The sequence below is a fragment of the Schistocerca americana genome, chromosome 2 (assembly GCF_021461395.2).
Source record: "Schistocerca americana isolate TAMUIC-IGC-003095 chromosome 2, iqSchAmer2.1, whole genome shotgun sequence".
In the NCBI taxonomy this organism is placed as follows: Eukaryota; Metazoa; Arthropoda; class Insecta; order Orthoptera; family Acrididae; genus Schistocerca; species Schistocerca americana.
Window position 1 is genome coordinate 664,919,682 of NC_060120.1, and position 72,089 is coordinate 664,991,770.

At 41.4% G+C, this 72,089-nt stretch overlaps 1 protein-coding gene across 3 annotated transcripts; it reads left to right on the top strand.

Moving 5' to 3' along the window:
• The first annotated feature begins 23,347 nt into the window (after window positions 1-23,347).
• LOC124592928 lies at window positions 23,348-56,632 on the top strand. Of its 3 annotated transcripts, XM_047131883.1 has the most exons (4): window positions 23,348-23,974; window positions 28,220-28,356; window positions 35,125-35,219; window positions 55,150-55,283. In XM_047131883.1, the coding sequence occupies exons 1-3, from the start codon at window positions 23,567-23,569 to the stop codon at window positions 35,201-35,203; spliced, it is 624 nt and encodes a 207-aa protein (XP_046987839.1). In that variant the 5' UTR covers window positions 23,348-23,566; the 3' UTR covers window positions 35,204-35,219; window positions 55,150-55,283. The 3 variants fall into 3 exon arrangements, with proteins under 3 accessions (XP_046987839.1, XP_046987837.1, XP_046987838.1); XM_047131881.1 differs by lacking the exon at window positions 35,125-35,219 and having other exon boundaries at window positions 55,150-56,632; XM_047131882.1 differs by lacking the exon at window positions 35,125-35,219 and having other exon boundaries at window positions 28,265-28,356; window positions 55,150-56,632.
• The last annotated feature ends 15,457 nt before the right edge of the window (window positions 56,633-72,089 follow it).

Consider the following 72,089-nt stretch of genomic DNA (forward strand, 5'->3'; position numbering starts at 1 on the left):
CAGCACAACTTCTTCCTTTCTGTTCATTAAGTATGAGTCAAACCAGCTGTGTGTATAGCCTTCAATTCCATAAAACCTGAGTTTTTCTAAGAGTGTGACATGATCCACACAATCAAATGCCTTGGAGAGATCACAAAAAATACCAACTGGCGATAATTTGTTATTTAGGGCTTGTACTATTTGATGGGTAAATATGTAGATAGCACTCTCAGTCGAGTAACCCTTCTGGAATGCGATTTGTGACATGCTGAGTAAATTGTTTTCACTTAAATGTGAGACTACTCTTGAATACATAACTTTTTCGAATTTTTTAGAAAATGAAGTCAGCAGTGAGATTGGTCTATAATTATTTAAGTCACTCTTGTCCCCTTTCTTATGAAGAGGTTTGACAATTGCGGATTTCAATCTGTCTGGAAAAATTCCCTGTGCCAGCGAAACATTACATATATCGCTAAGGACTCCACTTATTAAATTATAACGACACTTCAAAATGCTGTTAGAGACTCCATCAACACCACATGAGCTCTTGTTTTTCAGTATATTTATAATTCCCTTAATTTCAGTGGGGGATGTTGGTGCTATTTCTAAAGGGATAAAGTCCTGGGGTGTGACTTTTTAACATATTTTTTTGCTTCTTCGGCTGTACCCTTTAATCCTATTTTTGCTGTTACATTCAAAAATTGATTGTTAAAAATACTTGCAACTTGTGAATTATCACTCACAACATCATCATTTAGCTTTATTGCTATGGTATGCTGTGTACTGTCAGGCTGCCCCGTCTCCTGTTTGACAATATTCCATATAGTTTTAATCTTATTATCTGCATTATTAATTTCTGTCAGAACACATAAGCTTCTCGACTTCTTAATGACTTTCTATACAATATTACAGTATCTTTTGTAGTATGCAAGTAACGTCGGATCCTGACTTACACGATATCTTAATTCCCTTAGTAATCCATGGCTTACTTGACTTTGTAACGGCTTTTTTGGATAACTTTTCAAGAAAGCAACTCTCAAATATTGAGACAAATTTACGGTGTAATAAATTGAATTTGGCATCAGCATTATTTTCTGTGTATACTTCATCCCATTCTACCTCTTCTAGGCTGCACTTAAACCTCTGTATCCTGTTCGCATTAATAAGTCTCCCTACCTTGTATGGACCTGCCTGAATCCTGTAAGGTTCTATATGTGTTATTTCCATTAACTGTGCATCATGATCAGACATGTTGCAACATTACCCACTGGGTGACAACTGGACCTCACAGAACGCTTTAATATAACATTGCTGACATGCTGACGACGTACAGCGATGTCGAACAGAGCGACTGGAATACAATACTCACTGCCGTACTGCTCGTATATAACACAGTGAAATAGGATACTACTGGCTTCACACCAGTTTTTCTGCACCACAGACGTGAGGCCGAAACGACACTGAATACACATCCCGTTTGCAATAGATGATACTCAGTATGATTACATGAAGCAACTCATCACTAGGACTGAAAAAAGTAGACAGCTGGCTTTCATACAGTCCTGGACGCCCAGGAGAAGGACAGAGAGTGTTATAACGACAAGCACCGACCAGTGACATGTAGCCTGGGAGACTTGGTATGTATTTCTGCCCCTGAGAAGAAAGTGGGCTATCGGGAAAGCTATTAATATTTTACTTTGGGCGGTATTGTAGCCTTCGTCGCTTGTCGGACTCACATACGAAGTCGAGGATTGTAGCCCGTCATCAAGGTGACAGAGACATCGTCCATGCCCTCAGTATGAAGCTCTACTATGTCCTGAGGTGCAGATCGACGATGGGGCTTTTCCTTCAAAGAAAGAGAAGGCCCACTCAACGATGGCGAAATTTCGACAGGAGGGGCCACCTTCGATGTTCATCATAGTGAAGAGATTGTGACAACATGAGCCAAATGCGGGGATCCTTCACAACTGCCACACAGGGGATCACTGATAAGATTTATATATAGGTTGCTGTAGTCTGCTACAATGCGAACTTCTGAAACGGCAATTCGTTACTACCTTAAATCTGAGTTTACCATAGAAAAATTGTTGTCTTCACAACTGTGACTTCAGTAAATGTCCTTAAAGATTCTGCAATCATCTGACTCAGTTTCCCTTTCCCTTTTATTGCTGAGATGTAGGTTATGACTCATCGAACTCCATCTGCCAATAACGTCAACAGAAACCGCTATTCGATACTGTTCCTGACAGAAGCTGTCGATCTAACTCCATGTTGACTTGACTCATGGGACTGTCCTGCTGACACTCGTCGTACTGCCTTAAAACACGAACATACTAAAAATTTGTATCATCTATTGGTTAAACTCTCTCTACCACGTCATTTTCGCTTTTGTAGTCCTGTCAACACTGTATGCTGCCACAAGAACTATCACACCAAGACCTTACATCTTGAATTCTTTGAACAAAGAACCTATATCCGCTACCACTTGACTAAGACATGCACTTGGCTTAAGCAAGTTCGTAACCTGATACTTGTTTCCCAATTCTTCCTTCAACAGCTGGCCCACACTTCTACCATGACTGTTACCTAATACTAGGACTTCCCTCCTCTATCCTACTTCATCTCAAACCAGTGTTTTCTTGACTGAGCATGTAGTCTGTCTCGGATGACTACTTTGTCAGCGAGACATTAATAAAGACTATCCTTCGCTAAGATTATTTTAAGAAGTACACTTGCGAACTGTGTCGAATGAACATTTTAGAGATTGTGTACTTTCGATATCTGGCTCATCACTGGCTTCGTTGGCTAGCATTGTCAAAGGTAAATAAAATGTCCCTGGGGACTCATATTTCCTACCATATGAGGTTGTCATTGTTTGTGTGCTAAAAAATTTGAATAACTAAAGATCACACTGGCATAAACAAAATGCTGCTCAGAAGCATGAATAATTACCTGGAAGTCCGGAATAAAATTTCTTGTGTGCAATAATTCATCTTATGATTGCCTGCTTAATAGCATGTTAGTCCACCTTTGGAAAAAAAAAAAAAAAACAGCGCCGATTCTGTGTGGCATGGATTCGACAAGTCGTTGGTAGTTTTCCTGAGGTATGTGGCATCAGACGTCTACACAGTTTATAACCCTACCACTACTATTGTAATTTAGTATACTTTTACCTAAATAACAGAGAAACCTGTCTCTATGTTGTCACGTATAACCCAACCCTCTTACCAAACTTAGTTTAGTTTCCACATAAAGTACACTATGGGAGGATAGTCCTGTTTATAGGAAAAGCTAATCAATAGAGTTACCCTTTTTACAGGATTTAACCGTGTGCTGTGTCTAATGGATAAGTAAATCAGACTATTCAAATCTTTTCCTAAGATCTTACCCAGCAGTTACAAAGAAATGCAGTATGAATAGTATTAAACTGAAGCTAGGACAACTCAGTTCCAAGTTCATTTAGTGGTTTAAAATATGTACTAACGATCGCCAGCCTATCAAGGCAATGAAATGTTGAAGTACTGGAAAAGCAGAAGTATGAATTGTGCCTACCCTTGCTACTGCATAATTTGGTTCTTCCGATAATTATTACTCCACTTAAACAATGTTGGAATACATCATTATACATTACGTTTTTAAAAGAGAAAAAGCCCAGTAGATAACTTCAAGGAAGTTAAAAAATTTAGCCAGGGAAGACCTTTAGAAAAGCACTTTCCATAATCAACAAACTTAAATACTAAAACAATCAGATACTAAAGCACACACTTTTTATACTGAACATTTCACTTCAAGAAAACCTCTTTCATATTGAAATTTACTTTCAAAAGCAATTATTCTTTGAACTAACACTGTACAGTCATTTAACAGATTCTAGTAACTTGGCTTCACTCTGATTGAATTTTACGTAAGCAAACTTTTACTACAATACTTTGCAATAGTTAAGAAAATTTTCTCATTATTTACACAAAAACAATTTAAATGGTGCCTCTTCATGTTAACTTGGCACTTCATAAGTCTGTAAAACAGGATACTCGGATTAATCAAACACCAGGAAGGACCTACATACACTCATGCTCATAAATTAAGGATAATGCTGATACTTGGTGAAACAACGATTTGGTGAACGGTTTGCGGGTTTAAATCACCTCAGGGTATGACCATGCGGTGCATTTGACCTGCGGCCGTCGCACGGTGGCGCTGGCAGCAGTTCACACACGCAGAGGTGTGTTGGTGCATGTCAGAATAAGCCAAAGCGAGTAAGTGTGCAGACGTTTTCAGATGTGCTCATGGTGACTGGGTGTTGAAAATGGCTCAAAGAACACATATTGATGACATTGTGAGGGGTAGCCCCCCATGAACCATGGACCTTGCCGTTGGTGGGGAGGATTGGGTGCCTCAGCGATACAGATAGCCATACCGTAGGTGCAACCACAACGGAGGGGTATCTGTTGAGAGGCCAGACAAACGTGTGGTTCCTGAAGAGGGGTAGAAGCCTTTTCAGTAGTTGCAGGGGCAACAGTCTGGATGATTGACTGATCTGGCCTTGTAACACTAACCAAAACGGCCTTGCTGTGATGGTACTGCGAACGGTTAAAAGCAAGGGGAAACTACAGCCGTAATGTTTCCCGAGGGCATCCAGCTTTACTGCTTGGTTAAATGATGATGGCGTCCTCTTGGGTAAAATATTCCGGAGGTAAAATAGTTCCCCATTCCAATCTCCGGGCGGGGACTACTCAAGAGGACGTCGTTATCAGGAGAAAGAAAACTGGCGTTCTACGGATCGGAGAGTGGAATGTCAATTCCCTTAATCGGGCAGGTAGGTTAGAAAATTTAAAAAGGTAAATGGATAGGTTGAAGTTAGATATAGTGGTAATTAGTGAAGTTCGGTGGCGGGAGGAACAAGACTTTTGGTCAGGTGAATACAGGATTACAAATACAAAATCAAATAGGGCTAATGCAGGAGATGGTTTAATAATGAATATAGAAATAGGAGTGCAGGTAAGCTACTGCAAACAGCATAGTGAACGCCTCATTGTGGCCAAGATAGACACAAAGCCCACGCCTATTACAGTAGTACAAGTTTATATGCCAACTATCTCTGCCGATGACGAAGAAATTGAAGAAATGTATGATGAAATAAAAGAAATTATTCAGATAGTGAAGCGAGACGAAAATTTAATAGCCATGGGTGACTGGAATTCTGTAGTAGGAAAAGGGAGAGAAGGAAACGTAGTAGGTGACTATGGATTGGAGGTAAGAAATGAAAGAGGAAGCTGCCTGGTAGAATTTTAAACAGAGCACAACTTAATCATAGCTAACACTTGGTTCAAGAATCATAAAAGAAGGTTGTATACATGGAAGAAACCTGGAGATACTGACAGGTTTCAGATAGATTATATAATGGTAAGACAGAGATTTAGGAACCAGGTTTTAAATCGTAAGACATTTCCAGGGGCAGATGTGGACTCTGACCACAATCTATTAGTTATGAACTGTAGATTAAAACTGAAGAAACTGCAAAAACGTGGGAATTTAAGGAGATGAGACCTGGATAAACTGACTAAACCAGAAGTTGTACAGAGTTTCAGGGAGAGCATTAGGGAACAAGTGACAGGAATGGGGGAAAGAAATACGGTAGAAGAAGAATAGGTAGCTTTGAGGGATGAAGAAGTGAAGGCAGCAGAGGATCAAGTAGGTAAAGAGGCGAGGGCTAGTAGAAATCCTTGGGTAACGGAAGAAATATTGAATTTAATTGATGAAAGGAGAAAACATAAAAATGCAATAAATGAAGCAGGCAAAAGGAATACAAACGTCTCAAAAATAAAATAGACAGAAAGTGCAAAATGGCTAAGAAGACATGGCTAGAGGACAAATGTAAGGATGTAGAGGCTGATCTTACTGGGGGGTAAGATAGATACTGCCTACAGGAATATTAAAGAGACCTTTGGAGAAAAGAGAACAACTTGTATGAATATCAAGAGCTCAGATGGAAACCCAGTTCTAAGCAAAGAAGGGAAAGCAGAAAGGTGGAAGGAGTATATAGAGGGTCTATACAAGAGTGATGTACTTGAGGACAATATTAGGGAAATGTAAGAGGATGTAGATGAAGATGAAATGGGAGATATGATTCTGCGTGAAGAGTTTGAGAGAGCACTGAAAGACCTGAGTCGAAACAAGGCCCTGGGAGTAGACAACATTCCCTTAGAACTACTGACAGCCTTTGGAGAGCCAGTCCTGACAAAATTCTACCATCTGGTGAGTAAGATGTATGAGGCAGGTGAAATACCCTCTGACTTCAAGAAGAATGTAATAATTCCAATCCCAAAGAAAGCAGGTGTTGACAGATGTGAAAATTACCGAACTATCAGTTTAATAAGTCAAAAAATGGTTCAAATGGCTCTGAGCACTATGGGACTCAACTGCTGCGGTCATAAGTCCCCTAGAACTCAGAACTACTTAAACCTAACTAACCTAAGGACATCACACACATCCATGCCCGAGGCAGGATTCGAACCTGCGACCGTAGCGGTCGTGCGGTTCCAGACTGGAGCGCCTTTAACCGCTCGGCCACTCCGGCCGGCTTTTAATAAGTCACTGCTGCAAAATACTAACGCGAATTCTTTGCAGACGAATGGATAAACTAGCAGAAGCCGACCTCGGTGAAGATCAGTTTGGATTCCGTAGAAAGGTTGGAACACATGAGGCAATACTGACCCCACGACTTATCTTAGAAGCTAGATTAAGGAAAGGCAAACCTACGTTTCTAGCACTTGTAGACTTAGAGAAAGCTTTTGACAATGTTGACTGGAATACTCTCTTTCAAATTCTGAAGGTGGCAGGGGTAAAATACAGGGAGCGAAAGGCTATTTACAATTTGTATAGAAACCAGATGGCAGTTATAAGAGTCGAGGGACATGAAAGGGAAGCAGTGGTTTGGAAGGGAGTGAGCCAGGGTTGTAGCCTCTCCCCGATGTTATTCAACCCGTATATTGAGCAAGCAGTGAAGGAAACAAAAGAAAAATTCGGAGTAGTAATTAAAAGGCATGGAGAAGAAATAAGAACTTTGAGGTTCGCCGATGTCATTGTAATTCTGTCAGAGACAGCAAAGGACCTGTAAGAGCAGCTGAACGCAATGGACAGTGTCTTGGAGGGGGGATATAAGATGAACATCAACAAAAGCAAAACGAGGATAATGGAATGTAGTCGAATTAAATCGGGTGATGCTGAGGGAATTAAATTAGGAAATGAAACACTTAAAGTAGTAAAGGAGTTTTGCTATTTGGGGAGCAATATAACTGATGATGGTCGAACTAGAGAGGATATAAAATACAGACTGGCAATGGCAGGGAAAGCCTTTCTGAAGAAGAGAAATTTTTTAACATCGAGTATAGATTTAAGTGTCAGGAAGTCGTTTCTGAAAGTATTTGTACGGAGTGTAGCCATGTATGGAAGTGAAACATGGAAGATAAATAGTTTAGACAAGAAGAGAATAGAAGCTTTCGAAATGTGGTGCTACAGAAGAATGCTGAAGATTAAATGGGTAGATCACATAACTAACGAAGATGTATTGAATAGTATTGGGGAGAAGTTTGTGGCACAACTTGACTAGAAGAAGGGATCGGTTGGTAGGACATGTTCTGAGGCATCAAGGGATCACCAATTTAGTATTGGACGGCAGTGTGGAGGGTAAAAATCGTAGAGGGAGACCAAGAGATGAATACACCAAGCAGATTCAGAAGGATGTAGGTTGCAGTAGGTACTGGGAGATGAAGAAGCTTGCACAGGATAGAGTAGCATGGAGAGCTTCATCAAACCAGTCTCAGGACTGAAGACCACAACAACAACATGAGGGGTAGAATACTAGGGCGACTGGAGGCTGGTCAAACACAGCAGGTCGTAGCAAGGGCCGTCCGTGTGCCACAAAGCGTGATCTCAAGATTATGACAACGATTCTAGCAGACAGGAAACGTGTCCAGGCGCTACAGTACGGGACTTCCACAGTGGACAACACCACAAGCAGACCGATATCTGACCATCAGTGCCCGCAGACGGCCACGGAGTACTGCAGGTAGCCTTGCTCGGGACCTTACCTCAGCCACTGGAACAGTTTTCTCCAGACACACAGTCCACAGACGACTGAACAGACACGGTTTATTCGCCCGGAGACCTCCAAGGTGCATTCCACTGAACGCTTGTCACAGGTGAGCCCATAAAGCCTGGTGTCAAAAACACAGAACATGATCATTGGAACAGTGGTCCCAGGTTATGTTCACGGACGAGTACAGGTATAGTCTGAACAGTGACTGTCACCGGGTTTTCATTTGACATGAGCCAGGAACCAGATACCACCCCCTTAATGTCCTTGTAAGGGACCTGTATGGAGATCGTGGTTTGATGATGTGGGGTGGGACTATGATTGGTGCATGTACATCCCTGCATGTCTTTGACAGAGGAACTGTAACAGGTCAGGTGTATCGGGCCGTCATTTTGCATCAGTGTGTCCACCTTTTCAGGGATGCATTAGGTCCCACCTCCCTCCTGATGGATGATAACGCATGGCCCCACCGAGCTGCCATCGTGGAGGAATACCTTGAAATAGAAGATATCAGGCGAATGGAGTGCTCTGCCTGTTCTCTAGACCTAAACCCCATCGAGCACGTCTGGGATGCTCTCGGTCGACGTATCGCTGGACGTCTTCACACCCCTAAGACACTTCAGGAGCTCCGACAGGCAATTGTGCAAGAATGGGAGGCTGTACCCCAGCAGCTGCTAGACCACCTGATCCAGAGTATGCCAACCCGTTGTGCGGCCTGTGTACGAGTGCATAGTGATCCCATATTGATGTCGTGGTGCATGCGCAGAAAACAGTGGTGTTTTGTAGCACATGTGTTTCGGGACGGTTTTCTCGACTTATCACCAACACAGTGGACTTATAGATCTGTGTTGTGTGTGTTCCCTATGTGCCTATATTATTAGCGTCAGTTTTGTGTAGTGCCACGTTGTGTGCCACCACATTCTACAATTATCCTTAATTTGTGAGCATCAGTGTAGGTGTATGATTATGATCAAATAACAGGATGGACCGGTTTCTTTAAAGTTCAAGAATGATTATTAAATCAAAGATTAAATTAATGGTTCTCTCTGTAGAAAAGTAAAATACAAATAAATCTTATCTGGTGCTGGAGGCTTGGGTGTGGCGAACAATTATAACGGCTACACTCCCCTAGTATGGCCTGCAAATATCTTGCTGTTTGGGCTCAATTTCTCTTCTTGGCGTCTTTGAGTTTTACATACAGGAAGTTCCTTTGGTATTGGTACGTTAATCTTATTCTCACATATATCTCTGATACCTGACAAAAGTGTCTATACATTTATCTTCATGGCTATGTACAGGAATATGGTAATCTTATCAGGTGCAGACTGAAACATGACTATAGACTGCTACAGACAAATATAGAACCCGTACAGACTGGTACAAACTAATGCAGACTGGTACAGATTGATGCCGACTAACTAATCGGAGGTCTGTACGCTCGTTATAATACCTCACACATTCATGTATCACTGCGAGAGTGTGATCCGCGAGGAGAAAAGGTTCTACGTAAGCAGCAATCTCATTGGCTGCGTTACATATTAATACACGGATTGGTGGAAGCAGAATTTGTTCCCTCTCTGTAGCAGCGCCATCTCGTAGTGCAAAGATGAACGAGCGCTGCGCCTGCGCTGTTGTGCTTAGCGGGGCGCGCTCTAGTGGGAAAGTTGTGTACGTGCTGACTACGCGGAACTATGTACACAACAGGCCTTAATTTGAGGAAGAAATTTCCGAGAAGGTAGGTTTGAAGCACGGCATTATATGGTAGTGAAACATGGAGTTTGGGACAATAGGAACAGAAGAGAATTGAAGTACTTGAGATATGCTACAGACAAATGTTGAAAATTAGGTGGACTGATAAGGTAAGGAATGAAGAGGTTCTCCACAGAATAGGAGAGGAAAGAAATCTATGGAAAATGCTGACAGGGAGAAGGAACAGGAAGATAGAATATTCGTTAAGACACCAGGGAATCACTTCCACGGCACTAGAGGGGGCTGTAGAGAGTAAAAACTGTAGAGGCAGACAGGGATAGGAATACATCCAGTAAATAATTGAGGATGGAGGTTGCAAGTGCTACTCTGAGATGAAGAGGTTAGCACAGGAGAGGAATTTGTAGCGGACCACATCAAACCAGTCAGAAGACTGATGACTCAACAAAAAGAAAAGCGTCACGTGAATGCAAGCCCCACCCCCCACTTCCGGTGTCTTTTCCTTTAGGCACCCTCCCTCCCTTCTCTTCCCTTCCCTTCTCTTTCCTTTTCCCCCGTCCCCTCCCTCCACCCCTCTTCCCCCAGGCTTCCCCTCCCCCTTCCTCCCTCCCCCTATCTCCCCTGCCCGTGGCATGGAGATCATCGCCATCTGTGTCTCTTGTGTGTGACGTCGTTTTGTGTTTTTTAGTGTCCGCCGTCAAGCTTCTACGTTCACTTGGGCCGTCGTGTTCTGTGCGCTGTGTCAACGTGTTTTCAGTGTCGTTATCATCGAGTGTGAACGGCTCCGTGTTTTTTGTGTATCTGTGACCACTCTTTTTTGCACGTCACTTTGTTCATACTGATTCCCCATTCTGTGTTCTGTTATTGTCAACACTATGGCTGAAGAGCGGCGTAGCATGCCGCTGACAGCCTACCTGTTGTTTAGGTATTAAAATAACAATAAAGGGAAAAAAAGTGAATGCAACGCCACAAGGCAGCATTCTGTCTCGACGTGGGTAATGGTTATCCTATTTTGTATATTGCGTAATCGCCTTCGTGTCATCGTAAATTTCTTCTGTTTTCGCCGTAGCTACAAGAGTCTGTTAGAGAATTTAACCTCGACAAGACAAAAGTTTGAGACTAAAAGTTCTAAGTATTTTAGGTAATCAGTCAATTTCATTCCAATTTTTGCTCTTGCTTTAATTCAAAATCATATTCGCGGCAACAAATCGCTTAGGTCTTAAAGGGAACTTGTAACCCTTGTAGCATAACAGGTACAGAAATTAATAGAGACTCAGAAGAATCAGAAAACTTAGGTTAACACTAGAAGTGCCGTACCCTTAAAGCACCCCATGGGTCATTTTTGATCCACAGTAGAAAATAACCTTCTATTGGTATTTGGGTGGTGTTTTGGGTGTCACCATGTTAACAGTACGTTCAGGAAGACTCTGAAGTGTAATCAAATGATAATGTGGTCTCTAAAATGAATATTACGCTGTCAAAAACAAATTTTGGAAAATAAGCATTTTTTATTTTAAGTAAAACATTGTTGCACAGATTTTCTTTATAAGAAGATGGAAACAGAGTCGAAACATGCTTTTTATATGAGTATTAAAACTATTTTTACTTTTACACACAAATAAGGTAAGTAGTCTAGTACAGACTACTTGTTAAAGATTGTAAAATGCACCATGGGACTAAAATGCTCAGTGCGTTTTCTTGCTTACTGAAGCCAAGGAACGAAACATAGAACAAACAATTTCAAACTAGAATAATAAATATTTGGAAATATTTAGGGACAAAGGAGTGGACAAAATTGTCTAAGCTGTGATGAGCCCACAGTCCAGACATTCCTCAAGAGTTTTGGCTTGGCAAGTTTTACACACATACTTGTTACACTCGAAACATACGCATGATGTTTATTTCCCTTTTGTTCTTTGCAAGAAACCTGAATTTGACAATGCTTTCTATTTCCAGTTTGGCCAGTGCCGAAAACGAGCACCTGCAAGAGGAGATCGCCTCCTCTCTGCAGTTTGTAGGGGCCAGGAAGCTCATCTGCTACTCTGAGGATAAAATCTCGCCGTAAAATCTTCTTCATCATGGCAAGGTCAAGAATGTCGTAAAAGAGATGCACAGGACATCGGTGGGTGCCAGGTCGGACACTGTAGAGTCTAGTAATTTGGCCAACTATATCGACTCCACCCTTAGTTTCATTATAAAACTTCACTGTTTCTGGAAGCTTATTCTCAGTATTTTCATTGACCTGACATCCAACATGCATGTTACTCGGAACAAGGACTTCTTTTTCTTTTTCCTGTGGTATACTATGAGAAGGCTGTCGCCCGAATTGTACAAGTTTGTTGCATACAACTCGTCGTCTCCACTTCGCTCCGCAGGAGGAACCTCTTTGAGTGATCTTCGAAGAATACCAAATAAACTTGTTCCTTTTTCTTTCAGCTCATCCGCCAATTTCACTGCGTGAGGAAGTTGCCAGTCATGATTTTACGTCCACAGTTGAGGTATGGCTGTGCCAACTTCATAGCGACATGGTGAACAAGACCCTTTCTTGGATCACGAGTTTCGTATTTGGCATGGTAAGGGAATCCGTTCAGAAAGTAGTGTTTGTCAGCATCACGCAAAAGCCAGCATTGTATCCCATGTCTACCAGGTTTACTCGGCATGTACTGGATAAATGAGCACCAGTACTTGCAAGGATACAACTGCTCGTCGACAGCCACGTTCTCGCCTGACGCTTCAATTGACAGTAAATATACTACTGGCCATTAAAATTGCTAAACCAAGAAGAAATGCAGATGATAAACGGGTATTCATTGGACAAATATATTATACAAGAATTGACATGTGATTACATTTTCGCGCAATTTGGGTGCATAGATTCTGAGAAATCAGTACCCAGAACAACCACCTCTGGCCGTAATAACGGCATTGATACGCCTGGGCATTGAGTCAAACAGAGCTTGGATGGCGTGTACAGGTACAGCTGCCCATGCAGCTTCGACACGATACCACAATACATCAAGAGTAGTGACTGGCGTATTGTGATGAGCCAGTTGCTCGGTCACCATTGACCAGACGTTTTCAATTGGTGACAGACCTGGAGAATGTGCTGGCCAGGGCAGCAGTCGAACATTTTCTGTATCCAGAAAGGCCTGTACTGGACCTGCAACATGCGGTCGTGCATTATCCTACTGAAATGTAGGGTTTCGCAGGGATCGAATGAAGGGTAGACCCACGGGTCGTAACACATCTGAAATGCAACGTCCACTGTTCAAAGTGCTGTCAATGCGAACAAGAGGTGACCGAGATGTGTAACAAATGGCACCCCATACCATCACACCGGGTGATACGCCAGTATGGCGATGAAGAATACACGCTTCCAATGTGCGTTCACCGCGATGTCGCCAAACACGGATGCGACCATCATGATGCTGTAAAATGAACATGGATGCATCCGAAAAATAATGCCATTAGTGCACCTAGGTTCGTCGTTGAGTACGCCACCGCAGGCGCTCCTGTCTGTGATGCAGCGTCAAGGGTAACAGCAGCCACGGTCTCCGCGCTGACAATCCATGCTGCTGTAAACGTCGTCGAACTGTTCGTGCAGATGGTTGTTGTCTTGCAAACGTCCCCATCTGTTGACTCAGGGATCGAGACGTGGCTGCACGATCCGTTATAGCCATGCGGATAAGATAGATGCCTGTCATCTCGTCTGCTAGTGATACGAGGGCGTTGGGATCCAGCACGGCATTCCGTATTACCCTCCTGAACCCACAGATTCCATATTCTGCTAACAGTCATTGGATCTCGAGCAACGCGAGCAGCAGTGTCGCGATACGATAAACTGCAATCGCAGTAGGCTACAATCCGACCTTTATCAAAGTCGGAAACTTGATGGTACGAATTTCTCCTCTTTACAAGAGGCATCACAACAACGTTTCACCAGGCAACGCCGGTAAACTGCTGTTTGTGTATGAGAAATCGGTTGGAAATTTTCCTCATGTCAGCACGTTGTAGGTGTCGCCACCGGCGCCAACCTTGTGTGTACGCTCTGAAAAGCTAATCATTTGCATATCACAGCATCTGCTTCCTGTCGGTTAAATTTCGCGTCTGTAGCCCGTCATTTAGTGGTGTAGCAATTTTAATGGCCAGTAGTGTAGTTTCCATATTTCTAAAGCAAAGAAAAATTCAGCAGTTTCCTCGCATTATCTCCTTAATAATGTAGAATCAAATCTAAGGTGACTGCATATTTCTGTGTCAGTTCGTCACCAATCCGTAGGTAACCCAAAGCTGCGGTGATGTAAAGTATCGTCCGACCTCCGAATTCTTCGTATTTCAGGTTATTTTTCTCCTAAACTGTCGTAATATACCCAAACATCTCGTGGATAGCGTCAAGGCACAACTATAAACTATTTACAGTGTGAAAACCGGTTCAGGTGTGACAGGCAAACTTTTCATAATTCTAGGTGAACTAAATGGGGAAGAAATTTTGGTGAGTTGCATAACCCCATAAGTGATTACAAGTCACGGGAGCATTTGGTCCTGCGATGACTATGGAGTGGGGGTAGAGCCCTCTAAAAACCCTCGTGGGTCAAATATGACCCACATGATACGCTTATTGTTTAAAGTTATATGTTGATTGATGAGAAGACCATTACGCTAACCACAATGGAGCCTGCCTATGAATGCTGTTCTCGGGCACGGGTTGAGTTAGTTGCTGTTCATAAGCAGTTAGAAATCACCCAGAATGTTGCCAAGCAATTGGAAGCTGCTGCAAAGGAAGAAGTTGTGCGGATTACCGAGAAGTATGCACCAAAGATACCAAAAGTACCTCAAGTATTATCCGCTTTCACTGTCCAGCACATCTTCAAAAGCCTGAATAACCATCTTTTGCAGCGGTTCTGGAAGGTATCAACAGGGATATGAAGCCAAGCCGACTTCAGAGCCGTAGCCAGCAGCGCTAGGTTACTCGGTTGAGGTTCCATAGCGCGAACAGCCTGGTCGAGGTGGTCCTACAGATTCTGGATTATGTTTATATCCAGGGAGTCTCATGGTCAGGAGGATCATGGTAAACTCATCCTCGTGCTCTTCAAACCGTGCGCGTACACTCCGAGCTGTGCGACACATTGTATTGTTCTGCTGGTAGGTGTCATCATGCCGAGGAAAAACAAACTACATGCGGGCATGGACATGGCCCTCAGTGACGGATGCATACTTGTGTTCTCCAGTGTGTTTTCCGCAATGACAAGATAGCCCAGGGAATGTTACGAAAACATTCTCCAGACCATAAAGGTCCCTCCTAGTTGCAAGATGATTGCTTTCAGATTTTTCACGCCATACACGCCAATGCCGATGGAGCATAAAACGCGATTCATCTGAAAAGGCCATCCGTCGCCCATCAGCAGACATCCAGTTGCGGTACTGGCGTCCAAATTCCAACCTCCGTCGTCGAAGAACAGCAGTCAGCTTGGATGCTTGAACCAGGCACCTGATGCAGAGGCCACTAAGCAGCAACGTTCGCTGTACGGTCGTTAAGGGGGCACTGTTGGCAGACCCTTGGTTCATCTGAGCGACCAGTTGCGCGTCTATTCGTCCGTATCCATATCCACAACTGTCGTTCCCCGTTTCTTTGATTTGAGCATCACTGCTTTCTGTTAGCGCTTGGAGCTCTGGTACTTTCGCAGCACAGCTACGACAATTTACAACTGTTATAAAATAAATAAATATATATGCAGGGTGTTACAAAAAGGTACGGCCAAACTTTCAGGAAACATTCCTCACACACAAAGAAAGGAAATATGTTATGTGGACATGTGTCCGGAAACGCTTACTTTCCATGTTAGAGCTCATTTCATTACTTCTCTTCAAATCACATTAATCATGGAGTGGAAACACATAGCAACAGTACGTACCAGTGTGACTTCAAACACTTTGTTACAGGAAATGTTCAAAATGTCCTCCGTTAGCGAGGATGCATGCATCCCCCCTCCGCCGCATGGAATCCCTGATGCGCTTATGCAGCCCTGGAGAATGGAGTATTGCATCACAGCCGTCCACAATACGGGCACGAAGAGTCTCTACATTTGGTACCGGGGTTGCGTAGACAAGAGCTTTCAAATGCCCCCATAAATGAAAGTCAAGAGGGTTGAGGTCAGGAGAGCGTGGAGGCCATGGAATTGGTCCGCCTCTACCAATCCATCGGTCACCGAATCTGTTGTTGAGAAGCGTACGAACACTTCGACTGAAATGCGCAGGAGCTCCATCGTGCATGAACCACATGTTGTGTCGTACTTGTAAAGGCGCATGTTCTAGCAGCACAGGTAGAGTATCCCGTATGAAATCATGATAACGTGCTCCATTGAGCGTAGGTGGAAGAACATGGGGCCCAATCAAGACATCATCAACAATGCCTGCCCAAACGTTCACAGAAAACCTGTATCGATGACGTGATTGCACAATTGCGTGCGGATTTTCGTCAGCCCACACATGTTGATTGTGAAAATTTACAATTTGATCACGTTGGAATGAAGCCTCATCCGTAAAGAGAACATTTGCACTGAAATGAGGATTGACACACTGTTGGATGAACCATTCGCAGAAGTGTACCCGTGGAGGCCAATCAGCTGCTGATAGTGCCTGCACACGCTGTACATGGTACGGAAACAACTGGTTCTCCTGTAGCACTCTCCACACAGTGACGTGGTCAACGTTACCTTGTACAGCAGCAACTTCTCTGACGCTGACGTTAGGGTTATCGTCAACTGCACGAAGAATTGCCTCGTCCATTTGCAGGTGTCCTCATCGTTCTAGGTCTTCCCCAGTCGCGAGTCATAGGCTGGAATGTTCCGCGCTCCCTAAGACGCCGATCAATTGCTTCGAACGTCTTCCTGTCGGGACACCTTCGTCCTGGAAATCTGTCTCGATACAAACGTACCGCGCCACGGCTATTGCCCCGTGCTAATCCATACATCAAATGGGCATCTGCCAACTCCGCATTTGTAAACATTGCACTGACTGCAAAACAACGTTCGTAATGAACGCTAACCTGTTGATGCTACGTACTGATGTGCTTGATGCTAGTACTGTGGAGCAATGAGTCGCATGTCAACACAAGCACCGAAGTCAACATTACCTTCCTTCAATTGGGTCAACTGGCGGTGAATCGAGGAAGTACAGTACATACTGACGAAATTAAAATGAGCTCTAACATGGAAATTAAGCGTTTCCGGACACATGTCCACATAACATCTTTTCTTTATTTGTGTGTGAGGAATGTTTCCTGAAAGTTTGGCTGTACCATTTTGTAACACCCTATACAAATTAGGATGTTATGAGGCCCCAGCAGAAAAACTGTAGTAAATGCGCGATAAGTTGGCTGCCGGCTTCGAAGTACTGATCGTTAAAAGTTGGCACCATTCGGAACACTTCGTGTGACTGTTCTCTGTTTCGAATTGCTGCTACCCTTAGCGAGCCCAAGGTTGTGGCACTGTAACTGAATGATGAAGTCTTGTTGTGTTGTCTGTATGAGTAGAGTATTAACTGATTAATAAGTAGCTGCACTTATATTAAAATGCAATATGCAATATGAGACACAATCACAAATGTTTGCTAAATGTTTTGCCTCGGCGCCGGTTTTGGATAGCGTAAGGCAAGAAAAAAGGAAAAAAAGTGAGATAGTGTTAATACTTTCATCTTTCTTTACCTCCTCTGAATTACTGCAGATGACGTGTCACTGAGCACATTTGTACTGTGCATGCAGTACACGTGAGGTGCCTAGTTGTTTCCACTGCCTTGTGTGGATTACATAAGTTCTTGTACACTTCACTAACCTGCTGTCTTCATGATGATGATGTCCCCAGCGCAGAAAACAGCACGCAGGTCGTGGATTCCTTTTCTTGAGGCTGAAATTAACTTCGCAAGGAACTGCTGCTACGAAAAAACTATAACTCATTTGGGATGCCACTCGCGTTTTTATTGATATAGACACTAGAAACTGTTCTTGATCACAACGTATTGAACATATCTTTCTACAGTCATTATATCTGGCTAAAATAACATGAAATACATCCTGCGACAGACAACATGTCTGTCTGCTGGAACCGTCACAACTGGAGAATAAAATTTCATGAATCAAATACTACTATTACAGACAACGTGTCTGTACCTAGCGACGGCCGGAACTGTAGTAAATAAAACTGCATGAAACAAATACTGCTATAACAGACAACATGTCTGTATACTGGAAAGGTCAGAACTGGAGAGCCGGACTGCCCGGGACACTTCGCGCGCCAAGCCAGCAAGGCGAGACCTGAATGGCACCGAAGGGCATCGGCAGTAATATCGTCAGTCTTTTGTTTTAGTAATACTTTGATTTTAATCATTTTGAAATGACTGATTGATAGCTGGCTGTTGTGAGATGTTTATTTAAAAAAATGAAGTAATTTGGATGACAGATTTAATTAATAATAGCAGCTAAAGTTTAACGTTTTGGCTCCCTACCGCCGAACACAGCAGCCAATCACAGAGCAGCAGCATCATGCAGGCGGTCTTTCTCACGGGAATGGTACCGAATCTAACATCTGTCACCGGTACTTCATCCCAAATTGCGTCATATCTATGCTTCTTGCATCTCCACTGCCCTGGGAATAGCTTCCTGGAGCCTAATATGATGGCTGAATAAGCCAGAAATATTAAAAGCGCCATTTTGCCTTTCACGGTATACTTTAACCAAGGCGGCACAAGAACAGTTTACTGTGCCCTGTAACACACTTCACCTTGTGTGGCTCGTGTGAAAGAAAAACGAGCGCAGTAGGACGAGGGTCTGTCACTCATCGGCAGTTTGAACGCATGACGATAATGCTATCCCTTGGAAAACAGCAATAAAGATAATAAGGATCACCTTGTACCTTCAGTGTGTATGCCAGGGGGTCTCATTCATAATGCTTAAAAGCCTGTTGCGGCAGCTCGTGCTGCAACAAGCTACAACCAGCTGTAGATTGTGGCAAACGTTGGAACTAACGATGCCTGTTGTCTTAGTCTCAAGGTCATACTGTGATCTTTCCAGCTACTGGTACAAAAGCTTGAGAAGACCAGTGTTGCTCACAGTCAGCAGCATTGTGCCCAAAACTGATCGTAGACGTCTGTTTCCGAGCAGAGTGGGAGGCCTGAACCAGAAAGTTCTTCCATAAGTTGCACTGTGACTTCATGGACTGCACAACTGCGTAGAGAATAGTAAAGTCCCACTATATAGGTCAAGAGTGCACTACACATCAGAGATTGCTACATAGAAAAATGATTGTTTGGGGTGCTCACAAGAATGTTCATTACAAGAGACAACGAAATTTTGTGTAAGACCTTAAGAAGTGCTCTGCCCCCCCCCCCTCCCCCCCCCCCCCCCCCAACACACACACACACACACCGCCAAGCATTCGCAGCAAAGTGCCACAGTTTGGACCACACTTAAAAAGCAGTGTAGCTCACTTAACTCTAAAAAAAATGACAGCAGTGGAATTTTTTGGGTAAATCTAGGTGTATATCGAAAGGACAGGTTAACTGGAGCTGGAGGTGATTTAGTCACCATAACGGACAATAAACTAGGATACAACAAGACAGAAACTGTAGCTGCATACGAGATTGTTAAGGCATGACTCATTATCAAGGATGGGCATAAACTTATACAATTAGGTCTTTTTACCGACCACTAGACTCATCTTAAAAGCACTCAAAAACCTTACAGAAAACCTCGCTATTACTTATGTTCTCCAGTCATACTGTGATCACTGAAAGAGACCTCTATCATTCAATAATCAATTGAGATAATTACGGTCTCTAAGTGTGACGTCCTTCGAAACGACGCTAAATGCTTTGTTTGAAAAATGCTCTGACGATATAAATGATAGAAACACGGTATATTAGATCTACTGGCAACAAACAGACTTGACCTCTTTGAAGTATTTCACGTAGAAATTGACGTCAATGAGACAAATGTAGCAACAATGATTACCAAAACACAAAATATAACTAAAACAGGTGGAGGATTTATTTGTTCAGTAAACTTAGTAATGTCAGTAGCTCTGACAGTAGCGCGTAGAGGAACTGTAGTTCAAGCTTTTTTTAAAAAAAAAAAAAAAAAAAAAGTTGGCAAAAGCTGGCTAGACATGTACCTAGTAGTACCCTCCATGTTAAACAGTCTTTGCAAAATAAACTTCTAAAGGAACAATGTCTACTATGTAATATAATCAAACAAAAGCATACGCTGTCAGTCCAAAGAATGTTTCGAGACTGGATTGACAAAAAATAAAGAAAAGTTAAGAAAGCGGTTTTAAAGATTCAGGCTTCCTACATAGTGTCCGCTTAAATACAACGCACAGAACCTTCATACAATAGCGAAACTGTCAGAAGCGTCCTACTTTGGAATGGTTTTCAGCTCGAGCGTCACCATGGCTTTATGTCGGTGATGTGAAAGCGTCGACTCTTCAAGTGAATTTCTGCATTTTGTAGTTCTGACGTAGGTTTGTATTGATGACATCACGTCTCGTCACCCGTGATGATTTTTTTTGTTCGGGAGTCAAGGCGTGCCGGACAAAATTTTACATAGTTTTCTCTTCTTCTTTAAGCGGTCTGGAGAATGCTTTGAACACTTTATTTAGTGATGTTCCGCTCGTTGCTCCATTTCGATTAGTGATACAACAACGCTGGCACACTATGACTGCATGTCCAGCACTGAACACTGCCTGCTCACATGGTCGAATGCACATCTGTTGTATACAGTTATTAGTTTAAGCTGGCATCGTAGTTACAGCACTGATGTCACGTATACACCTGGAATAAAATCAGTCTCGGAACTTCTTGGACAGTTGGCGTAAGGCTATAGACAGAGAGATGTTAAATCAAACACCTTTGGCTGTCAGTAGAACGATGCTTGAAGCCTTCAGCATCTATCATAGTAAAATATTATCGAGAAACCTCTCACAAAAGCAAAATAAATACTGGCCGTGTGTAATGGCCGATAGTTGGACCAAAGTTAATGTATTGACACTCATGGGTGATGCAGGAAATGTTGGACGTAGCGAAGCAAACATGAAATTCTAAACTCCGTTTCCAGATGTTCCTTTACAAACAAAAGCACAGTAACATTAGTGACAATGGCGTTGAGTAAGAGGTGAAATCGCTAAAATTGAGCAAGGCCCCAGGACTAAATGAAGTCCTTCTCAGTTTCCACATAGAATTCGCGGCTGATTTAGCCCTTTCTTTAACCATAATACATAACTCAGACAAAAACTGTGCATAATGATTGGAAGAAAACCCAGATTACTGAGACCTGCAAGACAGATAGCAGAAGCGATCTACAAAACCATCGTCCGTTATCATTGACATCCAGCTATTGTAGTCTCTCATAAGTAGACAAATTCTAAACTGAAATGTAATGAGGTATCACGAACAGAATGCCCTAATGCCCACCAACATGGATTCCGAAAGCATTGGTCATGATAAGCAAACTCGTGCTTTCTCACATTACATCCTGAAAGCCGTGAATGAAGGTAGTCACGTAGACGTAATATTTTTGTATTTGCGAGAAGTATTTTTACTCGATACCTTGTCGACAGTTACTTATAGCGTCTATCAATTGGGATATCAAACAAATTTGCGATTAGATTAAGGTTTTGTAGTAGGGAGGACGCAGAGTGTTATCTTGAGTGGACAGACAGATGTAGTTGTGTTTTAGCTGCAGGCATCTCCCAAGACTTCAAGGAGTTAACATTAATAATGAGTACATAAAGGAGTCAGCGACATGGCTACACGTGTATTCAACAACCTGCAAGAGCACATTAAATGTCATATAGTGATGAAGTGGAAGTTAAGACTAAATTAACCAACTTTCTGGACAACTTCTTCTACTCCACCGAAGAATATCTTCACATAATCTCTTGAATTCAATGTTTTATATTATTTTATGTTTAGAATTAAAGCTATATTTCAACTGCCTTTAATAGTGTTCAGTCATTTCACTTACCGTTAGTAAATTACGAAAAAAGATCTTTGATTTTTGGCACATCCAGAGGTCGTTCCCCGTGGGATCCATGGAATACTTTAATCACAAGGAAATATTTTGATCACAAGGGTTCAGTGATCGGTAAATAAGGTGGTAGACCCGTTAACTGATTAGAATATGGAATAGGTCTACAAAGGCAATTGCTACAAAATACTCGTGCGAATCATCGTAGAATGTTGCACAAGAGAGTAGCAACCATACCAGATAGTATATACCGGACACATACAAAGACAGGCAACGAATGGTCATAGCTTTGCTTGATCCACAGGAGAGTGCCACGAAATTACTATAAAACGTTTACTGGCAGACACTTGAAGATAGGCGATCTCCCGTGAAAGCCTGTTTTCAACATTTATGGAACCAATGTTGATCCAGGAATATACCTCAGGCTCAACGCATCGCTCCTGTAAGGACCGCGAAGACACGATAGGTCAATTACAGCGCGCACAGTCATTTATCATTCTTAACGCACTCCATATCCGACGCTGATAACCTTGTCTTTGAGCGCCTGTAAGCACCAAACATCCATATCCGAATGGAACTGGTAGAAATCTCAACACTGCGTGGAAGAGCGTGCACTATCTCCCATGTACTTCGCAGTAGTTTGCGGAGTATGTGTGTAGATGTGTCTAAGAAAGCCTCCTAAGGTATAATTATTTTTTAACTATTATGTTGGATGATTTTTCTAAGGTTTAATTGCGAAAGTTGTTCTTCTAGATTCTATATCCGTGTTTAACATAAGGTCTTTTTCTCTGCGTGATCAGTACTGGATAGACATCCTTGATTTTTTTTTTTCTTTCTGTGAAACACGCAGGTCACGTGCATGATAGAATAGAAACAGAAACGGGCAGCGGAAAAGCAATCACACCATAACTAATGCACATTTCTGCTGCTTGTTATTTGTTAGTGTTTGTTTTGATGCGTTTAATAAAAGCGCTATCACGAAGTAATCAGTTTTTTAAATAATAAAAACCCCAGTTATCGTTGACAAATAACAAGCAGCAAAAATGTGGTCTCTTGCTGCGAGATTTTTTATCTTATTGCCACGTGTACTTCGCTTTTGTAACAATACGGCCACCATTTTATTCATATACGCACTTAAAACCAAGCAATTAGAGTTACTGTTGAGTGGGCTTTTACACAGTATGACCCAAAGATGTCATTTATGCCATAAAGTGAAGCAATTTCATTTTGTGGGAAAAATATTGCTCAGCTGGTATAATTTTTATCAGCATCAGCTTCTTCGAACAATTCAGAAAACGCTAAACACGTAAACAATTTGGTGTCCACCTGTCATTGCTGTCAAAAAAGGCTGTACTGTCGTTATGAAAATATATGCCATAAAATGTATAATTGTAACTTCTAGACTTACAAAAAATGAAAATAATTTACTTTATTTATTTTGCATCATATCTACTTATTCTTAGTGTGTTTTCTCTTTGAAATTCGAGGGATAATCGTCAACTTGACTACCAAGTCGTTTGCCCCCACCACGTGACTCATGTGGACATGGCCTTGAAAGCAACACGGAAGCTATAATGGTGTCCTGGCAGTAGTGTTTGCGTTCGTGGTGAGAACAGAAGACCGTTGTGTAGTTCTGTTACATACCGTGTTTCATTAAATGGAACTAGAGTTTTAATGTGTTTTCTGGAATCTGAATTCTGCCCTCTCGTACCGTATTAGTTTCTTAACCGTTTTTCGTAGTTTGTAAACAAGTGCGACTGCAAATTTTCACCATGCCTGCCAGCGGGCCCGTCTACCAGCCTACTACTGAAACATACGAGCAACAGAGGGACTGGACGCGCGTCAGTTACTTGTCTCAGACTGTTAGTAATGGCATTAACAGAACGAAATGCCTGCAGTGGGTAACCCTTGTCCTCGGATTGTTTGCTTTAGCAGCAGGGCTTATTATGCTCATTGAAGGAGCTGTCGATTATTCAGACACCCGCCAACACGAAGCGGATGAAAGTGGTTCTACAAGTGATTTAGTGATTGCAGTTGCTGGTGCAATTCTCATTGTTATTGGTTTTGTACTTATAGCCTTTTACGTACGCACAATCAGGAGGAGGAAGAGTTGCTTCTGCTTCGACTCGAAGGAACAGAGACTGGCCAGACAGCTGGACAACCAGGCAAGCAACGGCCAGGTGAGGACACGTACTTCTTGGAAAAATATTGACTACCACATTGTTCTGTGCTGAGTATTCAATACTAATTTGAAACACTCTCTAGTGTAAAATTTTACTGTTAGGAATACTGCATCGAGAGATGGCTTCACAGCCAAACTAAAGTTGTTGTTAAATAGTAAAACTGTTTGATAGTATGCTGTGGGTCGCTACCAACATATTCACATAGGCCTACATGTAATTTATTTGCTGTACATTATCCCAGCAATTGCTGCTGTGTCACCTCTGTTGGCTCTTGTGTGGGAATTACATTCCCGTTACTAATTGTATTTTAAAACCTACATTATTCAAACTCAGATGTTATCTAGCCCACAGAGAAATATAAAATCATATTTTAAGTTACATTTTGTTCTTGGCTAGCCTCTAAGTGAAGCCATGTCTTAAATGTTAAGACTATTAAGTTTATGAAGTTAATACAGTGTTTTGGTTTAAGTCCATATTAGTTACAGCTGTAATAGCTAACGGAATGGTTCTGTGCGATTTTCTTGAACCCATTTGTAGGTACTTATCTTAAGACAGGCTAAGAAGGTTTGTTTCTTGTTGTAATGTAAAGATTTCCTCTGTTTCGTTTGTAAGAGAACACATTTACACTTCTGTTGAATGGAAATTTTGTACCTTAATCTTTTATGTTTTCCAAATCGGAAATTGAGAGTATACTGTATATTATAAGCTGTGTTTGTGCATTTTATGCTAACTCGTGGAGTATTTTATGGTAGGTACCGGTTTTTGATAAATTACAGACTTCTCTTTTTACTATAGCTAGGTCTCTCTAGGCTTTTTCTGCGTAGGCTTGCCATATTAGAAATGTAAATTTTGCCCTTAAGCAAACTATTGCATGGACTGCGAAAGTTACGTAGGAGTGAAATGGCATCATTGCTAATAGTGTAGCCATTACTCTTTGATACATGAACAGTACTAGTTAATTTTATGATTTAAGTAGCATGTAGTCGTGAGATTTTCAAATCTTTGTGATAACTGCAGTGGTATAGGCCTAACCCTGAAAATTTCTATGCTAGTGCATTTCTATAATAGTGCTCTTATATTTTTGTAGATCTCAAGGAATTTATAATACAAACTATGTGATAGGCTGTGGGGAATTTTATAAAAAGAAAGTTTCAACCTTGGTAATTACTGCAACAAAAACAATTTGCAAACTATCACAATAAATTGTGGTAATTTAAAAATGTGAAACTGATACTGCTATATGGTATGGTGTCTTGGTAACTAGATTGTGGGAATTCGAGACAGAAGTTAAGTATAGAATAAATTATTTTGTTAGCAGTTGCAAAATACCTAGCCCCTCCACTCTCATGTTACAAATCCCATTGATGCATGAAAGAGTGAGCATATAAGCAGTGTACATTTTCCTTCTGGAAGTATCATTCATTTAGTATATATTTTGAAGGGTTTGGAAGTTTGTTGTCAAGATAAGACATACCCTTTAAGTAAATTCCATGAAACTGAAATTTGAGATAAACTAACTGTGGCAGCAGGTTAATTTAGATAAAACAAACTAGGTGACTTACTACGTGTTAAAACTGCAACCTTGATAAAACTGATGGAATGACAGTTCCTGCACTCAAAATAATGTAAAAAGCAGAGGGGAGTGTTATCGCAGAGACAGCCAGTGTTAAAAAGTAGTGCAACTATTTTTTGCTTCTATAATCAGTACTACTTTTCATGGTACTTGCCTAGAAAGAGCCCACATGCTGAATTCACTGAACTGTTATATTTGAATGTTGAAATGTTGCTGTTCTTAGATGTGCTGTTCATCCAGGTTTTACATTGATAAAAATAGTAAAGATAATACAGACATTTAAAATGAGTTAGACTGAAAGTGCAAAACAGTTACTGTGCAAATGTATGGATTTAAAAGAACTAGGAGAAAGATACATACCATCTACAAAAAAGAGGCATTTGGAGAAAAGAGAAGCAGCTGTATGAATATCAAGAGCTCAGATGGAAAACCAATCCTAAGGAAAAGGTGAAAAGAGTATATAGAGGTCTATACAAGGGAGATGAACTTGAATGTATTATTATAGACATAGAAGAGGATATATATGATTAAGAGATGAGAGATATGATACTGTGCATGAAGAAATTGATAAAGCACTGAAATACCTGAGCTGAAAAAAGGTCCCGAGGGTAGGTGACATTCTCTCAGAAATACTAATAGCCTTGGCAAACCCAGCCATGACAAAGAATAGAATGTTTTGGAATGCTACAAATATTTGCGAGGAGATCTGGTAATTAATGATGCCCATTTTTTTCTCATTTTGATACATAATGTTCACTTATTTGGTAATATGAACGTGAGAATCAACAGAAATAAGTTGCGTTGAAATATTATGTCTGTTGACTATCAGAAAGTGTAATTAAGGATCTACAGGATGTAATTTGGTGCTAATGGTTGGCTGTAGATGTAGTTCCTGTGCTTCTGAGCAGTTATTAGGGTGGGACATTAACAGATCTGGTAGGTTATCGTAGCTTGTGAATTCCTGAAAATGAGGTACGCTCATCTCCCTAGTCCAAATGATCATCTATTCAGTTTCTCAAAGTTATCATTTAGGGCCCATTATAAATGAGAGAAAATGTAGACATTCTTCAATTTTGTAATTATTTTAAAAAATACATTATCTGCATGTTTGGTTTTTAAATATCATTAGAATGATTGACCGAAATAGAATAGCATGAAATCTGATTTTGAAACAGATTTTGATTAAATTTCTTTGCTTTATTTGTACGGAAATGTACTGTGTGCCCATATTGTTCCTGCTGTACAGACTTGTGAAATATTTTGCTGTTTGTGGAGTATTACACACATTAAGATGCCAAATGTACTTTGTATGTAAACAATTTTTTTTGAAAGAATTTTTTAAAATGAAATCACTTTTGCAAGCCAGAGTTTTCATAACAACATATAGTATAGTAATGAAGACTTTGCTTGAAAAGAAAAATTCATTTCATAAAACTTACTCACTGAGATAAAAGTTGGCTAGTGCTTAACAACAGGAGAAGCAATTCCCATTACTGCTAAAAGAAATTCACAAAAATGGGAGACAGCACTCAGCTTTTGGAACCTATTTGCTGCTTAGGAACTGAGTGGCTTTGCCTCCCATGTCCAACCAGTTCCCTCTTCCCTCATTGGAAAAATGGGTCCATTGATCTGAAAGCTAGCCAACCTGTCCATCTCTTTGTGACTTTTAAGTAATATTTTTTCTCTTTATCAGATTTTTTACAGTGTGTCAGCATATCACTTTTCTTAACGAGACATCAATTAGCAATTCATTCTTAATATATTTTGGAACATAAATTAAAAATAGTGGCAAAAACTATTTCTTGTTGAGATACGCTGTTACTGTATACTTAAGTTACTCCTAGGTGCGAATGTAAGAAGTTGCTTCTTGCTTGTAGGCACCCATTCTGTTAACAACTTTCCACAGATGATATCTCCTTTCTTGCCCAAACAGTAGCACAACTCTGACAAAACAGTAAAGATGTAAGCTCCATTTACCTTAAGGTTGGGTTATCGGATGTTCTACTGCCCGCTTACCAAATAATGCAATATGGATGTTGATTGAACATAATAGTTAGTTTATAAGTGAAAGTGATGTTTCTAAAATGTGGCATAGTAAATTATTATTTAAGACTATCCCCAAAATAAAGATTAGTTTTTAGGGATTTACCTTCTACAAAACAAAATTGTTTTTTCCCTGCCACCAAGCCATGTTTCGGCACATGCTGCCTACTCTCTTAGTTAAGTATTTCTAAAACATAATATCTAGTTCGAAATGGTATTTTATATTACTTTTTCGATGAAGTGCGTGCGTGTGCTAGCACGTTTTTCTACCTTTCTTAGATCTAACCATGTGGTAAGACCAATGCTCTGCACAAAGTGAACATAATACCAAAAGAAATCAGATGTTTCACATTATTTGTAATATATATTAGCTGTCACTGTGTCATGTCAGTTGTTTCTTTGCTTCATGATTTCAGTGTAATAGAAATGAAAACTTAAAGTGCCTCCTTTTTCTCAATTACCCACTGAGCACTGCAAGAAACAGAAATGACAGTGTATTACCTAATTCTCACACAGTGTTTATCCCAATTGGTGTGTCTTGCATTTTTTACATTTTGCATTGCATGCCTTCCTATTAATTCCTGTGCAATCGACAATTCCACGTACTAACTTTGTGACTACTGTAGGTGCTGACATTGAATCCATCAACTGATCTTCTTGTGACTGCACAGTATGCTCCTGTGTCAGAGATTTCGTATCAGCCACCAGCAGTGTCTGAGGAGGAGGAGACACGCAAACTCATGGGTAGTGACAACAAGGAGTGGTAAGTAGAAGTATGATATTTCATGTTATTTTCTTCTACGTTTTGTGGCTATATTGTACAATACAGGTCCAAGTTTTCATTTGCATGAGCTAGAGCACATTCAAATGAGCTACCGTGAGAAAATAATGCATGGTCAACATCTAAAAAATGTAGAAAAGTAGAAGTAATGTTACTGCACAATTTTTGCCAATGTACCAGAAATTTCATCAGTACCACAAATTGCTGCAACATTCACACACAGCCCTTTCGAAAATATTGAAATATAGGAAAATGTTAGGTTGTGTCTTTCCAGTCCAAATTCGTGGCTCAAAATTGCAGTAGAAAGACTTACGCATACAGGTGACTTAATTGTATTGATTATTTGGGTTTTAAAATCAAATACAGCATTATGATTCTATTGAAATATACGGCCCGAAACTACTAAGTAGGCGTGGACTTTTCTCAAGATTTCAGAGTAGTATTGTACCTTGATGCCCACCTATAGTTTCTTGTCACTTTCATTAGGGCAGTTCTGGTGTAAAGCAGATGCCAGACTGAGATTCGTTGGAAGAATCCTAAGGAAATGCAGTCCGAAAACAAAGGAAGTAGGTTACAGTACACTTTGTTCGCACACTGCTTGAATATTGCTCACCAGTCTGGGATTCGTACCAGATAGGGTTGATAGAAAAAATAGAGAAGATCCAACGGAGAGCAGCACACTTCATTACATGATTATTTAGTAATCGCGAAAGTGTTACGGAGATGATAGATAAACTCTAGTGGAAGACTCTGCAGGAGAGACGCTCAGTAGCTCGGTATGGGCTTTTGTTGAAGTTTCAAGAACGTACCTTCATCAAGGAGTCAAGCAGTATATTGCTCCCTCCTACGTATATCTCTCTTAGAGACCATGAGGATAAAATCGGAGAGATTAGAGCCCACACAGAGGCATATCGACACTCTTTCTTTCCACAAACAATAGGAGACTGGAATAGAAGGGAGAACCAATAGAGGTACTGAAAGTACTCTCCACCACACACCGTCAGGTGGCTTGCGAAGTATGGATGTAGATATGATATAGAAAGACCTGATTAACTAGTTGCAGTTAGTTAACATACTGCATCAATGATGTCTGTAATGATGCAAATGGTACTACCAGCATACTGCCCCACAGAAGGTTCTATATACATTAGGAATTATTACATTGAATGAAAAGTGACACATCTCACAAAAACTAAATAAATAAAAAAATTTATAAGAAATGTTTCCATTTGCATTTATTGACGAGGTCCAGGACTGTCATGCATTACACATACGTTAATTGCACGTGATGTGAAGTAAGTAATTCATGTTCTGAACACAAAACAATCTTTCTACTACAGGCAAAAAGTTATTAAAGTATACTATGGAAGCCTTTGTACATTACGTGGTTCAGGATATTGTTGGTGCAAAGAACGTTGACACTCGGCACTGTGGATGGTGGGAGCGGCTGTAAATGGGAAATGCCTTTACGGTCGCTCCCATCAGCCATCGCGCCTAGTGTCAACTTTTTTGCATGTATAGTACTAGTATCAGTGATTTTGTGACTACATTGGCATGTTGAGTGAGGAGTTACTGTGTGTGGGCTCGGAAACATTTCATGTCGGTCTTCCCTCCACCCCCTTCCTACTGTTACTATCCCTGTCCATGATATTTATTATAGGTTGCAGAGTGTTGCCTGATCTTCTCTAAATTTACACAAAAGAGTTTCCCTAGAATGCTGCGTAACTTCTAGAGTTCACGTTTTAAGTTCTAACCATCTCTACAAAGCATCAGTATTGGTTATACTAACCTGTAATGGTCCTTACAGTATGTCACTGAATTCATTCAATTTTTGCTGTCGACACTACTGTTGAGTACTCCATTAGTCTTGGGTTCCTTCATGGATGAGACATTTAATTAGAACTCCTCCAATAAAAGTCTTCTTCTGGATTCCCACAGTTGCCTTATGTGTTAGTCCCATTAACTATCATTTTGAGTAATAAATTTAAGATTCCATTCTGTACCACTCGTGCATTGCTGATTTTATCAAGTCAAGCAAAGATGATTCCTGCACCACCTTCATTTTTTTTATTCTGTCCATCCTTGTTGCTCAGACTGTTTCTGTGTAATTTTGTGTTACATCCATGTATTCATTGTCCAGTTTTCAGCAGAATAGGTCAGGAGAAGCACATAGAGGAATTCATAAATTCCTTGGTCTTCAGTGGGACATCCGTATTCCATTCCGTACACTTCTTGGAAATGATACGGCTTACTGCACTCCCTGACTTCTTAATTTCTTTTATTTTTTTTCCTGTTACTCTTAAAATATATTTAAAGCTGTCAGCATTTTTTTAGCTGTTACAATCCTGACAGCACAAGTCCAAGGATATTTCTCTCCCTTTTCCAGGTCACAGATAAGAATTAATTCGTCACAAGTTTCGTATAGTCCAACTGCCACTGCCCATGCATCTGATTGCTGCTGAATGCCATCTTCCTTATTCCGCGAGATCATTTAGTTAACTATTACTGTTTTACTCAATGACTTTCCATCAATTACTACAACATGTGATCTTTCTGACGGGATATCACGCATACAGTTGCACAACCAAGACTATACTCAGTTACACAATTGGATTAGGAGTTGCTTGTGAGGAATGGTGTCAAAAGCCTTCTTGATATCTAACATTATGGAATCAGTTTGTCATCTGTAGATAGCACTCATTACTTCATGAGAAGGAAGAGCTGGTTGTTTTTTACAAAAACATTTTCTGAATCCTGGTAGCTGTTTGTCAGTAAATAGCTTTCTTTGAGGTAATTCTTAGTGTTTGAGTACACTATATGTTCAAGACTTCCAATGCAAATACCAATCATCAATATTGGTCTGTAATTTAGTGGATTAATCCTATTTCCTTTCTTGGTTGTTGGTGTGACCAGTGCAACTTTCCAGTCTTCAGGTGTGGCTCTTTCAGCAAGTTATCGGTTGTATGAGACAGTACATACTGAAAGGAGCCTGACTGGTACAAAATCTGGACCAGGGTCCTTGCCATTAAGTGATGTAAACTGTTTCACTAATTGATATCTACTTCCCAGTTGTTCTTGATGTGAATTAGTCTTTTTTGCTGAAGGAATTTTGGAAAACTGAGTAGAAATTCTGCCGAAGTGGTATTGTTATCGGTCACATCACCATTATGAGGTCATGATTGCGTCTTGCTGCTTGTATACTTTACATGTGACCAGAATCTCTTTTGGTTTTCCGGCAGATTTTGTGATGAGATTAGTTGTGGTAACTATTAAAAGCGTCTCATATTGAATTTTGCACTAAATTCCAAGCTTTTGTAAACTTTGCCCATCTTCGGGGAGTTTTGCATTCTTTTAAATACGGCCTGCATTTTTCATTGCTTCTGCAACAGTGCCCTGGCCTGTTTTGTATGCCAGAGGGATCAGTAACATCTGTTAATTTATTTGGTATGTATCTCTCAATTTCTTTCATAGTATTTCTCTGAATTTAAACGACATCTTACCTACACTTATAGTCAGACTGGAAGGAGTCATACCATAGTACATTCCATCCACTACTGAGCAACTGAATGTCATGCACAGCATTAAAGTTGACTCCTCTATGTATTTATTACAGTCGGTTCTAGCCAGACCTGAATCCTTTGGTCAGGTCAACACAGATGAATCCAAAGATGAGGAAAAAATTGGATTTGCGTATGTATGTAATAATTATTTTGAACTCCCAATCTGTACTGTGCAAAAGTTGCATTTATGCCGTAGAATAAATAACTCTACTTACAGCTTACCTATATCAAAAACCTGCTCTATCCAAGAAGCCTTTGGTTGCATTTACTCATTCAGCAGTCTCCAGGCAATAAGTTTTCCGGAACATTACCTAGTAAGATATCAAAGTTCCTCTACAACCTTCACAGAACTGGACCCACAATTGTCTTCCTCTGTGTACAGAGTCGTGTCTCCATTCTAGGAAATAACATGAATGAGAAAGGCCCTCAGAAGGAAGTATCTAAGACACCACGTTTTTTGTAAATTGGAGGAGGAGTGATGCACTGATGCTAACAAACTCAGAAAAATAAAAAATGCCAGTAAATATAGGAAATCATACTGTAATTTTCCTGGAGAGTCATTTGTTCCATGTCACATTCTTATGTATTGCACATTCAAAGCTCGTACACGAAGACCAGCACAGGCGTCAGTGTGGAGCACTTACAATGGTTAATAACCTTGTTGAACAGACTTTTTAGACTATATCATATTAGGAATATGTGGTTCAATCCCTGCCACATATCCCTAACAGGTGACACGAGTATTGCAATTAAAGTGTAAGAAAACAGTAACTACGAGAAGGTTTCAGTCTCGTGTACAAAAATTGCATGTAGTGATTGATACAATTGGGGAAACCTATTTGTTTGAGATGTCCACCCTATTACATTTTGTGTGATCATTAATAAATCCTTGGGCGTTGTTTTATATTTATTGTTCATTTTATATCTTCATTATAATTTTCTGTTGGTTATTCAGTGTGTAGAAAGAGGACCAAGGCTTAATGTTCGCAGAAGTCCTTCTCAAAAAGACCCGTTTTATCTTTGAACTAGTTTTCTGCCTCCCCCACACTAGTTTTACCCTTAAGATGTTTCACATCTTTCCTGTCAATGTGGAAAGGGTGTGGAGGATGTCTTTTCAACTAGTTGATCTGGAGTGGGGAGGGGAGAATGGTTGGGCTACTGGTGCACTCTTCTCCCTCTGACATGACAGCCCTTACATAATTCTGCAAATTGAGGGACTGACAAATGTATTGTTGACTCCCATTAACCCTTATTTATTTATTTATTCATTCATTGATAACAGGAGCAGAACTGTCCCATTATTTATTAACTGAGAATGCTATGGTTTTTTACTGGTCGCTAAAATTTCTGCATTTCAATACCATGGAACCAATGTGGTCTCTAATAACAAAAAATGTGGTTCATTGTGTCTCAGGTTTCTGGGTGTGATTGATTAATGAGGTGCTTTTGGGTTTCCAGCTGAGTTTATTCAGTTTTATGAGTACAATGGAATCAGCTTAGCTGATGACCTGGAAGTCGCAATTACATGTCTGAATTAATTGGAACTGTTTGTGAGGAATAATGTAACAACCTATTGAAACAATTAAGGATTATATGCGCCCATGTCCAAGGTGCAGAGTGATGCAGTTGGCAACTAGTTGTTTGAGGGAGGGGTTCATGACTCCTAGGCAGATTTCTCCGTCACTTCCTAATCCTTAGACAAGTTCTGGGATGGTTTCTTTCAAATGGTCATTACTGATTGTAGCTTGTTCTTAGTTTTTTTTTAAAGGGTTGAGAATGGATTTACCTTTCTTTGTCTTAAATGCAAAAGGTGATAAAGCCGATTTAGGTTGGTATCTAATAATACCAGAGAAGGTATCTAATAATACCAGAGAAGGAAATTTGCTACTCCCATATAGCGGAGGTGCTGAGTCACGATAGGCACAACAAAAATATTCACACAATTAAAGCTTTTGGCCATTAAGGCCTTTGTCAGCAGTGTGCGCGCTCACACACACACACACACACACACACACACACACACACAGTTTGCAGTCTCAAGAGAGCTGAAACTACACAGTGTAGTTTCAGCTTTCTCAGACTGCAGACACGTACGGTACGTGATTTGTGTGCGTGTGCGTGCGCAACAGGCCTTAAGATTATCAACACTGGGGGGCTTATAAAACATAACTCCAGTAGGATCAGAGATTTTTTTTTTTTTTTTTTTTAGCCTCTGGCCTGTAGGCTGCCCTTCATCACAGGTGTGTTGTGTGATAACATTACTGGCCTACCTACCAAATCGACCTACCTTGCGGAGAAGCCTAGATGCCAGGACCATAAAACAGCTTTCATGGCCCCGACATGTAGGCTACCCTGTATGAGGGGCAATATTGCCTTAGAGTATTATTGGCCTGCTTTATTGCCCTTTACTGTAAGGGCTACACATGCCGATTAGCATGGCTGGGGACAGGTTAAGATGGATAGGAGGAGGACAAAGTGAGGGAGAGAAGGAAGTGGACAGAGGGAGGGATGTGGAGGAAATGCATGGGGGGGGGGGGGGGGGGGGCATGGGAGGAATTGTGACAGCTATGTGGGCAGTGTCTCACTTATCAAAAACATGCCTCTGCAAATCCTTAATAAAACCCCTCATTTATCTGAATAACAGTGCAAGAACTTTTTGTCCATTTGTTACATTTTGTGGTCTACGTTGTTTCTACTTCTGTAGGGCATGCGTATTAAGACACTTTAGTAACTTTTTGTATTGATATATTCTAATACTTTGGTTTCCAAAGATAAATTGCTTTATTTCTTACGCACAAGCGTTATATAGCTTAGGTATTACCTCCTGTGTTGCGAGAGTGAAATATTTGCATTTTGGAATGGAATGATTAGTACTAAAGTCTGTAACTGGAGAATTTTATACTTGCTGAATTTTTAATTAGAATCCACCACGAAATACCTGCCCTTTCTTTTCTTTTGTAAGCATGGTATGTATAACAAATAATATTTTTCTCTGCAAGTAGTTTGCTGTACTATTTTCATTAACTACGAGTTTGACACTTCCAGGATGAGCTTAGACATTAAATGATACATATTATAGCATTTGTTGATCATCACTGATATATTTAACAGAGCTGTGCTAACAGTTTTTTAATGTGTGTGCTATTAACAATGCTGCTAACAAGCTTGCTGCACGCTTCATTTGTTTCAGCGTTGAGGAAAGTGAACGTATGCTGGAACCTGATCCACGAATTGTGCTGAGGCCACGTAGTCATGTTGAAGAAGCCTAATGTATTAAAATGAGAGGTATGTTCTAGAATGTATATGGATATTTTGTTATGTATAAGATCAGTATGTTAAAATTCGTGTCTCAGAACAATATATCACTTCTAAGTCAATAAACAAATGAAACAAAGAAGGTATTAAGACACCAGTAAGTTTATTGCCACTAGGGCATAAAACGTTAAACATGCATGTAAAGAAAGAGGATTGTCCTAATTTCTAACAAGGGAACCTCCCCATCACACCCCCTCAGATTTAGTTGTAAGTTGGCACAGTGGATAAGCCTTGAAAATCTGAACACAGATCAATCGAGAATACAGGAAGAAGTTGTGTGGAACTATGAAAAAAAAATAAGCAACATATACAAACTGAGTAGTCTATGCGCAACATAGGCAACATCACAGCAAACTATGAGCTCAGAAGTGCCATGGTCCCATGGATAGCGTGAGCAACTGCAGTGCGAGAGGTCCTCGATTTAAGTCTTCCCTCGAGTGAAAAATTTTTCTTTCTTTATTTTCGCAAAGTTATGATTTGTCCGTTCGTTCATTGACGTCTCTGTTCACTGTAGTAAGTTTAGTGCCTGCGTTTTGCGACCGCACCGCAAAACCGTGCGATTAGTAGACGAAAGAACGTGCCTCTGCAATGGGAAGTGAAAACATTTGATCGAAAGGTCATAGGTCAACGGATTCCTCCACAGGAAAACATGTCTGATATATTCTATAGGACACTGGTGACAGCTTGTGCGTCACATGACAGGAATATGTTGTCGACCTACCTAACTTGTACACTTGGCGAATGGGTAAAAAGATTCTTCTACCCTGCCCTATTTAGGTTTTCTTGTGGATGTGATAATCACTCCCAAAAAAGTGATGAAAACATAAGTTTGTCACATAAACTGCAACAAATGAATGCAACAGTTTCACAGTCGCACAGTTTTCCCTGTGTTCTGTCAAAACATATGTTTTTAACGTTTCCAAATTTTTCCGTGCGTAGACTGTCAAATCCTGCATATGTTCAAGCAAATCTAAACATGTCCTGGAATTTTGGAGAGCGAAATTATGTGTGAGTGCCTGAACTTTGATAATTGTCTGAAATTAAAAAATTAAACTTTTCACTCGAGGGAAGACAAACCATGGACGTTTCGTACCACACTTGCTCACGCTAACCACGGGACCACGGCGCTCCTGAAATCACAATCTCCTGTTAGGTTGCGTATCTTGCGCATAAACTACTCAGTTTGTATGTTTTGCTTATTTTTTTCATAGTTCCACACAACTTCTTCCTGCTTTCTCGATGGATGTGTGTTCAGTTTTTCAAGGCCTATCCACTGTGCCAACTTATAACTAAATCTGAGGGGGGTGCGATGGGGAGGTTCCTTTGTAAGAGTCAGAGGACATGTAAGTCTCTAATGGGTGCCAGGAGAAGTAAATATTGAGCAGATAGGCTAAATCGCACAACACACTTAAAATCTGGTTGAAATAAATAACTCGTCACCGAAATTGTATTAAAACACTGTTCATTACACTGCAACTTGCTCTTTTTTCACAATTTAATTGCATACGCTACAGCACTCCAGCTGTTAACAAATGTCAAAACTGTTTGACACATTAGTGCTACTTGACTTGACTGCTTGAAGAGTCCACGAGAATAAAGATACCATACTAAGGCTACAACTTTTTTATGTTCATACAGCCTTCCTGACTTGAAATCTGTATTCACGAAGATTTCTCGACTTCTACCTGAAAGTGCTTCAGTTCTGTCTTATTCTTTAAGTCTCCTCCAGTTGGAAGGAGTAAACCATCAGAGACACTGGCAGTCATGGGTAATTTACTCGCAATGAGTCAAACATCATATCTTCTCAGTCGGTATGTACTAAATGTAAACGGATGAGGCTAATGATTCAAAGGCACTCCCAGCTGCATATCATGTCCTCATGGTTTTGCATATTGAAAGAGGCCAGTCCTTTGCTACAGTTAATCCAATTATTATTCAGAAACGTGCTGATGCAGTTGCCAGCCCGGTGAAGTCGTGTTCTCGTCCACGCAATGGCTCTTCTCTTTTGGAGACTACTTACACTGAAGTGCCAAAGAAACTGGTACACCTGCCTAGTATTGTGTAGGTTCACCATGAGCATGCAAAAATGCCACAACACGATGTGGCATGTCGTCTGAAGTAGTGCTGGAGGGAATTCACAGCATGCGATCGGCAGGACTATCCGTAAATTCATAAGAGTATGAGGGGGAGGAGACCTCTTCGAAATGGCACATTGCAAGGCATCCTAGGTATGCTCACTAATGTTCCTGTGTGGGGAGTTCGGTGGCAAGCGAAAGTGTTTAAACTGAGAAGAGTGTTCCTGGAACCACTCGGTAGCAATACTGGGTTTGTGGGTTGTCGCATTGTCCTGCTGGAATTGCCAAAGTCCATTGGAATGCACAATGGTCATGAATGTGGATGCAGGTAATCAGACAGGATGCTTAAGTACTTGTCACCTGTCAGTTGTATCTACATGTATCAGGGTCACTTGTCGCTCCAACTGCACATGCTCCACACCATTAAAGTCTCCACCAGCTTGAACAGTCTCCTCACATGTGGGGACCCTGGATTCATGAGGTGGCTTCTTGATAAAATTTGAAACGACTCGTCAGACAAGGCATCATGTTTCCAGTCATAAACAGTCCAATGTCAATGTTGACAGGCCCAGATGAGGTGTAAAGCTTTGTCATGCAATTATCAAGGATACATGAGTGGACCTTCGGCTCCAAAAGCCCATATTAATGTTTCGTCGAATGGTTCGCAAACTGACACTTGTCGATAGCCCAGCATTGAAATCTGCAGCAATTTGTAGAAGGATTGCACTTATGTCATATTGAAAGATTATTTACAGTTGTTGTTGGTCTCGCCATGCAGGATCTTTTTTCGGCCACAGTGCTGTTGGAGATTTGATGTTTTACCGGATTCCTGAAATTTTAAGTACATTTGTTGAATGGTCGTACAGGAAAATCCCCACTTCATCGCTGCCTTGGATATGCTGTGTCCCATAGCTTGTGTGCAGACTAAACCACCACATTCAAACTCGGTTAAATTTTGATAATCCACCATTGTAGCAGCAGTAACTGATCTAACAACTGTGCCAGCTTCAGTGTACGATTCTCAAGCACAACAACTGCTTGTAGCTTCAGTCCTCCATGGCTATCCTGTTTGTGACGAGGACCATCAGATGAAAATGCTTTGTGTGGTGTTATTTATACTAGGCTGCTCAATGGTCTGACCAAGGCAGAAATCCAAACTTACCTCTCTGATAAGGGCATCATTGCAGTCTATTGGAATGCATCCTTAGTGCCTACATGCACTCTTCTTCTCTCGTTCAAGAGAGTAGTACTTCCTTCAAAGATGAGAGCAGGCTGTGAAAGTTCAGTCCAATCGCACATTACGAACACAATGCGCTGCTACCAGTATCATCGTTACAACCGCAGTCAGATAGCCATTTGACATACAGCCAAATGTGTAACCTGTGGTAGGGATTCTCACAAGGGCAATTGTGCTCGTCCCCCCAAAATGCCAGGGACATTGCTCCCCTCCCCCCAGCCAGAGGAGCAATGGCCTTCTCTGGATACTCTCAAGCGGAAGGGGTCCCTTGGGACTCCACCTTCCATAGTTGTCCCCCACCCCCCTAGTAGTCCAGCGGACACCCGCCAGTGGCTGAAAGAGCCGCTGGTTGCTGGTTGATGGACTTCAAGGTCTTCTTCTGTCCCTGAGGCTACTTCTGAGAAGCCCTCCCAGCAAGCCTCTAAGAAGCAGCTAGAGGGCAAAACTTCAAAATAGTAGTCTGCTAAGAAACAAGAGCCTCCAGTGCCATCCGTACCAGCACTCCCCCATGGCCCTATGTCCAAGGATGAGGTGGAGATTCTGGCGTCCCCTGAGGACCTAGATCTCATCAACGCCGTGGATGCAATGGTACTGGATGCCAACACTCAACCAGTGGCGACAGGGGGTGATGAGGCCCAATTTGCCTTCTTGCTCTCTCCATGCCAACCGAGACGACAGAAAGCATCATCCTCCTGTGGAACCATGGCATCTTCATCCTTACCTCTGTCTGTAGTGAACTTGTGTCCTTCAAACACCTTTAGAAGCTGTGGCTGTCACGGTGAGGGACAACACAGGAAATCACCATCTGTAACATTTACCTCCCTTCAGATGGTGAAGCACTACCCCTGTTTTGGCTGCACGCATTTCGCAACTTCCCCCACCTTTTCTCCTTAATGCCCATAACCTTTTGAGGGATGGAGCCAAGGTTACTGGCCATGGCAAAGATGTTAAGGACCTACTAACACAACTCGACATTTGCCTCCTAAATACAGGTGCCCCCACACATTTCAGTGTGGCACATGGCACATTTTCAGCCATTGATCTCTCGGTTTGCAGCCCTGGTCTTCTCCCAACTGTCCACTGGAGAGAACGTGATGACTTTTGTGGTCCTGCCCCCCTACCCCAGTGTCCCTCCTCTCGACACTTGCCCAGGTGGGTTCTTCCCAAGGCTGACTGGGATGCCTTCACATCTGCCACCAACATTAAGTATCCGTTGCATGCCACCATCAATAAAGTGATCCATGTCTTCACTAATACTATTGTTGCCACAACTGAATGGGCAATCCCTTGTTCCTCTGGTTGCCCCCGGTGGAAGTCGGTGCCTTGGGGGTCGCCAGAAATCGCTGCGGCCATTAGAGACCGTAGGTGGGCCGTCCAACATCATACGCACCACCTCTCCCTGGAGAACCTTATTGCCTTCAAACGGCTCCACATCCAGGTTCGTCGCCTCATCAAACGAAGGAAGCAGGAGTGTTGGGAACACTGTCACCACCGTTGGAAGATGAACCTCTCCCTCACAAGTTTGGACCAAGCTCCACAACTTGACAACTATCAGAACCCTGCAGGTGTACTTGGAATTTCCACAAATGGAGCTGTATCGGCCGATCAAGACATAATTGCAGAGCCTGTAACTGAGCAATATGCTTGCAACTCTTAGGTCTCAGAATTACCACCCCACCTTTCTTCTCCTCAGAGGGTGGAATGACAACACTTATCTTTCGCTCCATGCCAACCCGAGCCTTATAATGCTCCCTTCAGTCAGTGAGAATTTCTTAGTGCCCTGGCCCAGACCGCATACATTGCAAATGCTAAAACATCTGTCAGCAGATTCCCACTGCCACCTCCTTACCATCTTCACCCGCATCTGGACCGCTGGCGAATTACCATCACAATGGCAGCAAAGTACCATCATTCCAGTGCTAAAGCCCGGGAAGTACCCGCTAGATGTTGATAGCTATCATCCCTCAGCCTCACAAACGTTCTGTGCAAGCTGCTGGAACGTATGGTGAGCCGACGGTTGTGTTGGCTCCTTGAGTCTCGGGGCCTTCTGGCTCTGTCCCAGGGTGGTTTTCGCCAAGGATGCTCCACCATCGACAACTTAGTGTACCTGGAGTCTGCCACTCAGTTGACCTTTCCCCGGCGACAACACCTTATTGCCATCTTTTTCAACCTCACAAATGCCTATGATACCACTTGGCGACACCACATCCTCTGCGTGAGTGGGGTCTCCAGGGCCTGCTCCCAATTTTATACAGAACTTTTTGTTGCACCGTACTTTCAGAGTTCGCATCGGTGCTTCCCACAGTGCATCCCATATACAAGAGAATGGGTCCTGCAGGGCTCTGTCGTGTCACACTCTTCTTAATTGCCGTCAGTAGTCTTATGTCAGCAGTAGGATCGTCAAAATCTCCCCTCCTACAGGCTGACTATTTTTGTATTTCCTTCTGCTCCTCTTGTACTGTTGCAGCTGAACGCCGACTGCAGGGGGCTATATGGAAGGTGTAGTCATGGGCCCTTGGTCATGGCTTTCAGTTTTCGGCTGTCAATACTTGTCATGCACTTCTGTCATCATCGTACCGTCCATCCCCATCCAGAACTTCACCTAGATGACCAACTACTAGATGTAGTGAAGACGCCCCTCTTTCTGGGACTGGTCTTCAACACCCGATTAAGTTGGCTTCCCCATCTTTGTCAGCTTAAGGACAAGTGTTGGTGGCCCCTTAATCTTATTCAATGCCTGAGCCACATCAACTGGGGTGCTGATTGTCTTACACTTCTGCAGTCGTACCAAGCCCTCGTACATTCCCATGTTGATTATGGGAGCATGGTATATGGTTCAGCAGCACTCTCTGAACTGAGTCTACTAGACCCTATCCACCATTGTGTTCACCTTGCAACAGGAGCCTTCCGATCGAGCCTCGTAAACAGCCTCCTTGTGGAAGCTGGTGTTCTTCCATTGCGGCTCCGGCGGCAACTATTGCTCGCAAATTATACTGCCCACATACATAGTTCACCTTGCCCTCCAAATTATCTCCTTTTCCCCAACACTGCAATCCATCTCCCACAAAGGTGGCCCAGAACTGGGAATCCCTTTCCCATCCTTGACCGGTTACTTCTTCATGAACTCGACGCTTTCCCCTTACCACTTATCATGCAGGCCCACTTCCATACACCCCCATGGTCCATACCTTGGCCACTGCTTCGGCTAGACCTATTGCAAGACCTCAAAGGCTCAGTCCCACCTGAGGCTCTCCACCAGCATTTTCTCTCGCTCCTCGGCAAGTTTCAGGGCTTAGAAATAATCTACACAGATGGATCACTGGTCGACGGTCTTCTTGACTTCACTTAAAAACTCATGTTGGCCATACTGAACAATGCTCCTTGCTCGACGGATGCAGCAGTTTTCACTGCAGAGTTGGTTGCCATCTATTACACTCTTGATCATATCCGCTCCTGCTCTGGTGAGTCCTTCATCATTTGTAGTGACCCCTTAAGCAACCTACAAGCTCTCAATCAGTGCTTCCCTAGAGACATCCTTTGGTACTGTTAATCTAGGATTCTATTTATGCCCTCTGCAACTGTGGATGCTCAGTGACCTTCATTTGGACCCCAGAACATGTCAGGATACCGGGTTCTTTAACTTACTTACCGCCTGGCCAAACTGGCCAGCAGTAAGCCATCTCTGGAGATTGGCCTGCCAGAAGACCGATTTGCGAACTGGAGAATGGCGCACCCTGAGTACACCAAATAAACTTTGTGCTATCAAGGAGATGACGAATGTGTGCTGTCATCCATGCAAGCCAGTCGCAGGAAATCTGTTGTCCTTTGCTGGCTCCGCATTGGCTATATGTAGCTAACACATGGTTACCTCATCCATTGTGAGGACCCACCTCGGTGTTGCTGTGGCTCCCTTATGACTGTCGTCCACATCTTGCTGGACTGCTCAATTTTAGCCACTCTGCGGTGGGCTTTTAACCTTCCCAGCACCCTACTTTCGGTGTCGGGTGACTATGCTTCAACAGCAGATTTAGTTTTGTTTTATTCGGGGGGGGGGGGGGGGGGGGGGTGTATTGTACCATCTAAGGGTGGGCATTTGGCCTTCTGTCTGAGGCCTCCACCCCCCATTTTAACTCTGTCACTCTTTCTTTCCATTTGTTTGTCTTTCTCCTATGTGTGTTCATCTTCCCTTGCCGTTTTGGGGTGGTCATTTTAGTGTGTTGCACAGTGGCTGGCTCATCCTCTTTTTATTCTTTTGATCAGCCAGACCAGACCATCTGCTCTACGTGTTTAATACCTCCTCCTACTTTTCCTTGTGGTGTATGTTTCCCGAGGTCTCCCCCCCCCCCCCCCCCCCCTCCCCCCACCCAGTCCGCTTTCTTTTTAGGTGTGGTTCCCCATTCATTTTCCTGTTTTACTTTCCCAGACATACTTAGGGTGTTGTTTTACCTTGAGCTTTGTTTGCTTCAGGAAAAAGGGACTGATTACCTTGTAGTTTAGTCTCTTTATACCCCAAACAAACAAACCAACCAACCAAACATCCTCCCAACTGTATCAATTGCAATGGCGACCATGCAGCCTCCTTCAGAGATTGTCTTGTATATCTTAATAAGCTGGCCATTCAGGAGATCTGGGTGAAGGAAAAAGTGTCATACCTGTCACTCACAAGTTGTTGGCTAGTTGGAAGCCCTGCGTTTTACCACCGGCACTTACAGTACAGTTCTTGCTACATCTCACTCCACAATGGACATGGCCAAGCAGACATGAGACCTCAAATTCAGCACTGCAGTTGTAAAATATTCCGCAGTGAAATCACCTGCTACACAGCTGAGAAGCTGAAAAGGACCAAAAGAACATTCCTGCAAAGACTTTTTATGCCCCTCCAGCCAATAGACATCTGAATTGTCTTTGCCAACTGCAGAGGCTCCAAGAAATCAAACAAGGGCAGACGGTCTTCTCCTTAACTGACTCTGAGATCCTCTGTAAAGTTGTTGCTGCAAGATACCCTCACCTGGCTGATCTCAATGTGACTGGTGCTCACCACCAACCATTTTTCTGCCATGGGCTCTGCTGATGGAACAAGGGAGAATGCCACTGCCTTTGTAGATCACATGGACCAGGATCCTCCAACCTCTGTGCCCTGTAGCAGTGTGTCTTCGGAGGGTGGCGCTTGGCAGCAGCCAAGATGACACCGCTTCACTTTTTCCCTCCTCTCCCTTCTCCATCATGACTTTACTCCAATGGAATGTTTGCAACCTTAGATCCAACAAGGAGGAATTACAGCTGCTCTTGGAATTGCAGCATCCACTTATCCCCTGCCTCCAGAAAACAAAATTGCATCCTCATGATCGCTTCAACCACTCGCATTTCTTCCTGGTCCACTTTGACCTACCCCCTGAGGACGGCATTCCATCTCATGGGGGAGTCGTGCTGCTCATCTGTTCTCTTTTGCTGCTTTGTGACTTAAATGCACACCGTCCTCTTTGAGGCTCACACAGAACTTGTCAAAGGTGTGCCCTCTTGACTTATTTTCCCAATCAACTCCACCTCGTCTGCCTTAACACTAGTATATCCATATTCCATTCAGACTCCACGCACAACTATTCCCATTTGGACCTCTCATTCTGCATTGTCCAACTTGCTCGGTGTCTCGAATGATCCTTTCTGACATTCAAGTAACCATTTCCCGTGTGCTATCTGTTTGCTGTCTCCTACCCCACCTACGTGCAAATCCAAGTAGCAGCTTTCTGAGGTTCGACTGGAGCTTTACTTCTACCTGGTGACATTTGATGAATAATTTTTCCCCTGTTGTGATGACCAGGTCGATATTTTACCAATGTTATCCTTACTGCTGCATAATGTTCTATTTCTTGCACTTCATATTTACCTCAGTGTCTCAGTCTCTTGATGGACTGAGGGATGCCACAACACAATTCGCACGCTGTGACATGCTCTCCATGATTTTAAGTCTTCCTGTGATGGCAAACTGTATTAGATATAAACAGTTGTGTCCACAATGTTAGTTCTCTTAACAGTTCCACTCACTCTACCATCAGACATGGACTAATCTCAGACAGCTCCAGCTCTCTGGGACCGAGGTCCATTCCCTAATTTCGGCCCGTTGGTAGCAGATGAAGTCATCATGGACCCTATTGCTACCTCCAACACTTGGGCCGTTATTTTGTGGAGATTTCGAGCTGCACCCACTATCCCCCTACCTTCTTCCATTGGAAATGAGTGCAGGAAGCCCAGGCGATACTCTTCTCTTCTCAGTCATGAGTGCTAAAATGCCTCTTCTACTATGAGGGAGCTAGATCACGCTCTCACTTCATCCTGATCCTCCATCCCAGAGCCGGACGTTGTTCCCATTCAGATGTTGCAGCCCTTTTTTCTTGCGGGCAAACACTTTCTCCTTCATTCGTGCAATTACATCTGGGCAGAGGGCATGTTTCCTCAAAGTTGACGTCAAGCCACAGTCATACCCATACCTAAGCCTGGTAAGGACTAACGCCCTTTTTCTAGCTACTGTCCCATTTCTCTCACCAGCTGTGTTTGCAAAGTGATGGAATGTGCAATTCATGCCCAGCTGGTATGGTGGCTAGCTAGAGTCTCACAATTTACTAACCACTGCACAATGTGGATTTCAGGTACGCCATGCTGCAGTTGAGTCTTGTCACTTTGCAACCCATGTCATGAATGTTCCATTAAGTTTCGGGTGTGCAGATGCAAGAATTCTCCTTCTTCTAATATTTTGGCTGTTAAAGTTCAGCCATCTTCATCTGAGTGAGCCGCAAGACTGCCACTCCAGTGCTCGCTTCGTCCCTTTATACTCGTGTACTGTGCATCTGCGCATGCACCCACAGATGCAAATGCGCAAGAGACGTTGTTTGGCCGCAGATACGTGCACAATGCGCGAGTTACATCTGATTCCACAGTTGATCTGTGTTGGCATGTCGATATATCATTGTGAGTTGCACTGTGATGATGTCTTTGTGAGTTTATTACAGCAAGTCCTGAATTCCATGATTTGTCAAGGTTGAAACCACTCTATTAATTAAATTTGATGTCAAGCGAATCTCAACTGCCTCCTTCACTATCGAGCCACCATATCTGCCCAGATGATGAGTGTTCTCTGAACTTTGACCCATAGAGCGCATATTATTTCTGACGAAAGCAGTCTGCAAGATGAACTTTCCCACTTACAAAGAGTGTTTGAAGACAATGGGTACTCTCCACAGCAAATACAGAAGGCACAGAAAATGAAACCGAAAGAGGCCACAGAGAAAGCAGAAGACGAAGAAACCTTTAAATCGATAGCCTTCCTGCCGTATGTAGGTAACCTCTCATCAAAAATAGGACAGATTCTCAGCAGACACAAAGTAAAAGTGATTTTTCATCCTTCACCCAAGACTGCTGCACTTGTGGGCTCTGTCAAATATGATTTGCTGCTCCGAAAATCTGGAGTTTACGAAATTCCATGTGAATGTGGCCTTTCTTACATTGGACAAACAACTCGTACTGTCCAAGAAAAATGTATAGAACACCGGAGGTATACACGACTTTTACAACCTAACAAGTTGGCAGAGGCAGAGCATTGTATTGGCACTGGTCACAGTATGTTGTATGACAACATCGAAATTCTGGCAACTACATAATCTTTTTGGGACTCAACAGTGAAGGAGGCAATTGAGATTCGCTTGATGTTGAATTTAATTAATAGAGATAGTGGTTTCAACCTTGATAAATCATGGAATGTGGCACTTGATGTAATAAACTCGCAAAGATGTCGTCACTGTGCAGCTCACAATGATATATCGACATGCCAACACCGATCGACTGTGGAGTCATAGATGTAACTCGCGCATTGTGCACGTCTCTGGCGCATTTGCATCTGTGGCCGCATGCGAAGTTGCACAGTACACGAGTATAAAGGGACGAAGCGAGCACTGGAGCGGCAGTCTTGCGGCTCACTCAGATGAAGATGGCTGAACTTTAACAGCCAAAATATTAGAAGAAGGAGAATTCTTGCATCTGCACATCCGAAACTTAATGGAACAGTCTTTGCGCCGCCAAAACATGAAGATTCGCATCATGTCATGAATGGTTTTGTGTGTAAATGCCAGACTTTGGCTGTGTTTTTTGATTTGAAGAAACCATAAGACACCTGCTGGAGGACTGGTATCCTCCATACATTCTACACCTGGGGTCTTCAGAGGCCACCTGTCCTGTTTCTTAAGGAATTTTTAAGACAAGAGTTTTCAAGTTGTGTGGGTTCTGAGTTGTTGGACACCTTTATCCAGGAAAAAGGTGTACCTCAGTGTAACATCCTGAGTGTCGTCCTCTTCGAAATCACCATTAACCCTATTATAGTCTGTCTCCCACCAGTCATCTCTGGCTCCCATTTCCACAGACTTCTCTACTTGAGGGGCATCTTCAGCATGGTCTCAATTATCTCTACTCATGAAGAATCACAATGGCTTTCACATTTACTTTGACAAAACCATTTGTGTGAATTTCTGTTACCACAATGGGTTGCTTCCACCATACTCAAATCTTGGGCCCATTGCTCTTCCATTTGGTGAAACTGTGAAATTCCTAGGGCTCATTCTTGATAGCAAACTTTGTCTTCCCATTTGTCTTACCTGTCCATCTACTATACCTGGTCCCTCAATGCCCTATGTGTCCTCAGTGGTACTTCCTGTGGAGCGATCGGACCACCCTTCTCCTTTTGTATCAATCCCTTGTCCTTTTGAAACTACACTGTGTGTGTTTCGTTTATGCATCTGCACGTCCATCCATCATACGCCGTCTCAATATAATCCACCATCATGGCATCAGTTTGGTCACTGGCACCTTTTACACTAGCCTGGTTAAGAGTCCATTTGCAGAAGCTGCTGAAATCCCACTGCCATACTGATGCGACTTTCTCCTCAGCAGATAGGCATGCCATTTGACTGCTGTGCCTGGCCACCCATTCTGTGTGTCCTCCTTTGCCAGTATGGGGTGTGTCCCTCTTCTGTTACCTCCTGGAGTTTCCTCTCAGTTCTTGCTCCAGCAGCTTCCCAACTTCACACTATCTGCCACTTTACCAATGGGTGTAAACCATCTTGGCTTCATGCAGCGGCCTATGTTCACCTTGGCCTTCATTCACTTTCTCGAAGGGTGTTAACCACCTTGGCTTTGTGTGGTGGCCTGTGTTCACCTTGGCTTGTTTCTAAGGACACTACTCCAGCCTCGCTCTATCACTGTACACTGTAAGTTTCATGACCTTCGCAGTAGTACCTTTGTGTACAATGATGACTCTTAAGACTGATTGTGGTGTTGGGTGTGCTTTTGTCATTGACACCTACAATTTTTGGTATAGCTTCTGGAACACTGCTCAGTATTTACAGAAGATCTCTTTCCCCTGTATCAAGCCATGCAGTACATCTGAAGACGCGGGCTTTTCAATTTTTATCTGCTCACCCTCTGTGCCCTTCAGAGATGCCCTTGTTTGCTGTACAATGTCCATACCTTAGTGCAACGGGTCTGGGAATGCTGTCACTTGCTTACTCTTTATGCAGTCACAGTATGTTTGAGAGTCCCTGGTAAAGGAGGCCGCTGAAGCTAATGCCAAAGCTGCAGTCCTCAAACCTCGGCCCGCTGATTCTTCCGTTCCCTCCAATAATCTGTGTTGCTATCTATCAACAGGTGATGTCACTTTGACATCACCACTGGTCTTCCCTTCATGGAAACAAGCTCTGGGAATTAAAGAAATCAAACATCTCCCTGCGGCTTGGCTGACCACCTCTCTCTGTGAGGCGTATGTTTGCCATGAGTTTTCGGCCATTTTAGCGAACTACACGTGAGGTGTTGACTGTGTTTTACTTTTTATCCAGCATAACAGTATGGTGAAGGATATTTAACCTGTAGTTCAGGACCTCTGTTACATCTGTGGCATATTTTGTGGCCCTTTCTCCAAGAGTCTGTTTTCTAGTTGTCTTTCCTTCCATCGATTGGGCTCAGCAAGTAGTTGCTTTTAACTCCTTTTCATCTTCATGTTCTACAGTTCTGACATGGCCGTATATGACCTTAGTTGTTGTTGCACCCTAAAACAAAACAGAACAAATGTTTGCCATTGTTATTCGAAATTGAATTTATTGCCTTCTCCCTCATTTCAGCAATAATGAGTAGTTTCGTAATAGTTCAATCTCAATAGTTTGAATAAAAACACAAAGTACAGTCCTGATACAGTTCACTTTGAATTGTGATCCATTATTCATGCTGAAAAATGTGACTGCTCCAACCATCTGTTCTCTTAGCACTTCTTGGCAAAAACTAAAATTTCATTTCTTATAAACTTGCATTCCTTCGAATATTCAAATCATATGAAAGTCTTAATTTATTCAGCCTACTATTCTAAAATTCTACTACGTACCAGCTGCGTGGTCTGCAACACTGCTTCCTCCACTTAGCTATGGGTATCCTACCACCTGTTGTTGGCACATGCCTTTGATTTTCACAAACATGATTTTAACTTTAATAGTTCTCTCAGTTTATCCTCCTCACATGCTTTTTCACCGGAGATTGTCCAGTTGTGGTAGCCACATGCAAAGCTCTAGTCAGTGCGAGGCAGAGTAAATAACAGATGGATAGGTACTGAGTCACACAACACACAAATAATCGAAATGAAGAAAAGAATTCTCATTAAGCATCAGTTGTATCAAAACACTATTACACTGCAAAGTGCTCTTTCCCATAATATAAATACAAGCACTTCAACACTCCAAGGGTCAAATGAGTAATCTATGGTACTGTGGGTATATTTTCTGCTGGTAGAAATGTACTAACAACATAGGAAATGCCTGTATCCCTACAAAGTTCAGTGCATGCACATTCATGCCTTGGCCCCTGGACAACATGTACACTCATTGTATATGGTTAAGTCATGCAAGGGCGAAAAAGAAAGTTCACAACACTTTAAAATGGGGAAATATTATGAAGAAATAGCCAGCTTGACCTGTCTGTAACAGACAGATGCCTAAAGAACTTGAGACTGGGATCATGGAATGTTCTACCCACCTATCAAGCTGGAGCTTTACAGAAATTACTTGATCAGCTGGATGAAAACTGACAGGATATTACAGCTCTTAGTGTTGAAATGGTTAAGTGAAGGAGTGATAGAGAAAGATCATATGATGTTCTTTATAGCTGCGAAGAGAAATATCACATGTTTGGTGCTGATTTTATTGTAAGTAAGAGGAAAACCATCTTATTACAGACGTCCAGGCTAAATCGCACATATTGTTCCGACTTGGAATCTGAGGAAAATTTTTCAGCTAGAGTCTTGTTCTCCAACTGAAGAGGAGAGTTAGGAAAAAGATGCTTTTTATGACAAGTTAAATAAGCATACACTGAATGTTCAAGGGGAGACTGAAAGACAATTTTTGCAGATATTAATGCTATAATAAGTAAAGATTAATATCACTCTTGTGTTAGAAAATACAGCCTGCATGATAACTCTAATGAAGTGGGATCGGACTCTTACACCTACTTCAAGAAATAGGGTAGTGGGCAGCGCAGCTTTTAAACATAAAGATATACATAAAATGATTGAAAATCTCAAGACAGATTTACTTCTAACCATTTTGACCATATCCTTATAGGTAAGATATCTGTCCAGTCTAATGGATGTTAGAAGTTGTAAGAGTGCTAATGTTAACTCTGACCATTACCTTGTAATAGCAACAGTCAGAAGTCAAACATCTAAACAAAGGAAGGTAAATTGGTCTTGTGCAAGAAAATTCCATATTGGTAAGCTCAAGGAGCCAGATCTGCTCAAAGATTATCTGATATACTCATTGAAGACCTGACACTCTTAAATAACAGTATCGAGGAAATATGGAAAACCTAAGAGGTTACAAATGCTGCTAATGAAGGTCTGGGAATAGTAGATTAAGCCATACACAATGGCTAGTTTGATGAAGAGTATACACTAGTAACAGGAATTAAAAGTGAAGCCTATGGGAGAATGCATCAAGTAAACGAAGAGCAAGAGGAGAAGAAAAGTGGCTGCATAAAGAGCAAGCATGAAACAACAAACTTGAAGAAATGGAGCAGCTGAAAGAGATGGATAAAGTAGTAGCTTTTTATCTGAAGCTAAATAAGAGCCAGAAGGATTTCCAGCCAATGATGAATTGGGGTAGAAAAACAGATGGTTCAGTTTTGAATAGCGATGAAGCAAGATGGAGAAAATGGGCTCAACATCTTGAGTAACTGCTGAATGATGGTACAGCTTGAGAACCAAGGAATCTTACCCTCTGTAAATACACAGAACTCAGATACAGAGGAACCAGTACCAACTGCTGAGGAAGTGAGGCAGCCATCAAGAAGCTGAAGAATATTAAGGCCTCAGGAATGGATCTAAAAAAGCAGAACTCATAAAATGGAGGAAAGAAATTTGTCAAACATTTCTGTGTGCTTAGAATTAAGATTTGGATAGAGAAAAGTATCCCTGATGATTGGAACATTGGTATCATACATCCAGTACAAAAGAAAGGTGATGCTATGTAGTGTTCTGACTATATGGAAATTTGCCCATTACCTACAGCATGTAAAATAGTCTCAAACATCCTTTCTCACAGGTTTATGATCTATGTTGAAAATGCTTTTGATGACTCAGCGTGGGTTTCATCAGAGAAGATCTACTGTTGATCAGATCTTCACAATATGGCAATTACTAGAAAAATGCAAAGAATTTGGAACTGAAACACATTGCATCCATATAGACTTCAGATCAGTCTAAGACTGTATTGACAGAAGGGAGCCGTATATAGCAATGGAAGGGTTTTCAATTCTTAATAAATTGATTGCCATAGTAAAAGCTGCTACAGAAAACACCTGAAGTCAAATTAAAATACGGAATATGTGATCACATAAAAAAGTGGAGGAAAACAGGGAGATGGAGTATCCTGCCTTCTGTTTAATGTGACCTTGGTGAAGGTTACAAGAGGTGGCAGCATCAAACAAGGACTGTCCTGCATAAAACAGTACAGGTGCTGGCATATGCAGATTATATAACTGCAAGAAAGCAAAGAGCAATGAAAGCTTTAAAGTCTTGGAAGAGCTGCTAGTAAGATGAATTTACAGATAAACAGAGGGAAAACTATGTATATGCCTGTAACTAAGAAAGGTTATCTAAATAAACCCCATCCATAGAACTTCATTCATATAAGTTTGATATTGTGCATAGTTTCACTTACCTTGGATGAGAAGTAAACATAAAGAGCAAAATCAGTTCTGAAATACAGAAACAAATATTGTCACCTAACAAGTGCTATCATGGCCACAGAAAATATCTGAAACCTAAATTGCTGATCAGAAAACAAAAGTTATGATTTACCAAATTTTAGTAAGGCCAGTGCTGGAACGTGGACTCGAACAAAATTTGATGAAAGGGGACTGGGCGTGTTTTAAAGATCTGAGACAAATTCTTGCACGAGTGGAAGAAAATGGTGTCTGAAGGAGGAGATTAAACTATGAATTATGTAATCTTTATATTGAAACACACATTGTCAGGTACATTAAGATTAAAAGGCTGGAATGGGCAGAACGTGTATTGAGGAGGAGGAGGAGGCGGAGGCGGTGGCTATCTTACCATGGTATGACTTTGTGCAGATGTTGTACTTTGCTCCACATAAAGTCAAAAACATGAAATGGTCAACAGACCTTGATACATACTGAAAACTCCAGGTTGGAATATAAACAATATTTGGAAAATGGTAGATTCCTACTCAATGTTAAGATGGAGACAGGCACAATGAAAAGCCTGTTATGCATTTAGCTTCCAGCCAAAGCCTTCTTAAGAAGTGTGCGCGCGCGCGCACACACGACTGCCATTTCTGGCAACTCAGACCAGTCTGAGCTGCCAGAGAAGGTGGTCATGTCTGTGTAAAGTGTTGTGTGTGTGTGTGTGTGTGTGTGTGTGTGTGTGTGTGTGTGTGTGTGTGTGTGTGTGTGTCTTATTCCACTTTCAGGTCACTCTCGAACAATAATTGTAGGTGTTCTACTGTTATTATTGCTGCCAATTGTCCATTCACTCCACTCTGAGTCATTGTACCTATTTGTGCACATTACTTTTGTTCTCCTTTCACAACTGCATCATTTGCGAACTTTCCCATAGTTAATTCTTGATGTAAAATATGCCACACACATTCTCCCACCCTCTAAACACAACTATGGGAATATTTTTAATCACCATTGTCAAACACAGTAATAGGTCATTTCTGTTGCTGTTTTAAGACATCCTTCACCTGGTTAATCTTACAGAAGTGGGGTCACATCAAGAGTTAAAGACTTCCATTTATCAGCTTCCGAAGTTCAATGAACTGGCTCAAAAACTATCAACTACTTCAGTAGACTTTCCATTACTGAGATTTTTGACAAGTTCCCACTCTCTGTTTTGTCCTGTATGTCGAAGATTTTGTTGATTGCAGATTTAATTCAGGTGATTGAAATTTATTTGGACGATACACGTCACAGTGGTAAATGTGAGAAGCTCAGAAGCTGTAACCATGCGCCAAGTACCCCTGCTACGTCTCCATTTACATTTTTGGAAATGGCTGTCTTCTTATTTATAATGAACAAAAGTACTTGAATAAATGGGGCTTTTTACTTGATAGGTGCCTGAACTCTGACTTAAATGACTTGCACACTAAAAAATAAAAAAATAAAAATTAAAAAAAAAACCTGAGTTTCAACAGTCCATAACCAAAAAATATATTTCTAGCTACCAAAGAACTTTGTATCAGAAGGCAAGGACCATTTAGATAACACAGTATTCCAGTTAATCCATTTGATTGTAACATAAACGCCGGCCGCGGTGGTCTAGTGGTTCTAGGCGCGCAGTCCGGAACCGCGGGGCTGCTACGGTCGCAGGTTCGAATCCTGCCTCGGGCATGGATGTGTGTGATGTCCTTAGGTTAGTTAGGTTTAAGTAGTTCTAAGTTCTAGGGGACTGGTGACCACAGAAGTTAAGTCCCATAGTGCTCAGAGCCATTTGAACCATTTTTTTGAGACATAAACAAGAATACTTTAAAAGCTTGTGTCAACAAAACTATACATAAAAAGCACAATTTTAAAGGTGTGCTTCCGGAAGTTCAACCAAGTTGTTTACATTTATGCAGAAAATGGAGAAAACTTGTTTCACTTGAAAGTATAACGAATAATCACTCACACTGACAAGGGAACCTCCCCATCGCCGCCGCCGCCCCCCCCCCCCCCCCCCCCCCAGATTTAGTTATAAGTTGGCACAGTGGATAAGCCTTGAAAAACTGAACACAGATCAATCGAGAAAACAGGAAAAAGTTGTGTGGAACTACAAAAAAATAAGCAAAATATACAAGCCGAGTAGTCCATGCGCAAGATATGCAACATCAAGGATAGTGTGAGCTCAGGAGCGTCGTGGTCCCGTGGTTAGCGTGAGCAGCTGCGGAACGAAAACTCTGTGGTTCAAGTCTTCCCTCGAGTGAAAAATTTATTTTCTCTATTTTCGCAAACTTATGATCTGTCCGTTCGTTCATTGACGTCTCTGTTCAATGTGATAAGTTCAGTGTCTGTGTTTTGCGACCGCACCGCAAAACCGTGCGATTAGTAGACGAAAGGATGTGCCTCTCCAATGGGAACGGAAAACATTTGATCACAGATTCCTCCACAGGAAAACACGTCTGATATGTTCTATAAGACACTGGTGACGGCATGTGTGTCACATGACAAGAATATGTTGTCGACCCACCTAACTTGTACACTTGGCGAATGGGTAGAAAGATTCTTCTACCTTGCCTGATTTAGGTGTTTTGATGTTTGTTTAGGTTTAGCGTCCCCATACTACGGCGCAGTTACCTCGCATCGGACGGACGGACAGATAATAATTGTCTGAAAATAAAAAAATTAAACTTCTCACTCGAGGGAAGACCTGAACCAAGGACCTCTCGTTCTGCAGCTGCTCATGCTAACCACAGGACTATGGTGCTCCTGAGCTTACACAGTCCTTGATGTTGCCTATCTTGCCCATGGACTACTCAGTTTGTATATTTTGCTTATTTTTTCATAGTTCCACACAACTTCTTCCTGTTTTCTCCATTGATCTGTGTTCAGTTTTTCAAGGCCTATCCACTGTGCCAGCTTATAACTAAATCTGAGGGGGGTGCGATGGGGAGGTTCCCTTGTGAGAACCTGAGACAAAACATTTTGTATCAGTACCACATCTGTACCAACCTGGAAACTTAGCCTAGAAGGGGAATAATTCTTTATATAATGAAGCAATGTACCCATACAAATATCTTTTTACTTATTGCATCATTATATGAAGAGCTTTTTCCCCTGCAGATACTGTAGTTATTCTTTATAGTGCTTGTGGATAAGTGTAGTGTTGCAGCTTCATGAAGTTTCAATTTATTACACAGGATTGTTCCTACATAGTATTAAATGTTTGTAGTAATAGCTATTTAATTTCTAGAAGGGAAAAAAATGTTTTATGTAACTTTGATAAAGATTAATTATATTAATCTTCAGAGTTCACAAAAAGAGTGCAAACTTTTTTTACTGCCATCAGTGATAGTGTTGCTGCTGGAGGAAACATTCAGTCAATGATCACCACCAAGATGAGGAAGATTTCTTCCACATCCAGCTGCTTTGGTGGTCGTCGGCTGGCACCTCTTGCTTCAGGTGAAGATGTAACGCCATCACTGCGATCTTCGTTTGCAAGTGTTTATTACAACATGACACCGTACCCATCAGACCTCTCTCTTGGTTCATCTACAGCAACTGAGTGACTGCTTGGCATTTTAGTTATGTGGATGAAATTTGTGGTTTTAATTGATGTGTCTTAGAATTTCGCTGCCTTTGTGTGAAATATTGTTTTTAGAAAAAGAATGTTGGACTGAGCTTAATTGACTGCTTGCTTTTTCAAGTATTAGTTTATTTTATAAAGCACATAGGAAAAGAAAGCAGTTTGATCTGTAAATTCTATCTTGTATGAAGTCTTTAGTTAATAAATGAACTTCTGTTTCTAGCTTCCATTTCTGATAGTCATTGTCTTTCAGAGTGGTTTGTTAAGCTTTGTATTGTCTGTTATATCACAATGTGACAGTATAGCTACACACACAATTCTTTGCTTTCTGTGTTACCTTACCTTGCCATGTACGCATTTAGATTTTATATGCGGTAACAACAATCAGATTTGTAAAGTATATAGATTCGTCAGTTGTATATTTTTGTTAGAGACAGGATGTGGATTCAGTTATTGCTGTTCTTTTTTTTCCTAGATCGCCATTTTTAATTCTGAACGTGATTCGAGTAATGAATTAAGATAGCGTCTGCTATTGTTACAAAAAATTGAATATTTTATCACAGTAAATGTATATAGGAACTAGTCAGAGCACACTGATTAATTGTAGGTGCTAAATTAAAATGTCAGTAATGTTGTAATCATGTACAGAAAAATTTGATTTGGCTACTTAAGAAAATACACTGTCGCAGTGCAGTTGATTCCATATTCTTCATTGCAGGCGATGCACATATTCTTGATTGTTGTAAGGTAATAGAAAATAGTTACAGTTCATGGAGTTTTGTCCTTAGATACCAAAGAATCTCATTAAGCTCGAAATTTCAACAATACCTAGATTTTTCAGGTTGACAAAATAGTAGTGACTGCATGCCTCTGAAATTTGGCACAGAAGTCTCAATTCTCCCTGTTCAATTAATTTTCATGTATTTAAACAAGTTATAACTTAATTCAAAATACTTTCAGGTTTTACTGTTCAGCACAGTTTGATTGACTGGTTCAATTAAACAGTTGTGTATTGGTGTTGACAGGGGAAGTGTTCGCAGACATCAACTGAAAGTTAGTGAGCCTCAGTGGTTATGCCTTGATATGATGTCACAATTCATACTGTAATTTGGGGGTAATAATTTGCTACTGATGCTATTTTATCATTAAAGAACATTTTCCCAGTGATTCAGGATTAATTCTTTGCCTTGGCTCACCTGCAATTAAAAATGTGGCCTATATCTCAAACTGTGATTTGTATTTCAAAAGATAAATGAAATAAACCAGCTTGTATATTTTTCATTCTTGTTTGACAATAGAATTGTACATTGCATTCTTATTTACTGGCTTGTTTCTCTCATTGTTTTATGAATATGACTACATTACTAAGACTGATTATTAGTGCAGAGCATTTCATTTTAGTGTGTTCATGATTTATCTCGCTACATTTCACCGTCCAGTTTTTAGTTTCATGTTGATTTGTACTTACTTTTAGTTTATTTATGACTTGACTATATCTTCATGGGAATGATACTTCTTCACATAAATAGTTTGACGATGTCTCATTCTGTGTACACGTCTTATTTTGCCATGCCAAGGAGGATGCTCTTGACATATGAAGACATGAAGTGCAATAACAAATGATTTATGGTATAATTTTATACTGTTTTCACACAAGCTATTTATGGATTCATTTGTGGAAAATCATTGTTATTTTTATTAATTGTTATCAGAATATCAAAACCAAATTAATGTATTTTTATTGATTTGAATCATTTGTTTGCTACAAAAGTATTCAAATAAGGGAACTTACGTCATTGTGGGAGAGTATTAGATTCATTTTCAGACTAATTTTGTTTCTTTCTGAACATCATTCTTAATTTTACAAAAAATGAAAATAATTTTCCAGTTCTATACTTCACAGTAATTTCGCAATGAAGTTGTTTTAAACAGGTTGTGTATAAGAAACAGCATCTAGCATGGTTGTCTGTTTTAAAGTGTACTTAACATTTATTGAATATTACTGCTGAGAAAAATCAGTTTATACTACTTTTAATTTGCTTTGTTACAGTAGCAGTATTTATACATTGTATGAAAAGTTTTATTTAAAGTTATTATAGTTTTGTAATCGTGTAACAAAATAAACTTTTCCGAAAAAAAACTTTTGCTGTGGATGTTGTATTCTTTCACTGCTAAAACTTCTTGTTACATTGAGTGTTTCTTGAAGAATCAGGTTCATAGTTACCAAATACTACAGTGAGCCATAATTCTTGTACTTCATAGATTCACATGAATACCTTCCAGAAGTTGACAAAGTCTCTTCAAACTCCATTTAAAAAAATCCATTCAGATTCAAAACTGACACAAAAGAAGCCACAAAGGATAGTTGGAATACGTTCTGCAAAATTTCTCGAATAACAGAATCTCGTGCAGTACTGTCAATGTGAGACTTTTACACTTACAGATGCTGTATTTGGGGCTAAATAGATCAGCTGCACACAACACAGGTTCCAGTTACTGGATCTGCTACTTTTCATCTCTTACAATTTTGGTGATGGTAGGGACTGTCACATTTTGCTAACACGGAATAAAAATATTTTTCACTGGATCATTTTTCCAACAATTTGTGCTTTCTTTGGCCTGCACGTTCAGCTGAGGAGGAACCTGTTCACCACCTCAAAGTGGCACAGTAAGTAGTGAGTTTTGCAATGTTCAGATGCTGTAGTGAATCATACAGATTACCAGAATCAGGAAACATTCATGAAGTGAAATTGGTTAGCATAAGAGGTGGTTGCAGACACTTACATTGACCTCAAACCAGTTTTGTCAGCTGTTCATGTGACATATTTTCCTGCCCCAACTAGATCAGGACTATGTACACAGTATGTTAATCATCCTCAATTAAGCTTGTTCCTTTGAAGTTTATTATTATTAATAATAATAATATTATTATTTCTTTATTTACTTTCTCAGACGTTAAGTCTGGTTAAAAATGGAAAGTGACGCGGACCTTGATCAAGCGTCACTTCCTTTTAACTGTGTGGTATGTGTTATATTGCTTTTAGGAACTTTCGGGTAATTGAACATGTAGCAATAATTACAGATTTCTGTAGTTGTATATATAAGTTTGGATGTAGCTGTATTGCATTGATGTACTGGTGGATACTGTGTGGTATGACTCCTGTAGTTGATAGTATAATTGGTACTATGTCAACTTTATCCTGATGCCACATGTCCTTGACTTCCTCAGCCAGTTGGATGTATTTTTCAATTTTTTCTCCTGTTTTCTTTTGTATATTTGTTGTATTGGGTATGGATATTTCGATTAGTTGTGTTAATTTCTTCTTTTTATTGGTGAGTATGATGTCAGGTTTGTTATGTGGTGTTGTTTTATCTGTTATAATGGTTCTGTTCCAGTATAATTTGAATTCATCATTCTCCAGTACACTTTGTGGTGCATACTTGTATGTGGGAACGTGTTGTTTTATAAGTTTATGGTGTAAGGCAAGCTGTTGATGTATTATTTTTGCTACATTGTCATGTCTTCTGGGGTATTCTGTATTTGCTAGTGTTGTACATCCGCTTGTGATGTGACCTACTGTTTCTATTTGTTGTTTGCAAAGTCTGCATTTATCTGTTGTGGTATTGGGATCTTTAATAATATGCTTGCTGTAATATCTGGTGTTTATTGTTTGATCTTGTATTGCAATCATGAATCCGTCCGTCTCACTGTATATATTGCCGTTTCTTAGCCATGTGTTGGATGCATCTTGATCGATGTGTGGCTGTGTTAGATGATACGGGTGCTTGCCATGTAGTGTTTTCTTTTTCCAATTTACTTTCTTCGTATCTGTTGATGTTATGTGATCTAAAGGGTTGTAGAAGTGGTTATGAAATTGTAGTGGTGTAGCCGATGTATTTATATGAGTGATCGCTTTGTGTATTTTGCTAGTTTCTGCTCGTTCTAGAAAGAATTTTCTTAAATTGTCTACCTGTCCATAATGTAGGTTTTTTATATCGATAAATCCCCTTCCTCCTTCCTTTCTGCTTAATGTGAATCTTTCTGTTGCTGAATGTATGTGAAGTATTCTATATTTGTGGCATTGTGATCGTGTAAGTGTATTGAGTGCTTCTAGGTCTGTGTTACTCCATTTCACTACTCCAAATGAGTATTATTATAATACACTTTCACATGACTCGCACATACAGTTAAGGTTCACACACATTCCCTCCTGGGGATTAAGAGTGGTGACAGGAAGAGCTGTTGTTGTGGTCTTCAGTCCAGAGACTGGTTTGATGCAGCTCTTCATGCTACTCTATCCTGTGTAAGCTCCTTATTCTCACAGTGCATACTGCAACCTACATCCTTCTGAATCTGCTTAGTGTATTCATCTCTTGGTCTCCCTCTGATTTTTACCCTCCAGGCTGCCCTCCAATACTAAATTGGTGATCCCTTGATGCCTCAGAACATGTCCTACCAACCAACCCCTTCCTCTAGGCTAGGTGTGCCACAAATTTCTCTTTTTCCCTAATTCTATTCAATACCACCTCATTAGTTATGTGATACACCCATCTAATCTTCTGCATTCTTCTGTAGCACCACATTTTGAAAGCTTCTATTCTCTTCTTGTCCAAACTATTTATCGTCCACGTATCCCTTCCATACATGGCCGCACTCGATACAAATACTTTCCGAAACGACTCCCTGACACTTAAATCTATACTCGATGTTAACAAATTTCTCTTCCTCAGAAACGCTTTCCTTGCCATTGCCAGTCTATATTGTATATCCTCTCCACTTCGACCATCATCAGTTATTTTGCTCCCCAAATAGCAAAACTAATTTACTACTTTAAGCGTCTCATTTCCTAATCTAATTCCTGCAGCATCACCCGATTTAATTCCACTACATTCCATTATCCTCGTTTTGTTTTTGTTGATGTTCATCCTATATCCTCCTTTCAAGACACTGTCCATTGCGTTCAGCTGCTCTTCCAGATCCTGTGCTGTCTCTGACAGAATTACAATGTCATTGGCAAACCTCAAAGTTTTTATTTCTTTTCCATGGATTTTAATTCCTACTCCAAATTTTTCTTTTGTTTCCTTTACTGCTTGCTCATTATACAAATGGAATAACATCGGGGATAGGCTACAACCCTGTCTCACTCCCTTCCCAACCACTGCATCCCTTTCATGCCCCACGACTCTTGTAACTGCCTTCCGGTTTCTGTACAAATTGTAAATAGCCTTTCGCTCCCTGTATTTTTACCCCTGCCACCTTCAGAGTTTGAAAAAGAGTATTCTAGTCAACATTGTCAAAACCTTTCTCTAAGGCTACAAATGCTAGAAAAGTAGGTTTGCCTTTCCTTAATCTATTTTCTATGATAAGTCATAGGGTCAGTATTGCCTCACGTGTTCCAACATTTCTTCGAAATCCAAACTGATTTTCCCCGAGGTTGGCTTCTACCTGTTTTTCCGTTCATCTATAAAGAATTCGTGTTCGTATTCTGCAGCCATGGCTTATTAAACTGATAGTTTGTTAATTTTCACATCTGTCAGCACCTGCTTTCTTTGGGATTGGAATTATTATATTCTTCTTGACGTCTGAGGGTATTTGACCTGACTCATACATCTTGCTCACCAGATGGTGTTTTGTTCTAATGGAATGTTGTCTACTCTCGGGGCCTTGTTTCGGCTTAGGTCTTTCAGTGCTCTGTCAAACTCTTCACGCAGTATCATATCTCCCACTTCATCTACATCTACATCCTCTTCCATTTCCATAATATTGGCCTCACGTACATTACCCTTGTACAGAGCCTCTGTATACTTCTTCCACCTTTCTGCTTTCTCTTCTTTGCATAGAATTGGGTTTCCATCTGAGCTCTTGATATTCATAAAAGTGGTTCTTTTTTCTCCAAAAGTCTCTTTAATTTTCCTGTAGGCAGCATCTATCTTACCCCTAGTGAGATATGCCTCTACATCCTTACATTTGTCCTCTTGCCATCCCTGCTTAGCCATTTTGCACCTCCTGTCGATCTCATTTTTGAGACGTTTGTATTCCTTTTTGCCTGCTTCATTTGCTGCATTTTTATATTTTCTCCTTTCATCAATTAAATTCAATATTTCTTCTTTTACCCTAAGATTTCTACTAGCCCTTGTCTTTTTACCTACTTGATCCTTTGCTGCCTTCACTATTTCATCCCTCAAAGCTACTCATTCTTCTTCTTCTTCTTCTTCTTCTTCTTCTTCTAATGTATTTCTTTCCCCCATTTCTGTCAATCATTCCCTAATGTTCTCCCTGAAACTCTCTACAACCTCTGGTTCTGTCAGTTTATCCAGATCCCATCTCCTTAAATTCCCACCTTTTTGCAGTTTCTTCAGTTCATAACCAATCGATTGTGGTCAGAGTCCACATCTGCCCCTGGAAATGTCTTACAATTTAAAACCTGGTTCCTAAATCTCTGTCTTACCATTATATAATCTATCTGAAACCTCCGAGTATCTCCAGGCCTCTTCCATGTTTACAACCGTCTTTTATGATTCTTAAACCAAGTGTTAGCTACGATTAAGTTATGCTCTGTGCAAAATTGTACCAGGCGGCTTCCTCTTTCATTTCTTACCCCCATTCCATATTCACCTACTATGTTTCCTTCTCTTCCTTTTCCTACTATCGAATTCCAGTCACCCATGACTATTAAATTTTTGTCTCCCTTCGCTATCTGAATAATTTCTTTTATCTCGTCATACATTTCATCAATCTCTTCGTCATCTGCGGAGTTATGTGCCATATAAACTTGTACTACTGTGGTAGGCGTGGGCTTTGTATCTCTCTTGGCCACAATAATGCATTCACTATGCTGTTTGTAGTAGCTTACCCGCATTCCCATTTTTCTATTCATTATTAAACCTACTCCTGCATTACCCCTATTTGATTTTGTATTTATAACCCTGTATTCACCTGACCAAAAGTCTTGTTCCTCCTGCCACCGAACTTCACTAATTCCCACTATATCTAACTTCAAGCTATCCATTTCCCTTTTCAAATTTTCTAACCTACCTGCCTGATTAAGGAATCTGACATTCCACGCTCCAATCTGTAGAATGCCAGTTTTCTTTCTCCTGATAACGATGTCCTCCTGAGTAGTCCCCACTCGGAGATCTGAATGGGGGACTATTTTACCTCCAGAATATTTCACCCAAGAGGATGCCATCATCATGTAACCATACAGTGAAGCTGCATGCCCTTGGGAAAAATTACGGCTGTAGTTTCCCCTTGCTTTCAGCCGTTCACAGTACCAGCACAGAATGGCCGTTTTGGTTAGTGTTAAAAGGCCAGATCAGTCAATCATCCAGACTGTTGACCCTGCAACTACTGAAAAGGCTGCTGCCCCTGTTCAGGAACCACACGTTTGTCTGGCCTCTCAACAGATACCCCTCCGTTGTGGTTGCACCTACGGTACGGCTATCTGTATTGCTGAGGCAAAGTTTCCCCACCAACGGCAAGGTCCATGGTTCATGGGGGGGAGGAGCATCCTCTATGTAAGTTAACCATGCCAATCCTACCAGTTGTGGGCAGAGGTACAAGAAATAGGAAAACTGCAAATGGCGTAAAAATGGACATGTAAGTGTGCAGTCACTCATTGGGAGCATTTTTAAAAAATTAACACATTGACATTTAACTGGGACTGATAACTTGCAGTTAAGTCTCTTTCATCTGCATACCAACCAACCATTAAAACGTGTCACATATCAATAAAAGTTAGCAATGATTTGAAACTCCCATTTTCTGAGCCATAACGGTTACATACCCAGAAACGTGTGTTTAAAGTGTCACATGAGCTGCAACTACATTAGCAACTTGGCCCTTCCACAAGTTGCGATTTAACTTGTTTGGTATTAATAAAACAAAATTTGAAGTAAGATCTCAATTATTAGTCCCTTCAGTTCATATCCTATCATAGAGATAGAGGAGCTATACATCATGGCAGATCCAGTAATGGTGTTTCCTTGACAAGGAATTTGTTCTGTAATACATAGACTGTGGAACACAAAATTACAAATAACACCATAGATCCTCAAAGGAAAGTCTAAAATGACTCCGTGATTTCCTTTTATAAATGAGGTAGCCACATATTACTTATAACGCTGTGATTTCCACATATTAAGATGGGGAATCCAAAGTGCATAACAGAAGATGAAATTGGTTTTATGACAAGTAGGAGACGCCTATGTTTATCGGAGTGTGGTATTAAACACAAGCAAAGCAGCATTGGACTGGATTGAACTAGATCAGATCATATAAAGTTTCCCTATAAGCATGATTGACCTAGAAACAACAGAGACCAAGGGGTCTCCACTCTTTGGCGGGTTCGTGCTTGGCTACCACAGAGCCCCAGCCTTTGCAGCACCTTTTCCCTTCCGTGGTGCATATCCCTATCCTTGTGCTATTCTTTTTCCTCCACTTCGGTGTTTGAGGTTCCTCCTTTCCCTTCTTCCTCCCTGTGTGCTCCTGACAGCTGGCCAATGCTCCTGACACATAACAGGTAACTGAGTAATGTGTAATTCCAAGCCCTGGGTCAACAGAGTTTGCTCATACCCCCTGGTACAGGCCAGGCCCAGGGAGGGGTGACTGCCTGAGCTGCTATCTTTCCAAATTGCCAGTTGGTCCCTTTGTCAGGTGTGACCTGAGGTGTGAACAATCACCTAAGGCGGGTGTGCCCCCTTGTGAAGGGGGCCCCCATTTGGAAGAAGTGCACCATCGGAGACACTGGCAATCATGGGGGATTTTCTCACAGTGAGCCAATCGTCTTCACAATCAACGTCAACAAGACGTAAATGTAATGAGGCATACGATTCAAAGACACTTCCAGCTGCACCATGATTCCTTGTGGTTTCACATAATGCAGATGGTCAGTTTTTCACTACAGTAACTCCATTTCTTATTCAGAAAGGTGTTATGCAATTGCCGGCCATTTGAAATCCTGCTCTCATTTATGGAATGGCACTTTGCTTTTGGAAGCTATTTCTGATTCTCAAGCACAACAACTGCTTGCCGTCTCACTTCTCCATGGCTATCCTGTTCGTGTCAAGGCCATAGAACTCGGAATTCTTTCCATGGTGTTATTTACACTAGGCTGCTCAACGGTCTGACCGAGGCCAAAATCCATTCATACCTCTATGATCAGGTTGTCATTGCCATCCATTGGGCGATAGTAAGAGGTAGATTCCTCCATAGTGCCCACCCACACACTTTTTCTCACCTTTGATAGAGTCGTGCTTCCTTCCAAGATCAAAGCAGGCTATGAAATTATCATAGTCCGACTGTACATTCCATACGTGATGCACTGCTACCAGTGTCATCGTTTCAACCACACTAGAATGTCTTGTCGACACCCAGCCAAATGTGTAACCTGTGGTAGGGATGCGCACAAGGGCAACTGTCCACCCTCCTCCCTGCTCTATCAACTGCAATGGCAGCCATGCTACTGCCTCTCAAGGTTGTACCACGTATCTTGACGAGCAGGCTGTTCAGGAGATCTGGGTGAAGGAAAAGGTGCCTTACCCCCAGTCACTCACAAGTTATTGGCTAGTCACAAACTCTGCTTTCTCCCGTCTGGCAATTATTGTTCTGTTCTTACCACCTCTCACTCCATGAAGGACATGGCCACACGGACGTGTGGCCTTAAATTCAGCTCTGAGGGTGTGAAATCACCCAGTGTCAAGCTAACATTGCCATCCCCTCGTCCAGCTGTGCAACAAGCCATCAAATTCTTGCCTCAAGAGTCGAAGCCACTAGCTCCACAACTGATGGGCCAGAAAGGACAGGAGTAGTACTCCTGTGAAGACTTCCTACATTCCTTCAGCCAACCAACATCTCAGCTTCCCTCTGCTAACCGGAATAGCTCGAAGAAGTCCAACAAATGCAAATGGTCTTCTCCTTCACTAATTCAAAGATCCTCTTCTATGGTGTTGCCACATGATACATTAGCCCAGACGGCCTGCTTGTCACCAGTGTGCACCTCCAACCATTTTTCTGTGTTGGACTCCACAGACTAACAGCACAAGCAAGCCAATGCTTCTATGGACATCACAGAGCAGGATCCTACTGCTTCTGTGCCCTGTAGCAGCAAGTTGTCCCAGGCTGTCACTCAACAGCTAATGAGGTGACACCCCTTCACTTCTTCCTCATCATGATTCTCGTCCAATAGAACAATCACGGCCTTCGGTCCATAAACAGTATTTACAGCTGCTTTTAGCATTGCAGCGTCCCCTTGCACTCTGCCTTCAGGAAACAAAATTGCGTCCTTATGATCACTTTGAGCTTTCACGTTTGTTCCCGGTTCATTTTGACCTACCCCCATAGGTCAGCATTCCATCTCATGGGGGCAACATGCTGCTCACACAGGATGACTTTCATAGTCAGCCCATTCCATGACTACCCATCATTGAGCTATTGCAGTTCCCCTTTTCTTTCCTCACTTGACTTCTTCCCTCTGTACCATTTATGTCCCTCCGTGATTTGATGTCAACAGGACAGACATCCTTCAGCTTATTGGGCAGCTATCTCCCCCATTTCTGCTACTCAGTGACTTTAATGCGCATCATCCCCTTTGGGGTTCTACCAGAGCCTGTCAGAGAGGTGCCCTCTTGGCTGATCGTCTGAATCAACTCAACCTCTTCTGCCTTAACATTGGAGCACCCGCATTCCATTCCGACTCCTTGCACACCTATTGCCATTTGGACCTATCCTTCTGCACTGCCCAGCTTGCCCATTGTCTTGAGTAGTCAATTCTTTCTGGCACCTACTCAAGCAACTATTTCCCATGTGCTATCCATTTGTGGACGCCTTCCCCACCTGCGTGCACGCCCAAATGGCAGTCTACTAATGCTGACTGGCAGCTTTACTCCTCACTGGCGACCTTCGAAGCACAAGATTTCCCCAGTTTGATGACCAGCTGGAATATCTCACAGACATTATCCTTACTGCTGCAGAACATTTCATTCCTCACACTTCCTCTTTACCACACCATGTCCCAGTCCCTTGGTGGACTGAGGCATGCCATGATTCAATTTGTGCACGGAGACGTGCTCTCCGCGTTTTTAATCATCATCCTAGGATGGCAAACTGCATTCATAATAAACAGATGCGTGCAAAGCGGTGTTGCGTTCTTTGGGATAACAGAGAAGCTAGCTGGATTTCATTCACTAGTTCTTAACACTTGCACCCCTTCCTCTGTCGTCTGGGCCAGCCTCCGATGGCTCTCTGGGACCAAGATCCATTTGCCAATTTCTGGCCTGACAGTAGCAGACGATACCATCGTGGACCCTATTTCTATCTCCAACACCTTGGGCAGCCATTTTACGGAAAATTTGAGCTCTTCTCACTATCACCCTGCCTTCCTCCATTGGAAACGAGCAGAGGAGGCTTGGGCGATACCCTTCTCTCCTCAGAATAGTGAGTGCCACCTTTACTATGAGGGAGCTAGATCATGCTCTCAATTCATCCTGACCCTCCGCTCCAGGGCCAGAAGTGCCCACATTAAGATGTTGCAGCACCTTTCTCTTGTGGGCAAGCACTTTCTGCTAAATACGTACAACAGCATCTGGGCAGAGGGCACGTTTTTCAGACATTGGTGTGAAGTCAGTGTTATACCCATACCTAAGCCCAGTAAGGACAAAAACCTAGCTACCACCCTGTCTCTCTCACTAGCTATGTTTGCAAGGTGATGGAATGTAAGATTCATGCCTGACTGGTATGGTGGCTAGAGTCTCACAGTTTACTAACGACCGCACAGTGTGGATTTCGCTGTTGTTTCTTATCAACAAATATCAGCTTATTCCCAAGAATTAGCGGTTTTCACTCGCTTAACTCTAGGCAGAAATCCAATCTGCATTTGGATTGCACATTGTTGACTGTTGTGTAAATAGGTGTGAAGTATACTGCTGTATCCATTTTCAGTAAGCTACCACAAGAATTTAAAAAATCTTAGCAGTAATCCATGTGCTTTCAAACTGAAACTAAACTGTTTCCTCGGGGGTTATTCCTATTCTGTTGAGGAGTTACTTGAAAAATTAAGCCAATTCCTGGATTATATTGTTGATTATGTTTACTTAAACTTATGACTTGACTTTTTTTTGGTTCATGAAGATTTTATTTTATATGTTATTACTTTTATTTTGTAATTTCATGTACTGACACATTCCATGACCTTTGAGATTTGCTTCTCAATTTGATCCTATGGAACTAGGTGTGCGAATAAAATAAAGTGAAGGTGTTCTTTGATTAAAGCTCTTAACTCCACAGGCCCCAATAATTCCTGTCTTATATAACGTGAAATTTGATTCTTAACAATCACTCGATGAGTATAACCAATTCATTTGTACGTGGACTACTGCTTACTGTGCATATGTACAAAGTGATATTTATTTATATTTGTTTTTGCTAATGTGCTAGCCATTCCAGTAATCTCACATTCACAATGGATATTACTAATAAACAACTTGCAGTTCAGCTGAAATCAGAAATGTGGCTCTGCTCACTACTGTTACCTGTGTGTTCAGGTGGCAAAGCTTGCAGTCCAATGTTTCGCTCCAGGATGGATTTGCACTGTGCTGCAAATTTTTCGTCTTAAAAATCTGACTGAAAAAGCACCAAACTTTCAAATGTCACAAGAAGATTTTAATCAAAATGCAGCTGGTAAAATTGAAAGGGAAGAAAGCTACTGATGTGGTCAAAATAAGAGCAGGCCACCATATTGTATCTGCGACATAAAAGAGTGGAAGAAAGCATTCTTGGGTCTGTTGTAACCACACATAGTTCATCTGTGGCAAGAGTATCGAACAAGAGAGTATGGAATGAACAGTTCACTGACATAATCAGAAATATGTAAATTTGTAGATTCTTCAGGGGGCCAGCAAAATTGATATTTACAAAAACCATAATCCTGACATGTTTCTCCATAAGGTGGAGCCATGCTTGATGCCTGAGGTGACTGCTGAGGGAGCTAGCGGAAGTGGTGGAAAGAAAAATCTCAGTGAGTATAAGACTGAAACAATGATCAGGCTCATTGCCTGCAGTCCTTTTTTTTTTTTACTGGTTACGCCCAAACAGCTGCAAGTGTTGCTGTGTGAGATGAGAACAACAAAGTTCACGAGAATGAACAAATTTAAGCAGACTGAAGATCATTGCATATATATTGTAATATTTGTAATTGTCAAGATTTTTTTACATTTTTATTATAAAGAAGTATATCACACTAAATTATTACTAATCAAAAAAAAAAATACCTGCCCCGAAGTGATGAGCAGACTTCCTAATGCTGGCCTCTGCTAATTGCTATAGATGTCACCAGTTCTGTTCCAATATGGAGATGGGTCCTTTTGTCCAGTGTTCATTTTCATGGATCACCGTCTCATTCTTTATGCAGACTCAGATGTGATACAATAATTTTCTCTGTTGTTAATCAAATTGGTTTTGGAGAAATGGATAACACTGTTTCACATGTCCAAAACAGCATTCAATAACATTCCTTTGTGCTGCATTTGTTGTAAGCCATTTGTTCTGTGGTTGTAACACTTACGTAGGTTAGTGTGATTTCATAATCTGTATGTCAAAACAGAAGAGTGCATTTTTGCTGATACAAGCCATCTGGAACTTTTCAAACCCTGGGGTCATACTTGCCCAAGTCAAAACTACAGAACACAACGACAGAGAAAAATTGAAAAACGACTATACATCAATCCCAATTGACTTAAGAGAATACAGCTAAAAATAGGGACATGAAGAAAGGGCTACAAAAGACACTATACAGAAACTGATGTCTAGAACTAAAAATTAAATGGCCTTCACCATATTGCTATGATAGATAAGAAGTAAAACACAGTCGACAGCCCGCGCATCATTTGCTAAAGTGGCCGATAACTCAGATGGCAAACCCAAGTGGGAAAGTAAGTGGTTAAAAAATGTACATTTTGTCAGAAGTGGCGGAGAGTTAAAACTTGGGTGCAATGTGTACAAAGTGGTGGGGGAGCGCAACTTAACAGATGACGATGGCTAAAAAGGCAGTGCCCAATACGAAACCTAGTAAAAATGACCTCCTTGTGGGAGGGCCGAGAGGAGGTTGTCCACACCACTGGGAGAGGCTTAATAACCCAGAGCTTATTCCCATGAAGAAAGGACCAATGGCGATGCCAAAGTGACACCACCTCCTGACAGACGACAAAGCAGAGATCATTGGAGGGAATATAGGAACTAGTGGGCTGAGGTAAGAGGACTGCTGCCTTGGCAGCAGCCTCGTTTCCTGACAGACTGACATGACCAGGAACCAACATAAACATCACTCTGGCTGTACCAGAAGTAAGCAAGTGACAGTTTTCCTGGACCTGTTGCACTGGCAGTGTACAGTGCTCACAGACTTTCAAGGATGCTGAGACTGTCTGAGCAGAGGACACAATTGAAAAGTCTGTGTTGCTGGATGTGCTACATGGCCTGATAAAAGGGCGAAGAGCTCGGCTGTAAATACTGAACAGTGTGCCAGAAGCTGATATCAAAAACATTGGCGCCAATGGCAATACAGTCAGTCTGAGAGCCATCAGTGTACAGAAAGGTAGTATCGCCAAGTTCCATGCGAAGGCCATGAAACTGAAGGCCATAGAGAGAGGCTAGGGTAATGTCCTTAGGAAGTGAATGAAGGCCAAGGTTAACAAGGGCCGCTTCACGAAGCCAAGGTGGTGAAGGGTTCACACCTACCAGGAAGATTGCAGGTAGTGTGAAGTTAAGCCACTGGAGCAAGTGTGAAAGCGGACTCCAAGAGGTAACAGAGAATAGGGATTTGCCCCATATTGGGCAGGTGTCCATGTATGGCAGACAAACAGCATGCATACCAGCTGAGGAGAAAGTCCCAGTGGTATTTCAGCAGCTTCAGCATACACTCTCAACCGGGCTAGTGTAAAAAAAAAAAAATGGATGGCGGGATTTTCGTCGAAAACCATTCATGACATGGGTGGGCAAAGTTACAAGATGGTCAACTGCAGAACAGTGTGCTCGAAATCCACACTGTGCAGTCATTAGTAAACTGTGAGACTCTAGCCACCATACCAAGCTAGTGTCATCAGCAAACACGAATATCTTAGAATTACCTGTAATACTACAGGGCATATCATTTATATAAATAAGGAACAGGAGCACCCCCATTTGACCATACCCCACTCACACCCCACATCACAGCCATTCTCAACACTGTGAATTATGACCTTTTGCTATCTGCTGTTAAAGTAACAGGTGAACCAATTGTGAGATGCTCCCTGTATTTCATAATGGTCCAAGTTCTGGAGCAATATTTTGTGTTCAACACAATCAAATGCCTTAGTTAAATAAAAAATATGCCTAGCATTCAAAACCCTTTGTTTAATCCATGGCTCTGAGCACTATGGGACTTAACTACTGAGGTCATCAGTCCCCTAGAACTTAGAACTACTTAAACCTAACTAACGTAAGGACATCACACACATCCATGCCCAAGTCAGGATTCGAACCTGCGACCGTAGCGGTCACGCGGTTCCAAACTGACACACTTAGAACCGCACGGCCACACAGGCCGGCTGTTTAATCCATCCAGTACCTCACAGAGAAAAGAGAATATAGTATTTTCAGTTGTTAAACGAATTCTAAAGCCCAATTGTACATTTGATAGCAAATTATGTGATATAAAATGATCAATTATTCTTACATACACAGCCTTTTCAATAACTTTAACAAAAACTGATGGCATAGAAATAGGTCTGAAATTGTCAACATATCCCTTTCTCTCTTTTTATAAAGCAGCTTTACTACTGAGTAATTTAATCGTTCAGGAAACTGACCATTCTTAAAGGAAAACTTACAAATATGGCTAAGTACAAGGCTAAGATGTGCAGCACAGTACTTTAATATTCTGCTAGGAACTCCATAACATCCAAGAGAGTCTTCAGTGATTTAATTGTTGTCTCAGTCTCCCCCTTGCCAGCATCACAGAGTAGTATTTCAGACATCAGTCTCGGAAAAGCATTTACCATGGAAGTTAAATGATTCACTGTAGAAACTAAGTTTTTATTTAATTCACCAGTAATACTCAGAAAATGACTGTTAAATACTGTACATATATCTGACTTATTAGTTACAGAAATATTTTTACTATGAAGTGACTTTATATCGTTGACCTTGTGCTGCTGACCAGACACTTCCTTCACAACTGATCATATGGTTTTAATTTTATCCTGTGAATTAGCTGTTCTATTTGTATACCACATACTCTTTGCCTTTCTAATAACATTTTCAAGCACCCTACAGTACTGTTTGTAGTAGGCTACTGCAGCTTGATTGTGACTACTTCTAACATTTTGATATAATTCCCACTTTGCTTTACATGATATTCTTATTCCACTAGTCAGCCACCCAGACTGCCTTTTACTGCTAGTACCTCGTTTAGAATGTTCTGATGGAAAACAACTCTCAAAGAGCATGAGAAATGTGTTAAGGAAAGCATTGTATTTGTCATATGTGTTATCGGCACTGTAAACGTCCTGCCACTCATGTTCCTTAATGAGGTTTAAAAAAACTCTGTTGCCATTCGATTAGCTTTCCTACATGGTTTGTAATTATATGTGACATCTGTTTGAGTGCAAAAGTCTTTTAGTGTTAAAATTTGTGCATTATGGTCTGAAAGGCCATTCACCCTTTTACTAAC

Excerpts from the sequence above, each read along its gene's own strand:
- LOC124592928 (XM_047131881.1), top strand. The coding sequence starts at position 23,567 with ATGCCTGCCAGCGGGCCCGTCTACCAGCCTACTACTGAAACATACGAG. Across the intron at positions 23,975-28,219 it reads ACCAGGCAAGCAACGGCCAG|GTGCTGACATTGAATCCATC; the intron begins GTGAGGACACGT and ends TGACTACTGTAG. Across the intron at positions 28,357-55,149 it reads GGTAGTGACAACAAGGAGTG|TGATAGTGTTGCTGCTGGAG; the intron begins GTAAGTAGAAGT and ends TACTGCCATCAG.